Source organism: Nicotiana tabacum, chromosome 19, assembly GCF_000715075.1.
Source record: "Nicotiana tabacum cultivar K326 chromosome 19, ASM71507v2, whole genome shotgun sequence".
Taxonomy (NCBI): domain Eukaryota; kingdom Viridiplantae; phylum Streptophyta; class Magnoliopsida; order Solanales; family Solanaceae; genus Nicotiana; species Nicotiana tabacum.
In genome coordinates, this window is record NC_134098.1 from 106,338,532 (window position 1) to 106,410,620 (window position 72,089).

The 72,089-nt window shown below is 38.9% G+C and overlaps 4 protein-coding genes, 1 long non-coding RNA gene and 1 pseudogene across 7 annotated transcripts; 3 read left to right on the forward strand and 3 right to left on the reverse strand.

Moving 5' to 3' along the window:
• Positions 1 to 12,546: 12,546 nt before the first annotated feature.
• Positions 12,547 to 15,503, reverse strand: LOC107803432 (uncharacterized). The gene is made up of 5 exons (XM_016627148.1): positions 15,355 to 15,503; positions 14,034 to 14,266; positions 13,608 to 13,875; positions 12,851 to 13,401; positions 12,547 to 12,737 (listed from the first exon to the last, which is right to left on the reverse strand). The coding sequence occupies exons 1-5, from the start codon at positions 15,501 to 15,503 to the stop codon at positions 12,547 to 12,549; spliced, it is 1,392 nt and encodes a 463-aa protein (XP_016482634.1).
• On the forward strand, positions 15,492 to 19,373 carry LOC107803433 (uncharacterized). 2 transcript variants are annotated; one of them, XM_016627149.2, is made up of 5 exons: positions 15,492 to 15,613; positions 15,719 to 15,804; positions 16,007 to 16,108; positions 16,264 to 18,222; positions 18,814 to 19,373. In XM_016627149.2, the coding sequence occupies exons 4-5, from the start codon at positions 16,293 to 16,295 to the stop codon at positions 18,948 to 18,950; spliced, it is 2,067 nt and encodes a 688-aa protein (XP_016482635.1). In that variant the 5' UTR covers positions 15,492 to 15,613; positions 15,719 to 15,804; positions 16,007 to 16,108; positions 16,264 to 16,292; the 3' UTR covers positions 18,951 to 19,373. The 2 variants fall into 2 exon arrangements, with proteins under 2 accessions (XP_016482635.1, XP_075094482.1); XM_075238381.1 differs by having other exon boundaries at positions 15,508 to 15,804.
• On the reverse strand, positions 18,017 to 21,273 carry LOC107803434 (uncharacterized). Its single transcript, XR_001652026.2, has 3 exons — positions 21,138 to 21,273; positions 18,657 to 18,724; positions 18,017 to 18,156 (listed from the first exon to the last, which is right to left on the reverse strand). It is a non-coding gene; the product is annotated as an uncharacterized LOC107803434 (long non-coding RNA).
• A 10,747-nt stretch (positions 21,274 to 32,020) lies between these two features.
• Positions 32,021 to 33,030, forward strand: LOC107794141 (uncharacterized). Its single transcript, XM_016616610.2, has 3 exons — positions 32,021 to 32,082; positions 32,166 to 32,501; positions 32,797 to 33,030. The coding sequence occupies exons 2-3, from the start codon at positions 32,194 to 32,196 to the stop codon at positions 32,813 to 32,815; spliced, it is 327 nt and encodes a 108-aa protein (XP_016472096.1). The 5' UTR covers positions 32,021 to 32,082; positions 32,166 to 32,193; the 3' UTR covers positions 32,816 to 33,030.
• Positions 33,031 to 35,343: 2,313 nt separating this feature from the next.
• Positions 35,344 to 49,318, reverse strand: LOC107794152 (mitochondrial adenine nucleotide transporter ADNT1-like). 2 transcript variants are annotated; one of them, XM_075238384.1, is made up of 9 exons: positions 48,850 to 49,178; positions 39,815 to 39,863; positions 39,344 to 39,507; positions 39,185 to 39,222; positions 38,510 to 38,663; positions 37,494 to 37,606; positions 37,261 to 37,374; positions 36,373 to 36,720; positions 35,344 to 35,720 (listed from the first exon to the last, which is right to left on the reverse strand). In XM_075238384.1, the coding sequence occupies exons 3-9, from the start codon at positions 39,411 to 39,413 to the stop codon at positions 35,637 to 35,639; spliced, it is 921 nt and encodes a 306-aa protein (XP_075094485.1). In that variant the 5' UTR covers positions 39,414 to 39,507; positions 39,815 to 39,863; positions 48,850 to 49,178; the 3' UTR covers positions 35,344 to 35,636. The 2 variants fall into 2 exon arrangements, with proteins under 2 accessions (XP_075094485.1, XP_075094484.1); XM_075238383.1 differs by lacking the exon at positions 38,510 to 38,663 and having other exon boundaries at positions 48,850 to 49,318.
• A 14,785-nt stretch (positions 49,319 to 64,103) lies between these two features.
• Positions 64,104 to 64,301, forward strand: LOC142174058 (U6 spliceosomal RNA; annotated as a pseudogene).
• The last annotated feature ends 7,788 nt before the right edge of the window (positions 64,302 to 72,089 follow it).

The window sequence follows — 72,089 nt, forward strand, 5'->3', positions numbered from 1 at the left end:
GAGGTCAGGTCAGGCCCAATGGTAAAAAATAAACAAGGCAGGAGAATATACAGTATAATAAGTGACTATAATTTAATAAAAGGAAACACAGCAAGGCAACAGTACAACACACAGGGGTAAACAGCAGGGGATCTCCCGAGATACCGTCTCGTAGTCCCAAAATAAATATGCAGGGAGAACTCCCGAGGTACCGCCTCATAGTCTCAAAAGTAAATATACAGGGAGAACTCCCGAGGTACCGCCTCGTAGTCTCAAAAGTAAATATACAGGGAGAACTCCCAAGGTACCACCTCGTAGTCTCAAAAGTAAGTGTGTATGGAGAACTCCTGAAGAACCGCCTCGTAGTCTCAAAAGTAAATGTACAAGGAGAACTCCCGAGGAACCACCTCGTAGTCTCAAAAGTAAATGTACAGAGAGAACTCCCGAGGAACCGCCTCGTAGTCTCAAAAGTAAATGTGTAGGAAGAACTCCCGAGGAACCGCCTCATAGTCTCAAAAGTAAACACACAGCACAAACCGATAAATACAACATTTAACAGCAAGATTTCTACAGTTATACTGATAAAGAACAAGGAAAAGGCAGGAAATCAACTAGGCATGCTTCACAGAGTTCAAATAAGCAGTTAAAGCACGTAGACATGCGATATTAGACTAAACGAGATAACTATACGAAGGGCTACAACTTTCATTTTTGAATCATCTCAAAATTCCTTTTGGATCAAAAGATATAAGCTTCCGAAGTCGAACCTGTGAACCTGCAGAACACCCTGAAGTGCGGCCGCAAGAAGAAGCGGTCCGCATTTTTCCTCTGCCTCAGCACTTTTTCTTGTGCCTCAGCACTCGGAAATGTGCGGCCCGCACTTCCAAAAGTACCAGAACAACATCAGAGTGCTGAAATGCCCAGACTCGCTCAAAACTTACCCCGAAACACACTTGAGGCCCCCGGGACCTCAATCAAAGATACCATCAAGTCCTAAAATACCATACAAACTTGGTCGAGCCCTCAAATCACATCAAACAACAACAAAAAACATGAATCGCATACCAATTCAAGCTTAATGAACGAGAAACTTCAAACTTCTATAACCGATGCTAAAACCTAACAAATCACATACGATGGACCTCAAATTTTGCACACAAGTCATATTTAACATTACGGACCTATTCCGACTTCCGAATCAGAATCCGACCCCGATATCAAAAAGTCCACTTCCGGTCAAAATCTTCAAAAATTCGACTTTTGCCATTTCAAGCCTAAATTAGCTACAGACCTCCAAAACACAATCTGGACACGCCCCTAATTCCAAAATCACCCAACAGAGCTAACGAAACTGATGAAACTTTATTCTGGAGTTGTCTTTATACAGTTTATTTACGGTAAAAATCCTAAGACTTATGCTTCCGTTTAGGGACTAAGTTTCCCAATTCACTCCGAAACCACAACAACAACCTCTCGGCAAGTCACATAAGTAGAAAATGATACGGGGAAAGCAGTAAACAGGGTATCGGGGCTATAACTCTCAAAATGATCGGTCGGGTCATTACATCCTCCCCCTCTTAAAACAATCGTTCGCCCTCAAACGAGTATAGAGACATACCTGAAGTGGTGAAAAAATGAGGATAGCGGTTGTGCATATCATGCTCGGTCTCCCAAGTTGCCTCCTCGACCGGCTGACCCCTCCACTGAACCTTTATCGAAGCAATGTTCTTTGACCTCAGCTTTCGAACCTGCCTGTCCAAAATAGCCACTGGCTCCTCAACATAAGATAGGTCCTTGTCCAACTGGACTGAGCTGAAATCCAACATATGAGATGGATCACTGTGATACTTCCGGAGCATAGAAACATAGAATACTGGATGAACTCCTGCTAGACTGGGAGGCAAGGTAAACTCATAAGCAACCTCCCCAACTCGCCGTAACACCACAAATGGACCAATAAACCTTGGGCACAGCTTGACCTTCTTCCCTAACCTCATGACGCCCTTCATAGGCAAAACCTGGAGCAAGACCCGCTCACCAACCATGAATGCGACATCGAGAACATTCCGATCCGCATAACACTTTTGTCTGGACTGGACGGTGCAAAGTCGATCCTGAATCACCTTAACCTTCTCCAAAGCATCCTGAACCAAGTCTGTACCCAATAATCTAGCCTCGCCCTACTCGAACCAACCCACTGGAGACCGACATCGCCTACCATATAGAGCCTCATACGGTACCATCTGAATGATCGACAGATAACTGTTGTTGTAGGCAAACTTCGCAAGTGGCAAAAAATGATCCCAAGAGCCTCCAAACTCTATCACACACGCACGAAGCATATCCTCAAGTATCTGAATAGTGTGCTTGGAATGTCCGTCCGTTTGAGGGTGAAATGATGTGCTCAACTCAACCCTAGTACCTAACTCATATTGTACGGCCCTCCAGAACCGTAATGTAAACTGCATACCCCGGTCAAAGATGATAGATACCGGCATGCCATGAAGCCTGACAATCTCAAGGATATAAATTTGAGCCAGCTGCTCGGAAGAATAGGTAGTCATCACAGGAAGCAAATGAGTTGACTTGGTCAGCCTATCCACAATCACCCAAACTACATCAAACTTCCGCTGGGTCCGTGGAAGCCCAACAACGAAATCCATAGTGATCTGCTCCCATTTCCACTCCAGAATCTCTAACTTCTTAAGCAATCTGCCTGGCCGTTGATGCTCATACTTTACCTATTGGCAATTTAGACACCGAGCTACATACTCCACTATGTCCTTCTTCATCCTCCTCCACCAGTAATGCTGCCTCAAGTCCTGGTACATCTTCGCGGCACCCGGATGAATGGAGTTCCGTGAGCTGTGAGCCTCTTAGAGAATCAACTCACGAAACCCATCTACATTGGGCACACATAGCCTGCCCTGCATCCTCAATGCACTATCATCTCCAATAGTGACCTCCTTAGAATCACCGTGCGGAACCTTCTTCTTAAGGACAAGCATATGGGGGTCATCATACTGACTCTCTCTAATACGATCATAAAGAGAAAACCGAGAGACTACACAAGCCGACACTCGACTCGGCTCAGAAATATCCAATCTAACAAACTGGCTGGCTAAGGCCTGAACATCCAACGCTAGTGGCCTCTCTCTACTGCTGGTAGATATGCTAAACTCCCCAAACTCTCTGCCCGGCGACTCAAAGCATCGGCCACCACATTGGCCTTCCCCGGATGGTACAAAAGAGTAATATCATAGTCCTTAAGTAGCTCCAACCACCTCCGCTGATGCAAGTTAAGATTCTTCTGTTTGAACAGATGCTGCAAACTCCGGTGATCGGTGTAGATCTCATAAGGGACACCATATAAAAAGTGCCGCCAAATCTTCAAGGCATGAACAATAGCTGCTAACTCAAGGTCGTAGACAGGATAGTTCTTTTCATCCACCTTCAGTTGTCTGGACGCGTAGGTAATCATCCTATTATCCTGCATTAACACCTCGCTGAGACCAATCCGCGATGCATCACAATATACAATATAAGACCCTGAACCTATAGGCAATACCAATACTTGGGCTATAGTCAAAGCTGTCTTGAGCTTCTGAAAGCTCTCCTCACACTCCTATGTCCACCTGAACGGAGCACCCTTCTGGGTCAGCCTGGTCATAGGTGCTACAATAGATGAGACTCCCTCTATAAAATGACGGTAATACCCTGCCAAACCAAGAAAACTCTGGCTCTCTGTGGCTGATGACGGTCTGGGCCAACTCTTCACTGCTTCAACCTTCTTCGGATCCACCTGGATCCCACCACTAGATGCTACATGACCCAAGAATGCCACTAAGTCTAGCCAAAACTCACACTTTGAAAATTTTGCATATAACTTCTTTTCTCTCAAGGTCTGAAGCACAATCATCAGGTGTTGCTCATGATCCTCCCGAGTTTGGGAGTACACCAGAATGTTGTCAATAAACACAATGATGAATGAGTCAGGATAGGGTCGGAACACACTGTGCATCAAGTGAATAAATGTTATTGGGGCATTGGTCAGGCCAAATGACATCACAAGAAACTCGTAGTGACCATACTGAGTCCTGAAAGCAGTCTTCGGGATATCTGTTCCCGAATCTTCAACTGATGATAGCCTGAATGTAAGTCAATCTTGGAAAACACTCTGGCACCTTGTAACTGATCAAATAGGTCATCAATACGAGGCAAAGGATACTTGTTCTTCACTGTAACTTTGTTCAACTGGTGATAATCAATGCACATACGCATAGAACCATCCTTTTTCTTCACAAACATGACCGGAGCACCCCAAGGTGACACACTGGGACAAACGAAGCCCTTATAAAGAAATTACTGTAACTATTCCTTCAACTCTTTCAACTCAGGATGAGCCATACGATATGGAGGAATAGAGATAGGCTAAGTGCCCGGCAACAAATCAATGCCAAAATCAATATCTCTGTCAGGCGGCATGCCCTAAAGATCATCTAGAAAAACATTTGGAAAATCCCTCACTACTGGGACTGACTCAACTGTAGGGGTATCAATACTGACATCTCTCACATAAGCTAGATACGCGTCACACCCCTTCTCATCCATTCGTTGAGCTTTAAGAAACGAAATATCTCTGTTGGGAGTATACTCTAAGGTACCTCTCTACTCTAATCGCGGTAATCCTGGCATAGCCAGCATCACGGTCTTAGCGTGACAATCAAGAATAGCATAATGGGGCGAAAACCAGTCCATGCCTAAAATAATATCAAAATCTACCATACTGAGCATTAATAAATCGGCTCTAGTCTCAAAACCACTAAGACATTAAAACACGATTGATACACGCGGTCCACAATAAGAGAATCTCCCACAGGAGTAGACACATAAACATGGGAACTCAAGGAGTCCCGAGATACACCTAAATGCAGGGCAAAATAAGAGGACACATAGGAATAAGTGGAGCCTGGATCAAATAAAACTAACGCATCTCTATGACAGACCGGAACAATACCTGTAATGACAGAGTCGGAAGCAACTACCTTTGTACGAGCTAGAAGAGCATAATATTCGGCCTGGCCTATCCCTCTTGGGCGACCTCGACCTCCCCGTCCTCCACCTCGAGCTAGCTGGGCAGGTGAGGCAGTAGCTGGTGCTGGATCATAGCCTGAGGACCCGGTAGAGCACGCGGTGGTTGAGAAGTCCGTGGAGGTGCACCCCTCCTAAGTCTGGGGCAATCCCTCATCATATGGCGGGTGTCGCCACACTCAAAATAAGCTCTTAGAGAGCGTGGCTGCTGTGACTGGCTCAAGCCAGGTCTGCTGGACTGACCACTAAAAACACCCCGTGCAGGAGGCACACTAGACACTGTCGGTGCATAATAAGGCTCCTAGGGCCTAGAAGGGACCGGAATACCACTGGTAGCTGGAAGAGCTGAATGAATGGGGCGACTCCAATTGCCCCTACCATGGCGAACTGCAGCTGGGGCACGAGTGCCACTGTAAGTGCCAGACTCTCGAGACCTCTTGGCCTCTCTCTCTCCTCTCTCTCCCGAGCAAGCGTACCCTCCAATATCCTAGCAATACTCACAACCTGCTAGTAAGAAATATCCATCTCCAACTCCCGGGCCATGTTAAGCCTGATATTGGGGTGGAGTCCCTCAATAAACCGACGAACCCTCTCTCGAACTGTGGCAACCAAGGCGGGTGTATGCCGGGCCAAATCACTGAAGCGAACTGCATACTCTGACATAGTCATAGCACCCTGGAGCAACTGCTCAAACTCCGCGTGCCATGCATCTCTGAGACTCTGGGAACATACTCCCTCAAGAACATGTCCGAGAACTAAGTCCATGTAAGTGAAGATGCCTCAGCCGGACTACTCAACTCATAAGAATGTCACCACTGATAGGCTGCTCCTCTAAGCTGGAATGCAGTAAAAGAAACCCCACTCGACTCCGCTACACCCACAGTGCGGAGAATATGGTGACACTCCTCCAGAAAAGCCTGGCATCCTCTGACGCCAATCCACTGAAGGTAGGAGGGTGGTACTTCTTGTACCTCTCAAGTCTGACCTGCTCCACCTCAGAAACTACTGCTCTAACCTCGGGCTGAGCTGGAGCTACTGGCTGCATCAAAAAAATCTTCAGAACCTGGTCAACCTGAATCTGCTGCTCTGGAGAACCAGCGACTGGAGTCTGTGCTCCTCCCCCAGCCTGAGATGTGCCAGGAACAAGTGGAATCAATCGAGCCTGAGCCAAGGTGCTGAACAAGCTCAAAAACTAGGCTAGAGTCTCCTGGAGGGCTGGTGCAGCAACAGGTACCTCAGGTGCCTGCCCTCCAGCTTGAGCTACTGGGAGCTCCTCTGTCGCAGCTCGTGTGGGTGCTCTGGCTGCACCGCGTGGACGTCCTTGGCCTCTACCCTGGCCTCTCGCGGATCTAGCAAGGGGGCTCGGGTGCCTGGTCATTAGATCCGCTTGTACGTGTCCTCACCATCTGTAAGAGAATAGAATACAAAAGTTTAGAATTTCGAAGTTAACAATTACGCACGACAAGGAATCAAAGAAGTGTAATTTTTCCTAACAGTTCCATAGCCTCCCGAAGATAAGTACAGACATCTCTGTACCGGTCTGCGAGACTCTAATAAACTGGCTTGTGACTCACGACACCAATGAACCTAGAGCTTTAATACCACTTGTCATGACAAAAAACTCCCTCTGTAAGTCGTTGTGACGACACCTAGTCTCTACGACTAGGTAAGCCTAAACAATTGCAAAAATAACAAAAATGGAAGTAAAACTTAACAACTATCTGCAACAGATAACTAAATAACTGGTAACAATGCCGCTCGGCATTTACAATAACCAACACTCTAGTAATACACAGTATTCCCCAAAACCCAGAACATCATAAGTCACAAGCTACAGAAGGAAACTAGTATCTCTATAAACCAGAGTCTAACAAAAGAAGTACGGAAGGTAAATGACATAGGAGAGAATAGAGGGGGACTCTGAGGTCTGTGAACACGGCAGATATACCTTGAAGTCTTTGTATAATAGCAAGCACTCTCAGCTAGTAGCGGGGCTGATAAGAAGCACCTGGATATGCACACAAAATATGTGCAGAAGAGTAGCATGAGTACACCATAATGGTACCCAGTAAGTGCCAAGCCTAACCCCGGTCGAGTAGTGACGATGTCAGGTCAGGCCCACTAGTAAATAATAAACAAGGCAGGAGAATATACAGTATAATAAGAGACTAGAATTTAACAAAAAGAAACACAGCAAGGCAACAGTACAACACACAAGGGTAAACAACAGGGGATCTCCCGAGATACCGTCTCGTAGTCCTAAAATAAATATGTAGGGAGAACTCCCGAGGTACCGCCTCGTAGTCTCAAAAGTAAATATACGGGGAGAACTCCCGAGATACCGCCTCGTAGTCTCAAAAGTAAATATACAGGGAGAACTCCCAAGGTACCGCCTCGTAGTCTCAAAAGTAAGTGTGCAGGGAGAACTCCCAAGGAACCGCCTCGTAGTCTCAAAAGTAAGTATGTAGGGAGAACTCCCGAGGAACCGCCTCATAGTCTCAAAAGAAAATATGTAGGGAGAACTCCCGAGGAACGGCCTCGTAGTCTCAAAAGTAAACACACAGCTCAAACCGATAAATACAACAGTTAACAGCAAGATTTCTATAGTTATACTGATAAAGAACAAGGAAAAAGCAGGAAATCAACTAGGCATGCTTCACAGAGTTCATATAAGCAGTTAAAGCACGTAGACATGCAATATTAGACTAAACAGGATAACTACACATATTGGAATAGCCCAATTAAGAATGAAAAATAGACTTATACTCATTTAAATGGTATAACACAAATTAAAGGAAAAACAGGTTGCTTCTCAGTAAAATAAATCGGGTTTTACAACAAATAGCCCGTGTACGTACTCGTCACCTCACGTACACGGTGCTCACATATCACAACAGTACCAAAACCTAAGGGGATTTTTCTCACATAAGGTTAGGCAAGCCACTTACCTCGAACCAAGCTCAATCAATCGGTAACAATGTCTTTTCCACGAATATCCGACTCTGAATGGCCCAAAGCTAGCCAAAATCAATTATATACCATAAATACAACTATAAGAAACTAATCTAATTAATGAAATCAAAGTTAAAGCAAGAAATTAGAAAATTGTTCCAGAATGCTTCCTAGGGCCCATATCTCGGAATCGGGTGAAAGTCACAAAATATGAACACACATTCACTCACGAGTCCAACCATACCAAAATTAGCCAATTTCGATCACAACTCAACCTTCAAATCCCCAATTTATAGTTTATGAAATTTCTACAATTGTTTCCAAATTTTCATCTCAAAGTACTAATTAAATGATGAAATCAGTGATATATTCATGTATATTAACCAAATCTGAATTGGAATCACTTACCTCGATGATTTTTTTGAAAAACCCACGAAATATCATCACAAACCGAGCTCCCAAAGTCCAAAATGTGAAATAATACCCTAACCCTCATTTATATAGTACCAAAGCTACCTTCCAAAGTGCTGACCACACATTTTCAAGTGTGGTCGCACATCCCAAGTCCTGCGGCCGCACTTCAGCAAATTATGCCCTACTAGGCTTTAGTACAATGGCCATAACTTTCTGTACAAATGTCTAAATAATGATTTCTCTACCTTACTGGAAACTAGACACGAAGGGCTACATCTTTTATTTTTGAATCATCTCCAAATTCCTTGTGGATCAAAAGATATAAGCTTCCGAAGTCGAACTAGAGAACCTGCAGAACACCCTGAAGTGCGGCCGCAAGAAGAATTGTGTGGTCCGCACTTTTCCTCTGTTGTCCGCATTTTTCCTCTGCCTCAGCACTTTTTCTTGTGCCTCAGCACTCCAAAATGTGCGGCCCGCACTTCCAAAAGTACCAAAACAACATCAGAGTGTTGAAATGCCCGGACACGCTCAAAACTCACCCCGAAACACACCCGAGGCCCCCGGGACCTCAACCAAAGATACCATCAAGTCCTAAAACACCATACGAACTTGGTCGAGCTCTCAAATCACATCAAACAACAACAAAAAATATGAATCGCACACCAATTCAAGCTTAATGAACTTAAAACTTCAAACTTCTACAACCGATGCCGAAACCTATCAAATCACATTTGATTGACCCCAAATTTTGCACACAAGTCATATTCAACATTACGGGCCTATTCCAACTTCCGGAATCGGAATTTCACTTCCGGTCAAAATCTCCAAAAATTCGACTTTCACCATTTCAAGCCTAAATCGGCTACAGACCTCCAAAACACAATCCGGACACGCCCCTAAGTCCAAAATCACCCAACGGAGCTAACGGAACCGACGAAACTCCATTCTGGAGTCGTATTTACACAGTTCCAACTATGGTCAAAATCCTAAGACTTAAAACTAAGTATCCCAATTAACTCAGAAACCACAACAACAACCTCCCGGCAAGTCACATAAGCAGAAAAAGATATGGGGAGAGCAGTAAAAAGGGGATCGGGGCTATAACTCTCAAAACGATCGGCTGGGTCATTACAAAAGCATGCCAGATCCCCATTTCTCCCTTTTTATAGTTTTGGGAGAAGCACTTCTGTTGGACCTCCAATTTTCCTCATCAAGCATCTATTTACTAGGGTTATTAGTGACGATGTTGATCCTGACTTATTAGAAGAATTCAATAAGTGGTTATACTTTGGTACTGATACAGTTTCAAAGAGGTTAGATTATACAATTTTTTTATATTTTCGAGTGCATTCAATTTTTGGATTTCTAGTTGAAACTACATATTAATTGTAATTGTTATGTGTTTAAATAGGAGTAAGGCACCTTATTCTTTAAAAGATAACCAGCTCAAGCCGTGGTATGATCTTGGAGTGGAGAAAGTTGATAAAAAGGAGTGGCTTTATACTTTGGCACATCCCGGGCAAGTCCTCAATGACACGGTAAACACATAACCTGACAAAATTTAATGATTAGCTATAGTATTCTGTAATTTAAGAAGTCTGTAGTTTTTTTGTTTAAAAATTATAGTTAAATTGTATGAAGTATTGACAAATAATGAAATCTATTTTTTTGCAGCACATTGATGTTATTTTATACTATTTGAGGAAGAGAGGAAAGTATGGTCCTCAAAACAAAATACGGTTTACAACCACTGACAGTATGTTCAAGACTAGAATTGAACAAATTTATCAGAGGTACATTAATGCTCCTGCCGATAAGAAGTTTGTTTTTGTCAAACCCCAAGACGTCGTATCAGAATACATATTGGGGTACAGGTTACTTGCAAATGTTGCATGGGATAAAGTTGATTTTGTGATTATGCCCATAAATATTGTGGAGAAATTTTATTGGTTGTTGGTTGTGTTTGACATTACCGAGAGGGTTCTATATGTTTATGATTTTATGGTCTCTTCACGAAATCACAACCTTGTTGAATCTGTTGTCAACAGGTTTGCGGTTATGATCCCCCTCTACTTGTCATGCACCGGCTTCAATGGCAAGCGTCCAGACATCAACTACAAGAACACAAAGGCATATATTAAAAAAGGTGTTACTGACCCTCTTGACATTCAGTGGTTGGTCGGTGAGATACCCCAGCAAAAAAAGGGATCACTGTATGAAAAGGCTGCTTTTCCTTCTATCTATTTAACAGATTTTATTTTACAATGAATGCTAAATCTTTTTCCCTAATTTTTTTTTTGCAATGATTGTGGTGTATACGTGGCGGAATTTGCAGAATATGTCAGCATTGGAGAGCTAGCGATTTCAAAGGAAGACCTTTCTGCTATTGATCAACACCGCAGACGCTATGGAGCGCTACTTTGGGATTATGCTAGGAAAAAGCAAGAGCTTGGTGCAATTAGTGAAAGTGAGGTGACTGGCAGATTAGCAAGAAGAAAAGGTGCACCAACTGTGAACGAGAGAACACAAGTCCGAAAAAAGAAGAATTAGTTGCCCTTTTCTGTAGAAAAATTATAGTTAAATTATTTTGTTGTAGCTGGTTTGTAGTAAAGTTGTAGATAAATTGTTAACTAAGAACAAGTCAGCTGCAATTTATTTATAGCAGATTTGTGCTACAATTGTTTTACCTTTTGTTTTGTTATTTTGTCCAGAAGTCTACTACTTAGAATAGAAAACATCTGTGGTTTTCTTTTTGGTTGAAAGTTGTTAGTACTTGATCTCGATATTGTTAGCATATAATTTCTTTATAGTTTAACTACAATTATGTCTACAACTAATATACAAAAAATACATATTCCATTCAATTTTAAGCAGTGTTGTTAGGAAAGGCTGAAATAAATAAACTCAGTAATTGAACAAAACAACTACAAATTAATTGCATTAAGAGTTATAAATATTTCATTATAGGAGACAGTCTTTATTCAAATTAGCAACACAATTACACCTCAACTATAATTCTCCAGAAGAGAACAAATATAACTCCATATCTTAAACTACAGATTATCTTCAACAGTACTCAGGAAAAATAATTTTTGTGACTGTATCAATTTTTATTTCCTTTTGGGAGCATTCTTACAAGATCTTTTGTTATGCCCTTCTAGTTTGTAGTTGCCACATGAAACCTTGTACTTCTTTGCATTTACTTCATCATATGGTTTGTATCTTTATTTTTGAGGTCTCCCTGGCTGTCTTTTCCCAGTAGGTGGCATTACAACTTCTTCAGCTATATGTTGTGGCACATTCCATTTGCTTTCGTCAGGCAGCGGGTCTACTGGTATTTTATAGTATGCAAAAGGCTTTCCCTCGTGTAATAAGGAGAACAATAGTTTTCATAAGACTTGTTCATGTGCCTCAAAGCCGCCAAAGCATGTGCACAAGGAAGTTCATCAAGCTGGAATTGTCCACAACTACATCTTTTGTTTTGAAGGCAAACAATGAAGCGCTCCACACCATCTATCACAATATGGATGTCATCTGTGGAAGCCCTCACTTACAATTTCATTACAAACACACAACAAGTTGTCAGCAACATATACAAAATAACTACAATTATACAATACTTTATCTACAATTAACAGTATATATTTAGTTTGATGGAATCAATAATCTGATGTTACTGGCTATAGCTTACTCTCATCTTCTGCGATAATGTCCTGTTGTCCTCCAACTCTTTGTTGTATTTTTTTCCAAGGTATGTGAACGTACCCTTTGCTTTCAATAACTTTTCATTAGTCCAACGTTCAAAAAGAGTCCTCATGTACTCTAATAGTTCTACTACGGGCAGTTCTCTTGCATCTTTTGTTACCCATTCAATGGCTCTGCAATATTTGATATCACCGTCCATGTTCTGTTCACCGTAGCATGTACCCGAGACCATCTGTGATAGCCAATATCGTATAGGTATGCTTTAACACACGTGTCGATCTTTTCAATCTGTGATATTCTTTCATTAAATTCATCAAGCATGTATGATCGTGCCGTGGCAAAGTACAATTCGCTTAACTTTAGATGACCCTTCTTGAACTTTGACCTTACATTTGTCCAGATATGCTACATGCAAGCATAATATGGCATGCCGGTATAAACAGTAGATGTTGCCTTCAAGATACTCTCATTCTGGTCCGAAACAACCCACATATTTGGTTTTTCACCATACGCATGTTTGAATTGTTCAAAAAACCACGTCCATGATGCGTCATTTTCTAAATCAAAAACAGCGTATGCCAGTGGTAATATGCTACCTATTACACAGGTAGCAAAAAGAAATTCAATTTCTGTAATAAAACTTGAGAGTATAAAAATACATACTGAAAAATAACTTTATAACAATATTTCTACAATTAATCTACAATACCTGCTGCATCCATTGTGCTAGTTGTTAACATTATTCTCATATATGCTGACTTCAAGAAGGTGCCATCAACTACTACAACTGGCCTACAATACTCCCAGCCCTTGATGGACGTACTAAGTGCAACAAATGCGTACAAGAAACAATCATCTTCAGTCTTTTGCAATTTAACTACCGACCCTGGATAAGTCTTCTCCAGAATATACAAATAACTTGGCAAGCGACTGTAGGAATCAGCAGGATGACCTCTCAAAAATTTCAAAGTCTTTTCCTTTGCTCTACAAGCTTGCATGTATGTTAAGTTCATACCATATTCTGACAACATATTAGTTTGTATGTCTTTTGGTGTGTATATTGTCTTAGGATCCGCATATTTTGGTATAACCATGCTACCAACTACCATGGCAGTAGGTCTGCATTGTATGTATGTATTGTCCATCAAAGAGCATGTGTGCAAGCTGTTGAATTTTTGAATCTTGAACAATGCTGATTCGTTTATGCTGGTGGACTTGAAGTGCCATGTATAATTGTCCCCAACACATACGAGACAGTAGCTACAGAATAAAAATAATTTAAAAAATGTGATGAAAAATATAGCTACAAAATAAGAGGCTGCTTAAGCACAAAAATCTTATATTAAACAATTTATATACAAAAAAATTACAAATTATATAAAATTTATATACAAAGAAACTACAAATTAGACAAAAAAATTACAAATTAAACAAAAATATGAATTTGACAATTGAACCGTTCTTACCTTCTTGCGCTAGACCTTTTCACCCTAAATTGAAACCTATTCATGACAGAATAGTGCTTCATTGCACTGACAATTATTTGCTTGTCTTGGTAGACTTGGCCTACTTCAATAACATTTGACGTATGTTTTGTTATGATAATACTTTCATATTGCACAATCGCCGGAGATGTTGGCCTATCAATCAACTTCATTGTTCTTGATACTTCTCCAATTTTGTCACAATTGCTTGACAATTGAACCACGTTAGACATACGATAATCAGATAAACCTGCACTCAATTAAAAGTATCTACAATTCAGACCTACATTGTAGATAGGTTGTAGTAAAATTATAGAACACGTGAAATTGAATACTTCAATAGACATAACAGTTGAACTACATTTGTTATGTAGTATCATTGTATATATGTTGTAAAAAAAATATCACCACTGAAAAAACAGAGTAAACCTACAATTGTGCTCGAATTAGAGATATTGCATTCCAAATCGAAATCACGCACTGTTATACACAGCGGATACATTCCTAAGCTTTTGTTTTCCTTTTTCGTCTCCATGTATACTCGAACTCCCAAATTGTTCCAAATTTCCATTGGAGGACAGCGTTCGTTGATAGTGTATTTGATTTCGATGAATTTTTTGAGGTATCGATCATTAGATGCTCTGCAATTGCAGAATTCAATTGACTATAATTTGAATCCTTGTTGACTACAATTCCATCAACATTAAAATCTTTGTATCTCCCAATGCTATTCCAGTGACCATTTAGCTGAAGCATAATCACTAATTTTGACATTATATCGCGAAATTCAATACAATTGTAGATAATTATTTGCAAAAAAAATTTCAAAACCTTCGCTTATGGAAAACTAGAGGAAACATAGAAAATCAGAGAATAGAACTTGATTATGGTGCGATGATAATCAGAGAAAATCGGCGTAATAGCAGGATTCTACAAATACATTGACTTGATTAATGTGCGATGATTGCGTCAGTAAAATCTCTGAAGAATCCTAGGCGATCCCAAAATCCCGCGTCTAAAAAAGGAAGGCTACTGCAAAAAGGATTCTAGTTTAAATAAATGCATATATTTTGTAGATAAAACTTGTTTAGGTCGGATAAATAACTAAACGTGGACATTTTTGGTAATAAAGTTTCAATTAGTGTATAGGAACGAAAAAAAAACCCTATTACATAACCTAATGTTTAGAATTGGTATGGGTGGATCTACCTCTTGAGCAACAGAAGCAAAAGCATTTACTTTCTTATACTCGAATAATATAAACAACCAATCGACTATGCATCAATCTCAAATAAGTTATATCTATGTGAATCATTCATATGATTCCATTTTACTCAGAGGAACTAACAATATATTTGAATTTATCCGAAATACTTACTTATATTAAGTTATGCCTATTGTCACAATATTAAGTTGAAGCAGTGAAACTCCTCAACCCCCTTGTCCTCAAACATAAAATCCTTCATCTACCTTTCTGTCATTTGGGAGATAAAACCGTTTAAAATGCCATTTGCATGCGTTAATTTTTTGCGTTTTAACATTACCTATCCCCTTTTTCTTTCCCTCCTTTTCATTTTTTTTTCTCTCGGTATCCTAGTACGGTTGTTATTATCTTTGAGCTTGCAAAGAAACAAACTTTAAAAAGCTTTTAGATGAATTAATTATAGGTGTCGATAAGTTCTAAGATTGTTGAAAGAGGTATTGCGATTAACGATATAGAAAATGATACCTTTCACATATTACAAACTCGAAAATGTCAACGGCACGTAATGGAATATACAGCTTTGCCGGCCTAAAACGTGCATTTTGGCACAAGCAAAAACTAGTAGAGAATCTGCCAAGTGTTGGGCCATCAACAAGTTCCTCTTTCAAAACCATTTCTTACTTTATTTTCTTAGTTTCTGCAATATTTCTGAAAATTCTAAGAGAGCTTGATTGCCGCCCCGTGATCTCATTGTCATAGCTATGCAATCAAGTTCTTCATTCTGGTATCAAATTTGCTTGCTGAAAGCTCAAATTAAATCCAATACAAAACCTTTACAATTTCCAATTTTTCAATTTTGGTAACAAGTTTAATTGCCTTGCGAAGACAGATATTCATAAAGGTTTACAAGATTCCTTATTGCATTGGGAGAAATAACGTGAGAAAAGAGCATGACGAAGCCAAGCCACTAGTAGAGTAAGTCGTTTATTGCAACCAATTATAAATTGTTTGAGGCTCATTTTCAATTAACCTTTAACGTTTTACTAATATTTTCATGTTTGCTCTATAGCTTTCTTAAAAAATATACTGCTGCTGGTATACATTTCAAGATCGCCATCTTTTCCCCTTTTATCTTTAGGGAGGTTTGATATCTATTTTTTGGCCTACGGTTCCTCAGGTGGTGATTCAAGAACTCGACGATGCAATTTGGAATTTGATGTTTAATCAAGGGTAACTTAGATCTCCCATAGGTTTGTCGGAACCCCATTTCAAATTCTTGGTAAGCTATTCCATGTAGCTGTTTCTTTTTCCCCTTTTCCCCCGAAATACATGTGATATTCATATGTTGAGGCAATAATTTATAATTCTTTATTACCAGAGTGATACTCGTAACTGAGATGTAGTTGACTGATTGATTGATATGCTAATGACCAGATCAATCTCTGCTTTATATATGTCCAAGCATGCCGGCGCTGGAGGAATTCAGGCAGATAGGAGAGGTAATTGGGAGTCTTAAAGCTCTAATGGTTTTCAAAGATGACATACAAATAAATCAGAAACAATGTTGCTTGTTGGTGGATATGCTAAAATGTGCCTACAAGACAATTGCAGAAACCATGAAACAGAACTTGAGGTTTGAAGAGAAGAATATCAAATGGAAAATTATTGAGAACCCCTTAAAAGAGCTTCTCAGGGTATTCAAAGAAGCAGAGCAGTACATCAAGCAATCTCTCGAAATGAAGGATTTCTGGGCAAAAGCCATAGTTCTTTACAAGAATACGGATTCGGTTGAATTTCACATCCACAATTTGCTCTGTTGCGTGCCAATTGTCATTGAGGCCATAGAAATAGCAGGAGAGATTTCAGGTAGTAACCATGATGAGATACAGAAGAAGAGATTCATTTACTCAATGAAATATCAGAAAGAGTGTAAAGACCCAAGAATTTTCCAATGGAAATTCGGAAAGCAGTATCTGGTTTCCCAAAAGTTCTGCGAAAGGGTAAGCTTAGTTTGGAATGAAGACAAGTGGATATTGCAGAATAAAATTCGCGGGAAGAAGAAGAATTCAGGTTCATGTACTTTGACAAAGCATGAGCTACGAGTAGCTGATGTCCTCTTGAGGAACTTAAACGAGACAGAGACAGAGAATGAGCATAAACTCTTACCTAGCTCAGTTCTTGTAAATTCAAAGGATTACCAGGTAAGAAGGCGGTTAGGTGGTGGAAGCCAATACAAGGAGATCCAATGGTTGGGGGAAACCTTCTGTTTAAGGCATTTGTTTGGAGATATTAAGCCCCTGATTCCAGAGATCACTCAAGAACTGTGCCTCTCTCATCCAAATATAATGCACATCTCCTGTGGTTTTACTGATGATGAAAAGAGAGAGTGTTTCTTAATCATGGAACTTATGAACAAAGATTTATCTAGTTACATCAAAGAGATCTGTGGACCAAGAAAGCGCGTACCATTTTCTCTACCAGTTGCAATTGATTTACTGCTTCAGATTGCAAGAGGCATGGAATACCTCCACTCAAAGAAAGTATATCATGGTGAACTGAGTCCTTCCAACATCCTTGTCAAGGCGAGGAACATAACTACAGAAGGGTACTTACATGCAAAGGTTTGTGGATTTGGCTCATCTTGTTCTATCAAGCTTCCTCAGAAAGCTCATGTGAGTCAAAATAATGGGACGCTCCCCTTCATTTGGTTTGCCCCAGAAGTCCTAGCTGAACAAGAGCAGACGGGGGATGGAGGGAGCATCAAGTATACTGAGAAGTCTGATGTGTACAGTTTTGGGATGATATGTTTTGAGGTATTAACAGGGAAAGTTCCATTTGAAGATAGCCATCTACAAGGAGACAAAATGAGTAGAAATATAAGGGCAGGAGAGAGGCCATTATTCCCATTTCACTCACCAAAATATGTGACAAGCTTGACAAAGAAGTGTTGGCATACTGATCCATATCAGCGACCAAGTTTCTCATCCATTTGCAGGGTTCTCCGCTACGTAAAGAGATTCTTGGTGATGAATCCTGAACACGGCCAACAAGATTCACCATTGCCACCAGTAGACTACGGCGAGATTGAAGCTGCCATCTTAAGGAGCTTCCCCTTTTTAGGAAATTCTGAATCTGATCCTCAGCCTGTCACACAGATACCATTCCAGATGTTTGCATACAGGGTGACTGAGAAAGAAAAGTCGAGCACAAGTCACAGAGACATAAATTCTGAATCAGGAAGTGATGGAGCTTCAGCATGTGGGGATGACCCTGTAACAGCAGATGATCCACTTCCATCACCAACCGAAAAGAAGAATATTGCATCTCCTGAGATTTTGAGCAAGAGACTTTCAATTAGGAAACCTGCAGATATCAAAGTGAGCAAGCAACCAGGTAGGATTTCTTGGCTCAAAACCTATATCATGTAGCTTTAATCTTCCTTTTCTTAAAGGCTACTTTAACTTGTTCCTAAATTTTAAAGAAAGTCGACTGCCTAACAGAAACTCTTCGACACTGGTAACAGCATATAATCCTATTTTTATTGTTATTTGCTCCTTACAAGCAACAAATCCCCAAAATAAGTTTTCATTCGCTAAAACCTGATGAGGAGTATGGTAGATGTAAAGTAATCATGTTAAAAATTTCTTATATCATAGTTAAAATGATATCATCTTTGATCCTTTACATAGATATAAATCTGTTAGGATTCTTAGCAGTACCATAAGATATGAGCAACCACAGCATCCACTTATGAACTTCAGTAACAGAGTATTGCCAGAACAAGAATGATTCTAAGAGAACAACCTACAAATTGATGTATGTCATACCCTGTGAAATGATTGTAGAGTAGCCAGCCAGCATCTTCACTTCCCTTATCCAAAACTATTAGTGCAAGCTACAAAAGAAAAAGAGAATGATTCCAATTATGCAGTTTCCATATTGCTTTTCATTGTCTCAAGCATCATCATGAGATCATTGTTCCAGGAACACCAAGGGGACGGTCGATAAGACCTCCACAAATACGCACTATAAGGCAGAATTCTGAAAGTCAGCTAATGCTGATGAACAGCCCAAGAATAAGGAGATCATCTGGCCATGCATCAGATTCGGAGCTTCCTTAACTAGTTTCCAAATTATCCACATTTTACAAGACATTCTGATCCAACCCGATCAACAAATAACATGGTTGCGGTCTAAGATATTCATTATTGTTACTTGTTTTGTGTAATATATGCCACCCTAGTGTCTCATATAGGGAAGGGACTGGCAGTTCAGAACAGCGGCATTCAGAGGCTCCTCATTGATCCCCATTTGTCAGATTAGATTTACAACCCTGAATTGTGTAAGATTTGAAAGGGTTCTAAGAGGCAATTGAGCTCCCTCATTCAGCTTGCAGGAAGTATTTAGGAGCCATTCAGACAATTTTGGAGAAATTTTTTGCTTTCGAGAAAAAAGTTGGACAGTTGTAGTTTTAAAAAGTTATGAGTGTTTTGTGAGTGCAAAAAGGTTTTTGGTTCTAAAAGTATCATTGATGCCTCCTTAGACTTGTCTCCTGATTCGGTGTGCCTTCCATTTGCTTTCTAGCAAAGAGAACGAAAATGGCACATCATATTAGCGTTGTGCTCCTTGAGCTGCATATATCAGTTATCCTTAAGGTGCATGAAGAAGAGATCAACTACCATATTAACGTAAATATCATTTTGTATAGAACTGTAAGAAATGCTAGAGCAAAATGAATCTACGGAGATAAGATATTGACATAAAAAAGAAATGCACACACATTGCCCTCCCCTTTATCCTTACCTTTTATATTCTTCTGTGGATGTGTGATTGGACTTAAAAGGAAAAGGAAGAGTCCACACTGAATGAACGCTTTTCTGTTTGTTTAGGAAGAAGCATTTTTGGAAAACATGAGTCCTATATATATGACCATTCTAAAAAGATAATATTTACATTTATGTTTTTTTTTTCAATGAGTCTTTCGTGAAATAGAATTCTAATTATTTAAATGACGAGTTTGAAGCAAATGATTCTATTTCAACTACTGATGAGTTGGTTTACTTTTCTGTATTAATTTGTCAAATATTCACCTCGAAATATGACTACAGAAACTGACTTCATCAGTGAAATATCCATTACATAAATGCAACGGAATTTGAAGGTTCGTGTTGCGTGATTGTGGCTGATTCCAAATCGCGAGAAGCCAGACAATCCATTCTCGCTTGACTTGCTTATGCGAGATGAAAAGGTATCGTATAATCCTTTTTGTTAGATTCATTTGATGGTGAAGAAATTGACCTTTTAAAGCAAACTGAGTACATGAGAAGTCTAGCCTGCTCCTTGGGACCTTGCTTAAAATGGTCCACCATCAACTACATCTAGCAGAAAGGATTAAAAGATACTTTTTATCATGCAGAAACAATTCAAGCGAGAATAGATTGTCTGGCTTCTCGTGATCCAGAATCTGCCACAATCGCACAATACAAACCTTCAAGTTCCATTGCATCTTGGATGGATATTTCGCTGATGAAGTTAGCTTTTGTAGCCATATGTTTAAGTGAATGTTTGACAAACAGAAAAGTAAATAAAACTAAGACAAATTAACTCAAATAGCCGGCGGATGTATAATATATACATAATTATATATAATCAATGTATAATTTATGTATACCGGCTAGAAAAAGTAAAGATTGAATCTGACGGGCTATTTGTGTAACAATCCCTAAAACTAAACCAGCTCGTCAGAAGTTGAAACTACATCATTTGCTTCAAACTCGTCTTTTAAAGAATTAGGATTCTATTTCATGTAAGACTCCTTGAAGAAAAAAAAGTAGATGTAAACCTTTATCTTACTAGAATTGTCATGTATATAGATCTCATGCTTTTTAAAAATTAGTTCTTCCTAAAAAGTCGAAAAGCGTTTATTGAGTTACTCAAATTTTGAAATAGGATCATCATGCGACTCTTTGATAAACTTGTGTATCCTGAAATGTTCAAATTAGCCTCTAATCTTATACTCTCTGAGTATGAAGATCACAAGAACGGCCTTACTTGTTGCGCGCGCACACACAGCACTATCTTCTTTGTTTTAAAGGAGTTGGAGGCAGAATCAAGTCGGAAAGATTTTCTGAAACTAACATTCCACTTGAGGAAACAAAATCCAGAAGGACGTGATACCCTAATCAGACGCTAGTTCATATCATAACATCACGATAGGAAAAAAAAAAAACATAAATTTGAGAAGGTGAAACGTTATAGCAATAAAATTAGTCCCAGAAAATCAAGAATCCGTGAAATAAAGCTCAAACCTTTAAACCAAAATGCACGAAAATAGTCCAGATCAAACAAACAAAGCAAGCAGCAATCTCGAAGAGTAGAAGCTTTTTAATTCTTAGCTGAAGGAGTCCAGAACCAAAATATGCTTTGGAAGAACCAAAAAATTGGGGGGGGGGGGAGAAACGGATAAGTATAGCGCACCAACAGCGGTGTTTGACTATTTACGCGTTTGGTAAACACTCAAATAAAATAAGCCATAAGTCATAAACTGATCACCTCTAACTTATGACTTTTCAGCTTATAAGCACTTTTAGTTTAACCAATACTTTTACTAGTTTATCCTTAATAATATTTTCTAATTCACAAAATACTTATTTCAAAATAAATTTCTTGACTTTCTCTTCATTCCATATTCGTTATTAATTCTTTTCTTTACAAAGAAATTTATAATTTATAATTTTTTGAAAAACATTCAAGGGTATTTTAGTCATTTTAATAAAAAATAGCTTATCAGCACTTTTTAATCAAACACATCAACTGCTTATTATCAATTTCAGCACTTCTATCCAAACACGTAAATGCTTATTTTAAAAATCAGTTTCAGCACTTAAAAAAAAATTCAGCACTACAAGCTTATCAGCTATTTACAATCAGCTAATCCAAACGGGCTCTAAATAAGCGCGCTATAAACCAGAAGCTTCAATGAATAACGCATCTTTTTAATGCGCTATGTCCCTTTCACGTCCCTCTTTCTTCTTTCTGGGAAACGCTGATAAAACAAATTTAATGCACAAAGAGTGAAGCAGAGTGTTGGGTGGTGCAATGGTTAAAGACTAGATGTAAAGTTGGTTTTGGCCTTAAGATTCAAGTTTCAATTCCTTCCACCGACAACATTATATTTTCCTATTTCTTTTCATTATTTGGTTCAAATATTTATAATTATTTTTTAATGTAATTAAAATAATTTCATATTTATTAGAAAATTATGATTTTTGAATTCATTTAAAGTAAAAAAAAAAAAAAGAGAAGCCTTTTATTATTTCGTTAAAAAATCTACCAATATTTTTAATAGTTGTTATTTTGTATTTAGAATATCCATAATTCTAATTTGAAAAAAATTATAAATACTTTAACCAAATAATGAAAAGAAATGACAAATGAAAAGAAATAGGAAAACAAGAAATTGTTGGTGGAAGGAATTGAACCTTGGACCTCAAGGCCAAAATCAACTTCACATCTAGCTTTTAACCATTGCATTGCCCAAAACTCTGCTTCTCTTTTTGTACATTAGATTCGTCTTATCAGCGTTTTCCACAAAGAAGAAAGAGGGACGTGAAAGGGACATAGCGCATTAAAAAGATGCGTTATACATCGAAGCTTCTGGTTTTGGGAGTATAACTGTCACGACCCGAAATTTTTTACCGACAGGACCATGATAGCGCCTAATATTTCACTTGCCAGGCAAGCCAACGTTAGAGAATCATTAAACCAATTCCTTATTTTCATTCATTAAGTAACAATAATTAACTAAAATAAAATATAATAAGTGCGAAATATCATAAAAACTATATTAATTACTACCACCCGGATCTGGAGTCACAATTCACGAGCATTCTAGAATTTACTACAAGTAATAGTCTGAAAGAAATACAACTATCTGAATAAAAGAAATAGTAGAACAGAAATGATAGACGGGGACTTCAAGATCTGTGGACGCCGACAGATCTACCTTGAGTCTCCGGACAGCGGACCAATAGCAAAATCTCGATCAACCAGAGCCGGCATCAAAATCTGCACAGAAAGTGCAAAGTGCAGCATAAGTACAACTAACCCCATGTACTGGTAAGTGTCGAGCCTAACCTCGATGAAGTTCTCCACTATACCCATGTTCCGTAGAACCTCATGACAGCTGTCAAGATACTCCTGGGGGTCCTCTGAAGGGGCACCACTGAAGTGAACAGGAAAGAGCTTGGTAAACCTGTCCAATCTCCATAAAGCCTCAGAAGACATAGCTGGCCCATCTCCGACCTGTGCCGCAATAACCGGCTGAACTAATCCGACTGGCTGAGCTGCCGGGTCGCCTGCTCTTACTTGGGACCAGTTCTCTCAGCTCTTCATAGAGAAGTTTCTGCCTATCATATTGAGGGAGGAGCGTCGCCGTCAGTTTGAGCGTCTCCAGCAGGGCGGTATGACGGTTACTCAGTATAAGACCTATTTTGTAGATTTGGCCTGTCATGCCATTCTTCTGCTTCCCACCGAGAGAGAGAGAGAGAGAGGGTGAGGAGGTTTATTGATGGACTTGCTCAGCCTATCAGATTGCAGATAGCTAAGGAGATTGGGAGTGAGATTTCTTTTCAGGCGGCTGCTAATGTCGCCAGATGAGTCGAGATGGTAATTACTCAGGGAGGTCAGGGGTCTGACAAGAGGCCTCGTCATTCATGTGAGTTCAGCGGTGCCTCATCTAGAGGCAGGAGTACTTTTGGTAGAGGCTATCCTCCCAGGCCATTTCATTCATCGCTCCGGGCATCCCACGGTGCCTCAGGTGGTCGTGGCCCTCAGATGCATTATTCCGACCAGCTAGCCTACAGTGCACCACCAGCTCCTATTTGTGCACCTCCACTCCAGAGTTATCAGGGTGGTTATTCAGGTCGACAGGGTCAGTTTCAGGGTCAGCAATCACAGCAGCCGAGGTTATGTTATACTTGTGGTGATCCGAGGCACATTGCCAGATTTTGCCCTCGGGCAACGGCAGCACACAGCATCAGAGTTCTCGTGCCATGGTTCCGGCACCAGTTGCTGCACCACCTACTCAGCCAGCCAGAGGCAGGGGTCAGGCAGCCAGAGGTAGGGGCCAGACAGTTAGAGGTGGAGGTCAGGTCGTTAGAGGTAAAGACCAGCCAGCTAGAGGCCATCCCAGGGACGTAGTTCAGGGTGGTGGGGGCCAGCCCCGGTGTTATGCTTTCCCAGCCAGGCCTGAGGCTAAGTCATCTGACGTTGTTATCATAGGTACTGTTTCAGTTTGCAGTAGAGATGCTTCAGTTCTATTTGATCCGGGATCTACTTACTCCTATGTGTCATCCTATTTTGCTTCCTATTTGGTTGTACCCCGTGATTCCTTGAGTGCTCATGTATATGTTTCCACGCCAGTGGGAGATGCTATTATTGTAGGTCGTGTTTATCGTTCATGTGTGGTCACCATTGGGAGTCTTGAGACTCATGTAGATCTTCTACTTCTCGACATGGTTGATTTTGATGTCATACTGGGTATGGATTGGCTGTCATCTTATCATGCTATATTAGATTATCACGCCAAGACGGTGACCTTAGCCTTGTAGGGGTTGCCTCGATTAGAGTGGAGAGGGAATCTCGGCCATTCTACCAGCAGGGTTATCTCTTACGTAAAGGCTCGGCATATGGTCGAGAAGGGGTGTCTAGCTTATTTGGCTTATGTCCGCAATTCTAGTGCGGAGGTTCCTTCCATAGATTCGGTTCCGGTTGTTCGTGAGTTTCCAGAGGTGTTTCCTGCAGACCTGCCGGGGATGCCAACCGACAGGGATATTAATTTCTGCATTGATTTGGCTCCGGGCACTCAGCCTATTTCTATTCCGCCATATTGCATGGCCCCGCTATAGTTGAAAGAATTGAAGGAGCAGTTGCAAGATTTGCTTGATAAGGGCTTCATTAGACCTAGTGTCTCGCCCTGGGGTGCACCTGTGTTGTTTGTGAAGAAGAAAGATGGATCGATGAGGATGTGTATAGATTATCGACAGTTAAACAAAGTCACCATCAAGAATAAAAATCCATTTGCCGAGGATTGATGATTTATTTGATCAGCTTCAAGGTGCCAAGGTGTTTTCAAAAATTGATTTGAGATCTGGCTACCATTAGTTGAGGATTAGGGCATCCGATGTTCCTAAGACAGCTTTTCGAACTCGGCATGGGCATTATGAGTTTTTAGTGATGTTATTTGGGCTGACAAATACCCCAGCAGCCTTCATGGATTTGATAAACTGGGTGTTCAAACCCTACTTGGATTCCTTTGTGGTTGTGTTTATTGATGATATCTTGATTTACTCCCATAGTCGAGAGGAGCATGAGCAGCATCTTCGGATCATTCTTCAGACTCTGAAAGACAACCAGTTATATGCTAAATTCTCAAAATGCGAGTTTTGGTTGAGATCGGTTGCTTTCTTGGGTCACGTTGTGTCAGCAAAGGGTATTCAGGTGGATCCTAAGAAGATTGAGGCAGTCCAAAACTGTCCTAGACCCACATCAGCTACAGAGATTCGTAGTTTTCTAGGTTTGGCAGGCTATTACCATCGATTTATGGAGGGGTTTTCATCTATAGTAGCCCCGTTGACCAGATTGACCCAGAAGGGTGCCCCGTTCAGGTGGTCAGACGAGTGTGAAGCAAGCTTTCAGTAGCTCAAGACAGCCTTGACTACGGCACTGGTATTGGTGTTACCCACAGGTTCAGGATCTTATATAATATATTGTGACGCATCTCGTATTGGTCTGGGTGCAGTATTGATGCAGGGTGGCAAGGTTATTGCATATGCATCACGGCAGCTGAAGGTTCACGAGAAGAATTACCATGTTCATGATCTAGAGCTGGCAGCCATTGTTCACGCGCTGAGGATTTGGAGGCACTATCTTTATGGCGTGCCATATGAGGTATCCAGTGATCATCGGAGCTTGCAGTATTTGTTCAAGCAGAAGAAACTCAATTTGAGGCAGAGGAGGTGGCTGGAGCTATTGAAAGACTATGATATCACTATATTGTATCATACCGGGAAGGCCAATGTGGTGGCCGATGCTTTAAGTAGAAAGTCAGTCAGTATGGGTAGCTTTGCATATATTCCAGTTGGTGAGAGACTGCTTGCATTGGATGTTTAGGCCTTGGCCAACCAATTCGTGAAGTTAGATGTTTCTGAGCCCAACCGTGTTCTAGCTTGTACAGTTGCTCGGTCTTCTTTATTTGAGCGTATCAGAGATCGGCAAGATGACAATCCTCATTTACTTGTCTTTAGAGACACAGTGCGGCACAGTGATGCCAAGCAGGTTACTGTTGGAGATGACGGAGTTTTGAGGATGCAGGGTCGTATTTGTGTGCCTAATGTGGATGGACTTCGTGAGTTAATCCTTGAGGAGTCCCACAGTTCCCGGTATTCTATTCATCCGGGCGCCACCAAGATGTATCAAGACTTGAGGCAGCATTATTGGTGGAGGCGAATGAAGAAGGACATAGTTGTCTATGTAACTCGATGCCTAAATTGCCAGCAGGTGAAGTGTGAGCATCATAGACCTGGTGATTTACTTCAGAGGTTAGATATTCCCGAGTGAAAGTGGGAGCATATCACTATGGACTTTGTTGTTGGACTCCCACGGACTCAGAGAAGGTTCGATGCAATTTGGGTTATTATGGATAGGCTGACTAAGTCAGCTCATTTCATTCTTGTGGCAGTTACCTATTCCTCGAAGCGATTGGCAGAGATTTATATTCGTGAGATCGTCCGTCTTCACGGTGTGCCCATGTCTATCATTTCTGATCGAGGTACACAGTTTACCTCGCACTTTTGGAGGGCAGTTCAGCGTGAGTTGGGTACGCGGGTTGAGTTGAGCACAGCATTTCACCCTCAGACAGACGGGCAGTCCAAGCGTACTATTCAGATCTTGGAGGATATGCTCTGCGCCTGTGTTATTGACTTTGGAGGTTCTTGGGATCAGTTTTTGCTGTTAGAAGAGTTTGCCTACAATAACAGCTACCAGTCGAACATTTAGATGGCTCTCTATGAGGCATTATATGGTAGGTGGTGTAGATCGCCAGTTGGGTGGTTCGAGCCGGGGGAGGCGCGGTTATTGGGTACAGATTTAGTTCAGAAGGCCTTGGACAAGGTCAAGATTATACAGGATCGACTTCGTACAGCTCAGTCCAGGCAAAAGAGTTATGATGACCGTAAAGTTCGTAATATTGCATTCATGGTTGGAGAAAGAATATTGCTTCGGGTATCGCCCATGAAGGGTGTTATGAGATTTGGGAAGAAGGGCAAGTTGAGCCCTAGGTATATCGGTCATTTGAGATCCTCGAGAGTGTGGGGGAGGTAGCTTATCGACTTGCGTTGCCTCCAGGGTTATCCTCAGTTCATCCGGTATTCCATGTGTCTATGTTCTAGAAATATCATGGTGACCCGTCCCACGTATTAGATTTTAGCTCTGTCCAGTTGGACAGGGATTTGACTTACGAGGAGGAACCGATGGCCATTCTAGACCGGCAGGTTCGTCAGTTGAGGTCAAAGAGTTACCCTTCAGTTCGAGTGCAGTGGAGAGGTCAGCCTATTGAGGCAGCTACTTGGGAGTCCGAGTCCAATATGTGAAGTAGATATCCCCACCTTTTCACCAGCCCAGGTATTTTTCTATGTCCGTTCGAGGATGAACGGTTGTTTTAGAGGTGGAGAATGTGATGACCCAAAAGGTCATCTTATATTTTAGAACTCGAATCGGTACTCTTAAGCCTTTACAATATCATTTTTACCCTCCTCAATTTGCGTGCGCAGTCTAGGCAGGTTTCCAGAAAGCTTTTATGTTGAAAACTAATGAAAATAAGAATTATTACCTTAAAGTTAATTTTAGTTGACTTCGGCCAATATTTTTAGTAAACGGGTCCGGATCCGTGCTTTGACGGTCCTGGTGGATCCGTATTGAATTATGGGACCTGGACGTATGCCCGGAATCGAATTTGGAGGTCCCTAGCTTGAGTTATGAATTTTTAATGATAATTAAAAGTTTGGAAATTATTTATTTTTAAGAATTGATTGATATTTGGCATTGTTAGTATCGGGTCCGTATTTTGGTTTCGGAGCCCGGTACAGGTTCATTGCGATATTTAAGACATATCTGTGAAATTTGGTGAGAAACGGAGTTGATTTGACGTGATTCGGACATCCAGTTGAGAAGTTATGGATTTTAAAGTGTTCTTGAGAATTTCATTTGAATTGGTGCTAAATTTAGAGTTTTAGGTGTTATTTTGGCGATTTGATCGCGCGAGCAAATTCGTATGATATTTTTAGACTTATGTGCATGTTTGGTTTGGAGCCCCGAGGGCTCGGGTGAGTTTCGGATAGGCCACGGGATGTTTTGGACTTTGGAAATCTGGTTTTTCTGCAGAATCTGTGTTCTGGCATGTCCTTCTTCGCGTTCGCGAAGGTACTCTCGCGAACGCGAAGAGTAATCCGGTGAGGCTGAGAATCTTTCATCGCGAACGCGAAGGCCTGGTCGCGAATACGAAGTGATGGGGGATTTACCCTTCGGGAACGCGACCTGCTCATCGCGAAAGAGAAGCACTTGGGGACTTGGGGGAGGGTTGGTCGTTCTTTCATCGTGAACGCGAGCAACGTCTCGCGAACGCGAATGCCAGGGGAGCGTAACCATCGCGAATGCGAGCAACGTCTCGCGAACGCGAAGGCTTGGCAGCCAGTACCCTTCGCGAATGCGATAGTGGCCTCGCGAACGCGATGCACACTATTGCCCAGTGCATAAAACAGAATCAAATACGGGTTTAAGCCATTTCTTCAATATTTTTCAAGAACCAAACGGGTAGAGGCGATTTTCAAGAGTCATTTTCTTCCCCAAAGTGTTGGTAAGTGATTCTAAACCATTTTCTTTTAATTACCCATTACATTCCTTGAATTATCAACCAAAAATCTAGAGTTTTTATGGTAGAATTAGGGGTTAGGGTAGAAAATAGGGATTTCGGGAATTTGGGGATTTAGACCTCACTTTGAGGTCAGATTCCAAAATTAATTACATATTCGGGCTCGGGGGTGAATGGGTAAAAGGATTTTAGTCCGAACCTCGGGTTTTGACCAAGCGGGCCCGGGGTCGATTTTTCTACTTTTTGGAGGAAAATTTGAGAAATTTAATTTATGCAATATAATTGATTCCATTAGCAATATTTGATATTATTTAGTCATTTTTGAATAGATACGAGTGGTTTGGAGGTGAATTCCAAAGGAAAGGCTGTGATTGAGGATTAAGTGGCCTTCAGAGCGAGGTAAGTGTTATGTCTAACCCTGACTTGAGGGAATTAGGAACCTTAGATTAATTGCTAAGTGAAATTCTTGTGAGCGACGTATATGTGAGGTGACGAGTACCTATGCGCCACCAATTTACCTGTTTTTCCACGTTTCTCTGTTTTTCTGACATTGTCTCATTCCTATGCCAAATTTCTACGTGTTATACTAGTGTTATCCAAATTATCGTTCTTATTATGTTTACAGATTTTCTGGTGATAATTGAGTTTTTATTTCAAGTTGAGATTGATATTATGGAACCAAATGTTGAAGTACGGTTTGTACTTGTTATTCTATCTCTCTATTGTTATTTATGCATTGCATTATGGTAAGGGAGAGTGTTAATGCACGAAGGGTGATGCCGTGCCATATTATGAGTGTTAATGCACGAAGGGTGATGCCGTACCATATTGTGAGTGTTAATGCACGAAGGGTGATGTCGTGCCATATTGTGAGTATTAATGCACGGAGGGTGATGTTGTGCCATATTGTGAGTGTTAATGCACGAAGGGTGATGCCGTGCCATGATATGAGAGTAAAAGTACGAAGGGTGATGCCGTGCCGTTTCTATTAATTTTATGGTGAGATTGAGAGTAAAAGCACGAAGGGTGATGCCGTGCATTTTTCTTTACTGTATTCACTATTCCTGCTGATTCATGGTATATTGACTGCTCCGGTGATCATTCTGTTGTAGTTCTTTATCTGGTATTCCCCTCAGTATGTTTTTCCCTCCCGACATTTCCTGTTTAGTTCTTCATTCCTGTTATTTGTGTATACACTGTTAAATTGTACAGGTTGATTGTAGGTGCCTTGCCTTAGCCTCGTCACTACTTCGTCGAGATTAGGCTCGACACTTACCAGTATATGGGGTATGTTGTACTGATGCTGCAGTCTGCACTTTCTGTGCAGATTTTGATACCGGCTCTGGTTGATCGAGATTTTGCTATTGGTCCGCTGTCCGGAGACTCAAGGTAGATCTGTCAGCGTCCACAGACCTTGAAGTCCCCGTCTATCATTTTTGTTCTATTGTTTCTTTTATTCAGACAGTTGTATTTCTTTCAGACTATTACTTGTAGTAAATTCTAGAATGCTCGTGAATTGTGACTTCAAATCCAGGTGATAGTAATTAATACAGTTTTTATGATATTCCGCACTTATTATATTTTATTTTAGTTAATTATTGTTACTTAATGAATAAAAATAAGGACTTGGTTTAATGATTCTCTAACGTTGGCTTGCCTGGCAAGTGAAATGTTAGGCGCCATCACGGTCCCGTCGGTGGGAAGTTTCGGGTCGTAACAATAGCGTGCTTATTTAGTGCGCTATACTATATCGTGCTTATTTAAGTTCAAGTATAGCGCGGTAAATAACCGCACTATACATATTATGGTTACCAGTTTTTTTTTCACATATTTTAGTTTTTTGAGTCCAAAAGAACCATATTTTGGTTCCGGACTCGAGCTGAAGTAGCAGTAACAGAGATAGTAAAAGGCTTGCCTGAAAACGCATACGTGGAAAAGCTCGTTAAAATCCAATATATTACTATTCAATTTTTCAGTACAAAGAAACTTGTGAGTTGCGGCCATAAATTTGCTGTATACTCTGGCATCGAGTTGGAATTAAACCAAAACACTTGCAGCTTGTTTCGGTTGTTACATGTGGTTTTATAATCTATCATATTGTATATAACGTTTGGGTAGATTCTATTATTTGCCGTAGTTTCATAATATTATACATCAACAATATGAAAAATATAAAATTATTATATAAAAAGGAAGGATAAATGATAAAATAAAATTATTTAATAATAATTAAGGGTGAGATTGAGAAAAATATATAAGGTAACGACGCGATCACACCAAATCGGTCGTTAAATAAAGTGGCACATTTCGTCGTTACGTAACGACAGAATTAACGATACGATACAATAAAATTTAAGTAACAATCAAAACAAACATCATATTTAAAGTAACAATACGATACGATACAACAGGTAACAACCGTCCAAACAAATAAAGCGAACATGTATTTCTTTCCTTTCGCCTAAGTTAGCTTAGCGATGCGCGTTGCTAGAATTTAGTAATACCTCAGTTTTAATTGATTCATGAACTGCTTATATAGAGGATTTTTTAATTTATTAGTACTATTGATAAATAATTAAATTTATTGGAAGTAAATTTGATTAATTCTAATGAAATATGATGATACATGTTGCGTTCCTATTGTGATACAAAAACTAGTACGTAGTTTCTATTTGAAATGAAAATGTTGATTTATGGCAAAGTATTGTGATTATCCCACTTGGAATGGGATAAGAAGTAGTAGTATTTGCTTCGGAACAATTTTCAAGAAGCAATTTAAAGAAAAAGTAAAACCACTCCACAAACAATAGGGAGGAGCGGCGGCAGCCACCCAAGAAACAGGAACATAAAAATTTGCCTTACATCTTCTTAAGAGAGTCTTCTTTCAAATCAAGTCTAAAAGGAGTTCCAAAAAAAAACTTCATACAGGTATTTATTCTTGCTTCAAATTAGACTAAACAAATTTTAAAGGCAAATAGATCTTGCTAGAATTATTTTTGCTTTTGTTGCATGTTTAGACTTTATCATACTCTCCCTAAAAAATTATGAATTGAGCATTGGATTAAGGGAGGCAAGAAAATAAAATAATCGAAAGGTTATGCCCTATCTATTAGCCAAACATTTGCCTATTATACAGCAATTTCTGGTTACTGTTACATCAAAAAAGGGTGGATGGTTAAAACAAAGTTGACACCATATATTAGCACCCACTGATTGTACTCCTATATATATGCAACGTCCTCCTCATTCATTTCAAATATAATTCCAAAATCTCATAACACACAACAACAAGAAAAGCATATTTTCGTTGGAAAACCAATAAGAAGGTAAAAATTTATGCATTTTGTGCTCTATTTACTTGTTGTGTTTATTGATGCACAATCAATCATTCCACTGTTTTTGCTTGCAGCAGTTATATTTGTAAAATTAGAGAAAAAATGGCTGAATCTGCAACCATGGGAATGGAGCTAGAAGAAGAGTTGGTGGATACAGAGGAAGATAATAGGGATGAGAATGCAAGGACAATATTTCTTGCAGAGCTGAATCTCATTCAAATCATCTCATTTCTTTCATTATCATCTGAAGAACTTGATTTTGAGGCAGTGGAGATTAATGAAAATGCCAAAGCTCACCAAGAACACAAAGCTGTTTCTGATCTACGTTCCAGAAAACGGGGTGGAATCAAGAAATACAAGAACATTGAACCAGAAATTCAAAGTTTCTCGACCAAGATTAGAGATCGCAGGTAAGAACCCTTAAATTGTTACTCTCTTTGGTCTCATATTATATGACAAGGAGAGTTAACCAGTTTTTTACTTCATTTGCTATCGAACTGATCAAACTGGGATGAACATGTTCCCCTCTTGCTCTATGATTCATTATTATAGACATACTTTGTTATTACTTGGTAATTCTCTCTTAGGATGTAGAGAGTACATAATTAATACAGTAAATTCGTTAGTAGTATTTCTTAAAGTTAGAAGTAGTGGTCCGTTTCCTATGTCACCAAGATGGTTTCTCTTTGTTGTTTTTTCATTCAGGCATAGTAGAAGAATGTGAAGAAAGCAACATTGACCAAAGCTAGAAGCAAGAGACGTACCAACTACCAACAGAAGGTTTTTTGTCCAGCAAGGCCATAGAAGCTAGTCAGCTACCTTAATATGTACTAGTTGAAAAACATAATTCATATTAAAGAGTAGTAGTTGAAACAAAATTGATGCATTCTCATTTCGATTTGTTAACAATGAACAAGATTTTCTCTTCTCATCCATCCTTTTTCAGCAGATCATTTGTCTTTCGTCCATTATACATAAAAACATCCAAACGACCACCTAGTTTATGAGGCAGCGATAGCATTTGGTTGAAAAATGGTAAAAAAAAAAAAACAGCTTTTCAGAACTTAGTTTGTTTTGGTTGTGTATCATGACAAACCAACTCTTCTTTCAGACTTAAAGAAAAATAATTACTAAAGTCTTTGAAAAATGAATAACTTTCTGTCACGGAGGTTTGGAGATAGAAATTAGACTTTGTACAAAATTCTTCCAACAAAACACTACTGAGCACGGAAAAAGGTAAAAATAGCACGGGCTATCCAGTTTCGGACTGGTCATTCAAAAATAGTCAGCGTTTGTCAAGTTATTGAAAAATAACCACTATTTTGCTGCAACAGATGCCGGTCCAGCATAATATACTGGAGTTTTGTGTACCTGTGTATGAACTTCCTTCCAGCATATTATGCTGGAACTCCAAAATGCGGAAAGTTACAGCATAATATACTAAAGATTCAAGCACATGTGTATGAACTTCCAGCATATTATATTGGACCGGCATACTTTGCTGAAACTCCAGTATATCATGCTGGAGTTCCAGTATACTTATGTTGGAACTCCAGTATAATATGCTGGAGTTTCAGTATACTTATGCTGGAACTCCAGTATAATATACTGGAGTATTTTCTGAATTTTGAACAGTATTTTCGTTTAGATTTATCTTTACATGAGAAAGGGCAACATTTCAATTACTTTTGAAAATGTGGCTATTTTTGAATGACCACTTATAAATCTAGCTATTTTTGAATTTCTCCCCCGGAAAAAGCAGTTCTCCATACTAGGGCTGGCAAGTGGGCCGGTCCCGGGCCTAAACGGACCAAGTGGGCCGGTCCAAACGGTCCCGGGGCCGGGCCTAAATTAAACGGGCCAAACGGGCCCGGGCCTAAACGGGCTTTTTCTAAGGACCGGCCCGAAACCGGGACCGTTTGGTCCCGGGCTAAAACGGTCCTGGGCCGCGGGCTAAACGGACTAAGTGGGCCCAATATTTTTTAAAAATAAATAAATAAATAAATAGATATTAGAGACAAAAGGATGTTAAAATAAATATCTAAGATGTATAGATATTCGAATATATATAATATATAAGATGTATATATAGTATATAAGATGTATATATAGTATATAAGATGTATATATAATATATCGATATGAGATGTGTGTATATATATATATAAGTTATATTCGATAAGCTATATATACATCTTATATACTATATATAAGATGTATATATAGTATACTATATATATTAAATGTATATATAGTATAGTATATATATTTAATATCGAATATATATATATATATATAAAAGCTATATTCGATAAGCTATATATACATCTTATATATAGTATATAAGATGTATATATAGTATAGTATATATATTAAATGTATATATAGTATAGTATATATATTAAATGTATATATAGTATATATATATATATATATAAAAGCTATATTCGATAAGCTATATATACATCTTATATACTATATATAAGATGTATATATAGTATAGTATATATATTAAATGTATATATAGTATATATATATAAGCTATATTCGATAAGCTATATATACATCTTATATACTATATATAAGATGTATATATAGTATAGTATATATATTAAATGTATATATAGTATATATATATATAAGCTATATTCGATAAGCTATATATACATCTTATATACTATATTTGTAAGAAAAAATGAAATAATGATAGGGTATTTATAGTTGAAAATAGGAAAAAAGTGTAATTATAAAAAGTTTGGGATTAAAACAAAGTTGGGTGGGGGAGGGTTAAATGGCTATTTTATAAATAGCCAACGGCTATATTTTATTTTTTTAAAAAAAATTGGGACCGTTTGGCCCGCTAAGGGATCCCGGGCCCTTGCGGGCTAAACGATCACGGGCCTGACGGGCCCAAATCACAAGACCGGCCCAGGCCCGCTAAAACCGAGCCACACAGTCCTGGCCCGTTAGCCCGTTTGGCCCGTTTGGCCCGCGGTCTCGGGCCGGTCCCGGGCCTCGACCTGCGCACTTGCGACCCTTACTCCATACTATATACATCATAACCAATTCTTTAAAATTTGCGTCACATCAAACAACACATCAATAAATGGCATATTTATTGAAGAGACTAATATTATACCATTAGCAGATGATGCTAGTGAGTACCCTTCTTACCTAAACTATTCAAACTTTACCCAAAGAAAAACAGAATAGTTGAGAACTGACAAAGATTTGGCCGCATGGAGACCAGGATTAACAAAAAGCAATCAGCGATGAGCTTTCTTTCCCTCGCTATAATAGCAAGGCATTCAAATTATTCATTATACTATTCTTAATAATTTGCTTATTGGCAACATCAAATAAGCAACAAGCAGATACCTAAGGGAATTATCAACACAACTAGATCCTAAATTTTCCGTCACAAGCTAGAACAGAGGCATTAATGCTCTGTTTAGATGGTGTAACCCGCCACATTATTAATCACTCTATCTATCCTTGCCTACAAAATTATCATATGCAGGGAATAACATTGGAGCTTGTCTTCATCAGTCAGATATCCTGATTTCAACTCCCAATAGTTCCTTCACTTGCTCATATGTCACAAAAGCAATAGCTATTGAAGGAACAACCTAAACAAATAATGAACAGTTAGGAATGATCCCGAAATATATTAGAAAAGGGAATTATCATAGTAAGATAAAACTATTATTAGTCTAAAAAGATTCATCACTTCTAGGTATAAAGAAGATAGTTTCATCCTTTACAAGAAACACAGTAATACTGCCAACAAGTAGTCTAGAAAGTATTAAAGCTTGTGATATGTACTTTTAACTATGCACAGACCAACTATTTCACAACTCAAATGGAGGTTTTGACACTGCAGAGATCTCCTCCAGGAATACCTTTAAATCTTACATTGGCTGGTCCAATTAGTCCCAAGTAGAAACACAGCTTAATTTAAGCATGATTATGGGAGAAAAAAAGAAGCTGAAATTTGACTACTGCCTATGAGAGTGTCAGATATTGGAGACCAACAACTAACTTTTATTCAATTAAGGATATGTAATTTAGAGGTTTTGAAAAGTAAAAGTTGGCGTCATCTATTTGTAGAGCATAGTAATGAAAAATTAATGTCTCGTCAAGAGCAAAAGCTTCCTATATAAGCAAAGCTGCCACAAAAAGGAAGCCAATTCTATGTGCCTAAAGAAGAGAAACTAATAAAATTCAACCAAGTCTCAATTGAAAAAAACAAAAGTTACAAAGTATGGAAACAACACTAACCTTCACTGAATTGGGCACCAAACCCTTATACAAGGCCCTGAAGCCCTCATACTTAACAGTTTTCCTGAAAGTATCAATCATGCCAGAATATTCAAGGGGAGCCTTGCTCCTCCCATCACCGGTAAGGATGGATGAAGCATCTTTCCAACCCACCATTTGCATCCTTCTGCGTACAACGTCAAGAGGGTAAGCAACAGTTTGCCCCACAGTCCCTGCCACAGCCCCACATGCCAGCCTTGTAACAACACCAAGCTCAGTAGAATCATCAACGAGACCAAGTGGTTTTGTTGTGACCAACCAGTCTTTTAGAGATTCATAGACTGCAAAGTTAAGTCCCACATATGGAATCTGCAAACACCAATTAAATTATGAACTTTCACAAGAATCAGAAGAACACTCTATTTGTGTTGCATGTTCTTTCCTCTTCCTTTTTTGTCACACTATTCAGGGAGAAGGCATTTTTAAATTTCTGCCGGGAGTATTTTGGATTACAGTACTGTTTTGGCTAATTAACTGGTGGATAAGATTCTTAACACCTCTAAAAGACAACAACACTTCATTTTCTTCTTCTCAACAAGCTTTGAAGCATCATTTTTTTGGATTGAAACTGTGCAACTAAATATATAAATAACATTAGAGTATGCTTATTTTATTATTGCAAGCATTTTCAACCTCATAAACAACTTTACATTTGGAGAGCCTCTTGCAGAAATACAGGGTAAGGCTGCGTACGATAGACCCTTGTGGTCCAGCCCTGCCCGGACCCCGCGCATAGCGGGAGCTTAGTGCACCAGGCTGCCCTTTTATTCTATGAAGATGGTTTGAGCATGGTTAACAATTTAGTAGGGAACTTGCAATCACTTATAAATTCAGGAAAGCAAGACTTACAACTCCTATCACAGAAGGAAGCCATCCTTTATACAAAGCACGTGGACCTTCCTCACGAAGTATGGTGGATAGGGCATGAACCATACCTCTGTACTGATAAGGAGACTTCTCTGTCTGCAGAGCAGGAAAGAGGATTTTCAAGAAAGGCGTATCAGCAGAGTGCTACATAGTGATAGCACGGTATGCAGAACATCAGAACATGCAATATTTCTTCCCAAAAACTCATAAATTACCTGCACAGTGATTCTGCCCCGCACCATGTCCATTGGGTAAGTTGCAGACATGGCAATTATGCCAGCACAAGCTCCAGCTCCAAGACGTAGTATGGGAGTGTGCTGAGCGTTCTCTGTGGAAAAAGGAAGATGTCAGTCCAATTGATGCAAAATTCTTGGGATAGCTTCCTGTTCCTTTTTCATTTATTCTAGATATTAGCACAGTATGACTTCTTATGTGCACAAAAGACCTAGCAAAACCATCAGACAATCTTCATTTACTTACATATTAGGAAGAACTTTATCAGATGATCTTTTGCCTACCAAGTCAAAGGAGCATTGTAGGTGCAGAATAGTCTAGCAAGTAAATGCTCACAATATGGGGCTTGAAAATGTGTTTTGAGCTTTGGCAATCAGTCAGGCCGCTTGCGTAGTAGGACTTACACTGCACGGCTACTAGAAAATCCAGTAGTGAACACAGGCAGCACATGGAGGCAAAACTGAATTGCATTGAAGGAGAAAAGCTCTAATCTTTAAAACCTTATTTTGGCAACTGAAGTTATGGATAGATCAGGATGAGGATGCATATACTCTAAACCTAAATCCAGATTTGCCTTGAAATATAAATTTTGTCAGGTTTATTTTTTGCCGACTCAGCTGATGTTTTGACTTGATTTAACGTCGTCTTGAACCATATGTATTGTGGGGTAAAATTGCTTACTCTGAATTAAAATGGTCGAACGAGATATTAATATAAGGCCTGTTGCAAAGGTAAACTATATTGGTAAGCTGAAGCACTAGAAAATAGTAGGATCCTGGAAAAGAAATAAGCTCACGTAAATAAATTGGAGAGCAAGCATTTATGATCGGACATAACCAATATTTACTTCCTCTTTTCTTATCTTAATAATTCTATCTTCTTTTAAATGGATGATTCTTGACAAGCATAACTGAAAGACAAACTGAAAGAAAAGTTTCTTCCAAAAGGGTCATCCACTATAAGGAAAAGAAAATATTGGCGAGTATATGGCCATTACCCAGCTTTGGTCCCTCAATCCAGATTGCTGGAAGGGTTGAACTAGGTGCAGACCCAACCTCCAGCTCATTTTGCACGAAGTGGCTGCTCGCAACTAGAACCCAAATTTGCGCACTAGAACAGATTGAGCTTTTATCTCCCACCAGGCCATGGCCCTTTTTAGACAAAATAATAAGCAGACATAGCGACAAGGAGAAGGAGAGTACAGAACTACAGATATATCACATTGCTAAATAAAACATAGCATCTGTAACGACCAACGTATAAGAGTACTTTTCATGACTAACAACCAAACATACATTAGCAGGAAATGAACTTGGACTAGAAGTAGCGTGAAAGGAGAAAAACAGAACTTAACAAAAACGTGTATGAGCCCAAACTTAAGTAACGTTTCGTCCAGTAGGAAAAAACTGCTTAAAGTTCTATAGAGATAGTAGGAAAAGAACTGTGTTTAAAGTTTTCTACATATCCGAAGAAGACTGATTAAAGTTTTACGCAGGTAGTAGGAAAAGAACGATGCTAAAAGTTTTATAGATATCTGTTTTCTTTCTACGGTTGGGTACATATACGAAATCTCATAGCTCATCTACAAGGAAATCATTGGAGGATGCCCCAGTGGTAAAACCAAAAAAAATACACATGAGAACTAAACAACCCAAAAGAAAGATAGGCATACCGTTGCCAGTTTGTTGCTGGTAAAGATATAGTATACCCCTGTTACAATATCAATGAAAAAGTCAATAGAGGGAATAGATACCAGATATTTGATTTTAAGGGTATCATGAGAAACAAGTCTGAGTTACAAAAATTGCATAGTGATCGGATATGACTATACTTGGAGGCTTGCTCATAGCTGAAGAACTTGACTGCTGAGTTTGGGACGATACGTGCACAATTGGTGCCATTGCCCTTGAACAGTCCTTTGAACCCCTCAGTTCTCCAGATATATTTTAAGCCCGAAATGGTCCCATTGTATTTAATGCTATGTGGATTTTGAACCTGCACTTCAGAAAGCATCCTTAAAATTAGGAGACCAGATGAAAAAAACCCTTAAATGCAATGATAAATGTATCTGGGATACCAAAGATTAGACTCTTTCAAAGAAAACGCATGTTCGGAAAAAAGGTTTTAACTATCCTAACCTTCAAAAGGAACAGAATTTGATCCACTAATTACAAATTAAAGTATGGTCACAGTGCTCCATCATTCAATAAAGTATGAAATGTTCAAAGTTAGTTTATATTTTTCCTCTTTCAGCAAAACCATTGAATAGAGCAGAAACTGAAAGCATGAAACTACACTTCACCTGGAGCAATATCTTTAGCCGTTCCAGTGGGGCAACAGCAGTTCGGGACCTGCAGGATAAGGAGAGTACTAGTAAGTGAAGAATCAAGTCAAAGTTCAGGGAAAATGAAATTTGTTCAAGCACTCATATATCACATGGATGATGGAACTCAATGTAGCAATATCCAGCACAAATAAGATTTTGCTAGATACTATGCGCCGGACAACCTAGTCAAGATCTCTCAAACTTTGAGATTATGCTTCCGGTGAAGGAGTCAGCCTTTTATAAAGAGGCTCGGATTCACAAGTTTTGAAAGATTATGCATGTTGAAGGCAAATTAATACAGAAGTATAAGTAAAATGGACCTTTGTTCCATCTTTGTTCGTCTCGAAAATTTTGACTTATTTTCTTCAATGCAAAACTTCCTTCATGCAATTCAAACTAGCAGAAGTTATTACTACCTCTGCGCCAATTTATACGGAAAACTTACTTTGGCCATCCCAAAATATTTCGCCTTACAAAAATAATACTCTCTTATACAACTTTCATGTTCATAAAATTCAAGCACATTTAGCAAAACCAATTAACACTTTGAAGTAATGTTTCATCCATCAAACTAAAATAAATCAAATGGATGGAGGGGATATTACTTTATAAGTATCATATAAACTTGATGTGATGCCTTTAAACTAACTACTCCCCGCTTTTAAATTTCAAATTATTATCTTAATACTTCTCTCTCAAACTCAAGACAATAATCTACCCAGAAATTCGCTCATACTCTCCATACAGGTCAATGAGATCCATAATTTTATTCGTTAAAGAGTTGACAGTCTCCACTGAGACGCGGATTTTAGGATTTAAACTCTATGGATTCAACCTTTAAATTTTTTAGCATTGAACTTATTATATTTCTAAGTTATGGGTTCATATCTACTATTTGTTGCAAGTTAATAAATTTTTACACATAAATTATGCTCCATGATGAAAATACTGTTCAAATGAACCCGGTACCATAAGGCATAGGCCCCTGTTACCACTCCCAGGAAGTAGAAACCACACAGTTCAGTCATCCGAGTTAAGAAGCATATACACAATACAATCTCATCAAAGTCTCTGTTTGAGATTGTTTACCCGAAAAAATCGGATAACGTTAAATTTAGATATGGTTCTAAGGGTATGCGAATTCCTTTGATACAAAATGACTATACAGGTATTTTTGCTATAAAATGGGAATGATGGACGGGAAGACTGAAAATGAGTTGGAAAAACAAGCACAATGAAATCTTTAATGTATCTTGGAGGACTTGCCTTTATTGCAGTCTATCCCCCTTTTTATAGTAGAGGATCACTGCTTTATCTATAACAACATAACAAAATAATACATATAGTGGAGGACCCATGATGGTTTGTCTCTTCCTTGATTCTCGCCAAGATTCTCTCCCTCGGTGCAGTTGTAACGGCTCTTGTCTGCGAGCTTGGCACTCGCTCGAGCTCGGTGTTAGATCGAACCCCCAGTCTTGGTTCGAGCTCGGTTCTGCCTTGGGGCATCGATATTCGGGGCCTGTATCGATCAGTGTTGCCCCGTAGTCCGATTCGGACACGGGCTCGATAATAATATCGAGTTTTGCCGTTTATAGCTCGAAGCTCGACGTCCCTACTTCGGAATTCGTCCGAACTTGTCATGTGGATACCCTTCGATTGAAACGTCATTGTCTCGACCGGTCTTTATGACTGAGAATCGGTTTTGGCCGTACACAGATAGTCCCGTAGGCTTAGTCGAGTGAATGATTCGAACTTGAAGTAATGTAAGTAGCCCATAGGCTTAATATTCGAGTGATTATTTCGAACTCTGAATGAAAGTAGCCCGTAGGCTTAATGGTCGAGTGAGTGCTTGCTCGAACTCGGAATAACAGTAGCCCGTAGGCTTAATAGTCGAGTGAATGTTTCGAACTCGGAATGTCGTAGCCCGTAGGTGTAATGTAATGGTTGAGTTAATGTAAACTCAGAGTAAAAGTAGCTTATTAGCCGTCGAGTGAATGTTTTGAACTTGAAATATTGTAGCCCGTAGGCGTAATGGTCGAGTGAGTGCTTGCTCGAACTCGGAATAACAGTAGCCCGTAGGCTTAATAGTCGAGTGAATGTTTCGAACTTGAAATATTGTATCCCGTAGGCATAATGGTCGAGTGAGTGTTTCTCGAACTCGGAATAACAATAGCCCGTAGGCTTAATAGTCGAGTGAATGTTTCGAACTCGAAATGTCATAGCCCGTAGGTGTAATGGTCGAGTGAATGTTTCGAACTCGAGATAATGTGGCCCGTAGGCGCAATGGTCGGGTGAGTGTTTGCTCGAACTCGAAATAAAGGTAGCTCGTAGGCTTAGTCGAGTGAATGATTCAAACTCGAAGTAATGTAAGTAGCCCGTAGGCTTAATATTCGAGTGATTATTTCGAACTCGGAATTAATAGTTGAGTGAATCTTAATTTTGGTTGCACAATAAATCTCAAGTCATTGCACATGTGTTTATGTTTGGGCCAATCTATATGAGCAAGGTTCATTTTGACCATTTGGCTCTTACAATTTTTCCTGTTGAAACCCTATTGTTGTGAGATGACTTTCTTGCATCTGAACTCGATGTATTTGAGGGCCCTGATGCCCCCCGGTATTCGAGGTCGGTTGGAAAGAGGCCTCGGATATTGTCAAAAGTGCAGCACGATCGATGGTTGCCTCATTAAAAACCTTGCCGAAAAACCCATTTGGAAGAAAACCGGTCTAAGGGAAAAAGAGTGCAACGCGTGCTTTTAAGCGAAAGATCTTCAGCTCTTGTTCGGACTTCTGCATGGGTCAGTTAGATGAATATGGAAAGGTCGTACCTTAGCAGTAGTACCGTTTTAGATGTGATACATTCCAACTGCTTGATAGCTGTTTGCCGTTTATGATGCCGAGCCTGTATGATCCTTTTCCAACGTTCTCGAGCACCTGGTATGGTCCTTCCCAATTTGGTCCTAATTTTCCTTCGTTTGGATTCCGAGTATTGATGGTGACTTTTCTTAACACTAAGTCCCCGGGCTTGAAATGGCGAAGTTTAGTTCTTCGATTATAATACCTTTCGATTCGTTGCTTTTGGGCGGCCAATCGGATGAGGGCAGCTTCTCGTCCTTCGTCCGATAATTCAAGGCTGGTGTTCATAGCCTCGTTATTTGATTCTTCCGTCATGAATCGAAATCTGGGACTAGGTTCACCGACTTCGACTGGTATTAATGCTTCGGAACCATATACTAAGGAGAATGGGGTCGCCCCCGTACTGGATTTTGACGTTGTTCGGTATGCCCAAAGGACTTCGGGCAGGATTTCTCTCCATTTTCCCTTCGCGTCGTTCAATCTCTTCTTCAGGTTTTGATGAATAGTCTTGTTCGTTGATTCGACCCGACTGTTCCCACTGGGGTGGTATGGTGTTGAAAATATCCTCCTTATTTTGTGATCTTCGAAGAATTTTGTGATTTTGCTGCCAACGAATTGCTTCCCATTGTCGCACACTATTTCGGCGGGTATCCCGAATCGGCATATGATATGATCCCAAATAAAGTCTATAACTTCTTTCTCTCTTATTTTCTCGAACACCTGCGCTTCAACCCATTTAGAAAAATAGTCAGTCATAAATAAAATAAATTTGGCTTTACCTGGGGTCGATGGCAGAGGGCCGACGATGTCCATTCCCCATTTCATGAATGGCCATGGGGATAAGACCGAGTGAAGTTGCTCTCCGGGTTGATGGATCATTGGCGCAAACCTTTGACATTTGTCACATTTACGAACAAATTCTTTCGCATCCTTGCCCATATCGATCCCAATAATACCCCGCTCTGATCACTTTTCGAACTAATGTGTCGGCACCGGAGTGATTGCCACAAGTGCCCTCGTGTACTTCCCGGAGGATGTAATTGGTATCTCCCGGACCCACGCATACCGCCATCAGTCCATCGAATGTTCTTCGATATAGTGTTCCGTCCGCAGCCAATGTGAATCGAGCAGCTTTAGTCCGTAGGGCCCTAGAATCTTTAGGGTCTGAAGGGAGCTTTCCGTTTCTTAAGTATTCAATATACTTGTTTCTCGAATCCCAGGTTAAGCTAGTAGAATTTATTTCGGCGTGCCCATCTTCGATTACCAATCTTGAAAGTTGAACGACAGTCCTCGAGCTCAAATCATCTACCTCGACCGACGATCCCAAATTTGCAAGAGCATCGGCCTCATTATTCCGTTCTCGTGGAACATGCCGTAGGGTCCATTGTTTGAAATGGTGTAAAGTGATAAGCAGTTTGTCCAAATACCTTTGCATCCTACCTTCTCGGACTTCGAAGGTTTTGTTTACTTGACTCACCGCTAACAAAGAGTCACAATGCGCCTCAATGACTTCTGCTCCCAAGTTTCTAGCTAGTTCGAGACCTGCAATCATGGCTTCACACTCGGCCTCGTTGTTAGTTAATCTGATAGTTTTAATAGCTTGCCTAATAATGTTACCCGTGGGGGGTTCAAAACTATGCCTAACCCGAACCCCTTTATATTCGAAGCACCGTCCGTAAAAAGGATCCATACCCCGGACGATATACCTGATTTCAAAAGGAGTTCCTTTTCGACTTCAGGTATGAGGGTTGGCGTGAAGTCGGCCACGAAGTCTACCAAAATTTGAGACTTGCCCGAACCGACCCCGAAAGCACATTTTTCAGGGTTGAGCTTCATGTTGTATTTCCTCAGAATCTCGAACGTTTCCTGCAAATGGGCCAAATGGTCCTCTGCGCGCAGGGACTTAACTAGCATGTCATCAATATAGACTTCCATTGTTTTACCTATTTGTTCTTCGAACATTCTGTTTACTAGGCGTTGATAAGTAGCTCCTGCATTTTTTAGCCCGAAGGGCATTACGTTATAACAATACGTTCCATGTCGGGTCACAAATGAAGTCTTTTCCCGGTCGTCTGGGTTCATCTGAATTTGCTTATACCCGGAATAGGCGTCGAGAAAGGTGAGGATCTCGTGGCCGGCTGTGGCATCGATCATGCGATCGATGTTGGGCAGTGGAAAGGAATCTTTGGGGCATGCTTTGTTCAAATCCTTATAGTCCACACACATTCTAAGTTTGTTTCCTTTTTTAGGTACTACAACCACATTGGCTAACCATTCGGGGTATTTTACCTCCCGAATGGACCCTATCTTGAGAAGTTTGGTTACCTCGTCCTTTATAAATGCGTGCTTTTCCTCGGACTGGGGCCTTCTTTTTTGCTTCACCGGTCTGAACCTAGGGTTCAAGCTTAGCTGGTGCGCCGTTATGTCCGGCGGGATCCCTGTTATATCTAAATGGGACCAGGCAAAACAGTCGATGTTATTGATAAGAAATTGAATGAGTTTCTTCCTGAGTTCGGGGCTCAAACTCGTTCCCAGGTATACCTTTCGTTCGGGCCAGTGTTCGATCAGTATGATTTGCTTCAGTTCCTCAATTGTTGATTTGGTGGCATCGAAATCATCGGGGGTTACGAAGGATTGAGGGATCCATCGGTCATCATCATCTTCTTCAATGTTCTGCTTACCTGGCTGGGTCGAAGCCGATGTCTGTGATTGCTATTTGACGCTCTGCTCTCCGATTGTGTTTCCTTCTGAACCTGATCCTTTTATCGGCGAAGACGAGGATATTGATTTTGCTTCTTCGACGGAGAACATTTCCTTTGCGGCCTGTTGTTCTCCGTACACCATTTTGACACCTCCCGATGTTGGGAATTTGAGGACCTGGTGTAGGGTCAAGGGTACGGCTCCCATGCTGTGGATCCACGGCCTTCCGAAAAGGGCGTTATATCTCATATCACCTTCGATCACGTGAAACTTTATTTCCTGGATGGTTCCGGCCACGTTTATTGGTAGGGTAATCTCGCCTTTGGTAGTTTCACATGCCATATTGAATCCGTTTAGAACCAGAGTTGCGGGTACGACCTGATCTTGCAGGCCGAGCTGTTCTACGACCCTCGATCTGATGATATTGGCCGAGCTACCTGGATCAATTAACACACGCTTAATCTTAGTTTTATTCATGAGTACGGATATTACCAGTGCATCGTTATGGGGTTGGATGATTCCCTCTGTATCTTCATCACTGAAGGACAAAGTCCTTATGGGTGTATAACCTTGAGTTCGAGATCGTTTTTTCCTCACAATCGATGTTTTAGTGCGTTTAAGCATCGGTCCCTGAGGGGCATCGACGCCGCCGATGATCATGTGAATGACGTGTTGCGGTTCTTCTAGCTCGTTTTGCTTGCCGAATTCCTTGTTCCTAAAATGGTTCTTCGCCCTATCACTCAGAAATTCCCGAAGGTGTCCTTTGTTAAATAAGCGTGCCACTTCCTCTCTTAGTTGCCTGCAATCTCCCGTTCTGTGGCCATGGGTGCCATGATATTCGCACATTTGATTAGGATTCCTTTGGGCAGGATCGGTCTGCATGAGTCGAGGCCATCTGGTGTCTTTGATGCGTCCGATGGCCGATACGATGGCGGATGTACCAATGTTGAAGTTATACTCCGATAATCGAGGGACTTCTATAGGATCGGCATATTTATCAAAGCCGCTCTTGCTCATAAGTCAACGAAAATTTTGTCCCCGATCAGTCCTTCGGTTGTTCCGAACCGCATCACGTGCTGAACCGTTGTTCATCCGATCTGTGTCGTACGGTTGGTATCGGTCTCTGTTCGACCTTTGTTCTCTGTTGATTTCCCTCTGATTTTTAGTGGTTGTGTGGTTCTGACGTACGGGCCCATACGGAGCTCCCAATTGATCATCTTCAACCCTGATTTTTGATTGGTACCGGTTGTGTACATCTGCCCAAGTTATTGCTGGGTACTCGATCAAATTTTGTTTCAGCCAACGTGATGCTGTCGAACTTAGCCCGTTCAGTCCTTGGGTGAAAGCTTGTACGGCCCAATCGTCTGTGACCGGTAGCAAGTCCATACGTTCCATTTGAAATCGGGATATGAATTCCCTTAGCATTTCGTTACCCCTTTGTTTTACTTTGAAGAGGTCCGATTTCCTTGTTGCAACCTTTATGGCACCAGCATGTGCTTTTACGAACGAATCTGCTAACATGGCAAAAGAATCAATGGAATTTGGTGGTAAGTTGTGATACCAGATCATTGCTCCCTTTGCGAGGGTCTCTCCGAACTTTTTCCACAACACGGATTCGATCTCATCATCCTCCAAATCGTTGCCTTTGATGGCACATGTGTAGGAGGTGACGTGTTCGTTAGGATCGGTCGTACCATTATATTTGGGAATTTCGGGCATACAGAATTTTTTGGGGATTGGTTTTGGGGCCGCGCTCGAGGGAAAAGGCTTTTGTATGAATTTTTTCGAATCGAGCCCTTTTATCATTGGCTGAGCCCCCGGGATTTGATCGACCCTAGCGTTATACGTTTCCACTTTTTTGTCGTTGGATTCGACTCGTTTTGTGAGTTCCTCAAGCAATTTAGCAATTTCAGGAGCGGTCCCCGATTCCTACTCGTTTGATTTCACTACGGCGGGCTCCGTTCTGGGGGTGACTTCTCGAAGAAGCGGATTGGAGTTCGGCCCGCTTTGCATATGAGTTCGTCTCTGCAACTGAGCTATCGTTATTTGTTGGGCTTGTAACATTCCGAAAATCATACGCAAGCTGACCCCAATTTCCCCCGTGCTGTAGGTGACTCGGGTTATGGGTCGAGCACCGCCCTGAACGCTTCTTTCCGGTTCAGAACGCTGATTCGCTTCTAGAGCTATTTGTGAATTGATATCCAATGGTACTTCGGCTTGAATTTCGGGTCCTTCGATTCGAGCCTCGTTGTCGTCGTCAGGTAGCCTTCCGGCCCCGAGCGGCAAGTTGTTGGTTTCATCTTGAAGGCCGGCTTCGAGGTCGATAGGTAGAGCCATTTTAAAGTTGTAAGCTGGAGTGTACTGTAGATTTATATCAAACAATCACTGTTACCCTTAGCCCCACTGTGGGTGCCAAACTGTTTACCCGAAAAAATCGGATAACGTTAAATTTAGATATGGTTCTAAGGGTATGTGAATTCCTTTGATACAAAATGACAATACATGTATTTTTGCTATGAAATGGGAATGATGGACGGGAAGACTGAAAATGAGTTGGAAAAACAAGCACAATGAAATCTTTAATGTATCTTGGAGGACTTGCCTCTATTGCAGTCTATCCCCCTTTTTATAGTAGAGGATCACTGCTTTATCTATAACAACATAATAAAATAATACATATAGTGGAGGACCCATGATGATTTGTCTGTTCCTTGATTCTCGCCAAGATTCTCTCCCTCGGTGCGGTTGTAACGGCTCTTGTCTGCGAGCTTGGCACTGGCTCGAGCTCGGTGTTAGATCGAACCCCCAGTTTTGGTTCGAGCTCGGTTCTGCCTTGGGGCATCGATATTCGGGGCCTGTATCGATCGGTGTTGCCCCGTAGTCCGATTCGGACACGGGCTCGATAATAATATCGAGTTCTGCCGTTGATTGGTCTTATAGCTCGAAACTCGACGTCCCTACTTCGGAATTCGTCCGAACTTGTCATGTGGATACCCTTCGATTGAAACGTCATTGTCTCGACCGGTCTTTATGACTGAGAATCGGTTTGGGCCGTACACGAAGATAAATGTGTCCAAACCTCAATGACATGCTGGAACACTCAAGACTCTTTCACACGTCCGTCAAAAAAATAAAACAAAATTTTCAATACCACACTCGTCAAATCATGTGATCAAGTGGCGAATGACAGTCATGAATATATACTGATGGAACACTGATTAGATTAGTAAATCTTAAACCAAATTATAATTATAAATACGGATAAAAGCATAAACTTCGATCAAGTGCGAGCTTGAAATTGAGTCCATCTAAGTTTCTAAATAACTTTATTTATGACGTGAACTAATTTTAAAATTACATTCCATAATTCACAATAAAGAAATTACTTCAAATTTAAGACAAGATGCTTAGGAAGTTTCTAGAGTATGTTCAATATTGAGTGATGTATGAACTTACAGGCCACCGGCGACACCTCCGGCGACGAGTGATTTGCAGATACTGATAACGGCATGGCTTGTAGGCCTAATCTCTTGTCTCGCTAGCTTCGCCTCTTCAGCGAGATTCACAATTTTCTCCACCGCTGATTCGCTCGCCTTCACATCCTCAGAAGCCATATAAGATCGAGATCTGCCTAGTTTTTAGCTTTCAACCTTAACCTGAATCAATGATATACTAAAAATTCAAAGTTATTGAAAACCGCAAATTTAATGGTGACAGTGTACTGAGTCGAGGTTCTTTTTGGCGGCGGCTACGGCAATAAAGAGAGATCGATGGAAATGAGGCACGAAAAGTGAACGTGCAAAATCTGACTTTTATTCGACTGCTTTAATTAGTTAATTAGTTAATGTAATTCGTTCATTTCTTTGTTTTTTTTTTCTCAAATAATTTTTTAAATAAAGAATGCACTTCCTTATGCCTCCTCCATAATTTTATTCCAACTTCGTGAACTGCTAGAGCACATATTTATATGAAAAGTTTAGAAAGGTTCAACAGGACAACGGTAGGCATGAGACAATGATACAATTAGAATAGACACTCGTAGATTGCAATTTAAAGTTGGGTAATAATATCTTAATACAATAACATTATTATAATTCCATATCGTGCAACATAATCTAAAATAGGTAAATTAGAGAAAATAAATTAGATCAATGAAATTCCAATTCGTGCAATGCAAGCTCAAAGTTAAATATGAATATAGAGTATGAAATCACTAGGATCATTAATAGTAGAGTAATTTGGATTGCGGTCTCATAATACTGCTACGTTTCTAAGATTAAGCAATTAATTAACGTCTAATGGGAGAATTAGAAGGTTTAGTAGGTGTATTAGGTAGAGGGGCTTTTGCCGTATGTTGTTGAACACCTGTTGGAGCTAGAGCCAAATTTGCGGTTGGAACTCATGAATGGGTGGGTAGTTGGTCTTTTTCCAATGGGCTTAACCCCTGAAAGTCCTAAAGGGACAATCCTTACATACCACAAATTGACAAAATTGTGTATAATATAATAGTGGTTAGGAAAGAAGGAAAAAGAGTGGCAATTCATGCCTTTGAAGGTTTTTGTTCGGTTTTTTTTCATTGCCTTTTGAAGTTGTAAATGAATACCTTAACAAATAATATGAGATGGAAGTAATGGCCCAATAATATAAGAAGTGAAAGGTCATTGGTGAGATTTAGACGCTATAGCATAAGATTGTAACGAGGATGTTATTCTTCCACAAAGACCAAAAAGAATGAATTACATTGTATCTTGAAGCACGTAATAGTGGTGTCATTACCATTTTCCTTAGGAAAAAAAAGTGGAGTAGATCAAATATGTATTGACTTGATTATTATTTTTCATATTTAAAAAAACTAGTATTTCTATTGTATTCCATGAATGTTTTTGCACTAGTTGAGTCAAAACTTGAGGGAGTAGGTACAGAACTATGGTAACGAAGAAATGCTAACTATACAATATTAAGAGAAATGTATATTTTTAGTCGTTCATAAAATAATAGTCGATAAAATATATATTTTATGTATAGATGTGTATTATATACATAAAAAATATATATATTATACATTTTTTATCTAGTCAATGCAATTAGTTTCGGCCGTCCGATATATGGATCCCAAACTTCCGTTTTTGCATGTCAACCATATAATCTTGGATGTGGAATGGCCCAAAGAAAAATATTAATGATGAAGGCACTAGCTTTTGTTCTTCTTAAACCATGTTTTTGTAGTTAAAGATATTAGCTAATACTATTAGTTAGTAATAAAGTTGCAAAATGCAAGAGGATCAAGCTATGGATTACAGGAGTAAATTTTATGGGTGATCATTCAACTTTGTGTTCATTACCTAAAAGTCACTTTTCTTTCTTTTGTTACGTAAAAGTCATTCAATTGTGTTCATTACTCAAAAGTCACTTTTCTTTCTTTTGTTACACAAAAATCATTTTACTATGCTCCAGTTATCACAATAATTACTTTAACCAGATTTTACAAATATTTTACCTGAAAAGTCTATTATGCCCTTAATATTATAAATCCTTCCATTTATGTAATACCTTCTATAATATACTTTTATCCAGATATTTTACTTATTTTAAAATATTTTTACTTGAAAAGTCTATTATGCCCTTAATATTATAAATCCTTCCATTTATGTAATACCTTCTATAATATACTTTTATTCAGATATTTTACTTATAATTAAAATAACTTAATATTATTTTATTTATTATTTTTTATAATATATTCGTACATTTAATTTTTTTCTTAATATTAATTTTCAAGATATATAAGTAGCATTATTAAATTTGTCAGTAACATTACCGTGATCAAATCTCAAGTCCATGTTCTTAATCATGTTTGATAAAAATTAAAAAAATAAAGCTCATTGATTTATCGGCCAAGCCATGCCTATTAATTTAATAAATAAAATACCCACATTTAGCAAAATGACACATTAAACTTTCAAATAAATAATATTAACAGATAAAGCTTTAAAGAACTTAATATTAAACACAAATATCTTTGAAACTTCTTTTAAAAGTTTTATTGACTATAAAAAAAACTATCATTTGTTGAACAAATATGTTTTTACTATTTTAAATAAATATTAAAAAATAAATAGCTTTTTATTATTTTTATATTTAAAACATGTTCATGTTTGAATATGATTAAACAAATTGAGTACCATGGAAAAATTAAATATATGGATATATTATAAAAATAATAAATAAAATAATTTGAAATTATTTTAATTATAAGTAAGATACCTAGGTAAAAATACATTATATAGTATATAATATAAAAGGTATTATACATAAATGAGAGAATTTATAATGTCAAGGACATAATAGACTTTTCAAGTAAAAGTATTATAAAATATGGCCAATGTGACTTTTGCGATAAATAGAGCAAGGTAAAATAATTTGTGTAACAAAAGAAAAAAAAGTGACTTTTGGGTAATGAACACAAAATTAAATATTTTTTACGTAACAAAAAGAAAAAAAATAACTTTTGCGTAATGAATACAAAATTGAATAAGTTTTGGGCCTTCATAATTCAATGGGAACCCAGCTGCCGAAGTCCAAATAAATGATGTGTCAAAAAGGCAAAAGAAGAAATTAAACTGTAAACATAAGAAGTGAGAATTCAAGCAAATTTGTTTGACATCCAAGTAAAGGTAACATAGCACAAACTTATATAAGTAAAACTACTTTCATTTTCCCTTGTGGTATTTTTAGCATCCAAACGATAAGAGCCATTCATTTTAGGCAAAATACATAAGTTATCCCTTAAACTATGGACCAAATTTATATTACATATTTTTTTACGGACGAAAATCATCTTACACACTCAATCTTTTCAAAATGTGCCTAAAACACATCACTTTTATGTTTGACCACTTTTTCTCTAAGATTGCATCACACGCCCTAATTAAATCGTGACACGTGTCATAACTCAAGAAAAAAAAAAATACATAATTTGCATCCCAATCGGAAAAAAAATCAGAAAATAAATCATCCCCCTCCCCACCCGTCTCATATCTTTCCCACGCCCCCACCGTCCTCTCCCCATGTCCACCACTTTCCTCTTCGATTAACCGGAAAATTTTCTCATAAAACACCTTGCTTAAACATTCTTTAAGAAAAACCAAGAATTTCTTTCATTTTATTTTGATTGATATCTAAAATGGATTATTGATTTTGCACCAATTAAGTTATAGTAGAAATGTGCAATGATCATTCCACTAAAATCTAGCAGCCATGGCAGATAGAACCCACAAGAAAAAAATTCATTAACTCTCTTCTTGTGTCACTGCCATATTCATATAAATGAAGCACCCAACTGTATTAATTTTTTTTTTCAACTTGAAGTAGAATTTAAACTATTTCACCGGCCAAAGTTTCAAGCAAAACTCCATTTCCGACTAACAAAAGACGAAAAAAATGAGGGTTTCACTGATAGCTCCATGTCTTTGGAGAAAAATACGGGTAGAGATATTAAATCTAAAGATTGTTTCTTTTTTATTCCTACTTGGATCTACTGGAGCTAGGGGTGTTCATGGTTCGGTTTGGATCGATTTTTATCTAAAAAGAAACCAAACCAAGTAAGTCGGTTTTTTAAATATTTGAACCAAACCAAACCAATTAAGTCGGTTTTTTATCGATTCGATTTTTGTCGGTTTTTCGGTTATTTATCATTTTTTTTCTTAAATATGAGGCATACACTACCAAACGCATATTCCGGCGACTACATTTCAACGTAACACTATCAAACCAATTGCTCTTTGAGAAATCTATCATTTACCAAGATATATTGGTTATAATTGAATCAAATAGTGATGAATAATTTAAGCACTCAATTAAAAATCGATTATTTTTAACATGAAATAAATTTTTGTATTTAACAAATGAAAACTATCAATCAAACTAGAATGTAAAGGCAAAAAATTAGATTATTATAATAGCAAAGAACTAGACTAAAAATACAAACGACTAATATGTGCCATAAAATTTTAGAAACTTTATATAAAAATATACATATATATAGGTGTAATAATATATTTAAATAGCTACTTTTATAGTCGGTTTGGTTCGGTTTTTTCCGTTATTTTTTTTATTAAAACCAAAACCAAATCAAATTTGATCGATTTTTAAAATTCAAAACCAAAACCAAACCAAACCTAAAAAATATCGGTTTTTTTGGTCGATTTGGTTCGGTTTTCGGTTTGGTTCGATTTTTTGGGTTTTTATAAACACCCCTGACTGGAGCGCTTGGATGAGGTTTATCGTGGGAACAAGACCAATGAGCAAGGAAGGCTGGGGACGAAGGTTTTAGCATCCTACATTAGCGAGTTTTTCTTTTCTTTTTGTATTCTGTGTGTAATGATAAAAGAAAAAAGGATAAAAAGAAAAATAAATATTTAGACCTTTGGATCAATTTGCTCAAATCTACACCGTTCATATAAAATTTCAGATGCTCATTTTTCACCTCTTCACGCACTCCTTTGGAGTGTAATTTACCTGGTCAATAGTGGTGTGTCTTAGACACACTCTGAAAAGATTAGATGTGTAAGGTAATTTTCGTCCTCAAAAAATATGTAATAGGAATTTGGTTCATAGTGTAGGGAGTAACTTATGTATTTTGCCTTCATTTTACCTTTCTCTTTCCGTTGTTGCCTTTCTTTTTTTGGGGTCCACAAATGGACTAATTGGTCTTAGGTACAATGTTTGAACCCTCGTAAGAAGTAAAGATAAAAGAATATAGAAAGCCTTATATTGTTATCCAATAATTTTTGGGCTCCATTAGGCTTTTATCGGGGAAAAAGACTTAAATGTTTTAGCTACCGTCAGACCTTCTATAACATCATTCTTATATAACAATATTTTACTATAAAAGTCAAGCTTTTACGAAATTAATTTTTATGTTATGTTATAATATATGTTCTCTATAACAATACTTCGCTATAACATTCAAAAATATTCGGAACAAACGAGGTTATTATAGAGAGATTTGACTGTATACATATACTCTTTCCGTTTCAATTTATGTGATGATATTTTTTTTTTAGTCCGTGCCAAAACAAGGATTGATTGGGTTTGAGAGATTTTGGGTTGCCATGAAATATATGGATTCTATATACTCTAGTCGCCGTGATAGCAATATGCAATATACATGCAGTAATAAATGGGGATCTTTATCCAGTTAGTCCGTCGGAGTCACGATTTATTTTAATCGTCATATATAAATTATATATTAAAATTACATGATTGTTTACCCGAAAAATTGGATAGAGTTAAATTTGTGTATGGTTCTAAGGATATGTGATATAATTTGATACAAATCGTATAGAGAAATAGAAATACGTATATTCTTGACTATGAGAATGAGAATAGTGAGCAAGAAGAACGAATAAGATAAAGTGAAACAAACATAAGGGGATATCTTTCAATATGAGAAAAAATCTTTTGTTACAATGTGTGAGCCCCCTCTGTGCTTACAAGGATCCCCCCTTTATAGTAGAGAGATCTTACTTTATTTATAATAAAAAATATGTAGTGGAGAACCCATGATGAATCGTCTCTTCCTCGATTCCTGTCAAGATTCTCTCTCCTAGTGCGATCGCAACGGCTCCTGTCTGCGAACTCGATACTGGCTCGAGCTCGGTATTGGGCCGAGCCCTCGGCCTTGGTTCGAGTTCGACATTCGGGGTGAGTGTCAATCGGTCTGTGAATCTCCGACAACCTTCACGTTGCCTTACGGTTTGATTCGGTTATCGACTCGATAATGATACCGAGCTGATTCCTCGATCGGTCTTGGAGCTCGAGGCTTGTTTGTACTATCCTCAGAACTCGTCTCGAGCTCTTACTTCGATCGCTTACCATTCAAACTCGATCAAATGTACGAAGGCCGAAATCTATTTCGACCGTATACAGATAGTCCCCTCATTTCTCAGGAAGAATGTGGTGAGAAGCGATATGATTTTTGACGGCTCGGTCGGATTATAAGCTGACGTTTTCACTGGGCTCGATCATGACGTACGTGATAGTTGTCCCTTCGATTTAGTCTTTCAAGGTATTTAATGCACGTCAGACGGTGGTCGGCCACTGCTGATACTGAACCGCCACGGTATAAACCTATAAATAACCCTTCCATTTATCATTTACCACTTTTACATCTTCAATCTCCCAAATTTTATTACTCTTTCTGCCTTTATTTCGCCGCTTGTAGAGCCACCTTCATCAGCGTTTGGCACCATCAACCTTTCATCTTCCTTTGCTTTTCTTTCTATTATATCAATGGCAAAAAATTCAAAAACCGTACCTTAGAAGGAGAAAGCTTCCTCTTCACGGCCGTCCAGCGACAAGGCCCCGATGGAGCCGCCTCCCCACGGGTATGTTCCTGGCCCGTGTACTTTGAAGATTGATTTTAAGGTTGAAAATCCTTCGTCGGTTCCGGGTCGATATGAGCATGTGTCGATGTACATGTGCTCGATAACAGAGGGCCATCTCGAGACTGTGAGGAAAGACTGCAACTGGGGTCTCGAGGTTGTGTTGCAAATTCCCTCTCTTGAAGAGAGCGTCATCACTCATGTGGATGGTTTTTTAAGTGTTTATACTTACCCCTTCACGTTGGGTCCCGTCGACCAGTGATAATTGATTTTTGCAAAAGATATCAGGTCACCCTCGGTCAAATTCATCCTTCTCTATGGTGCATAGTAACCTTACTTCGCTTCTTCTCCAAAAAGACCGGGGGGCTGGATTTCACCCTAAATCACCTCATACGATTGTATCGGCCTCAAATCTTTCGAGGACTAATCAAGCTTCATCGTTGGGCATCGAAATCTTTAATGTCGAGCATCGACGAAGACAAGGATCAAGGTTGGATAGGTCGTTATATTCGGGTGAGGACCCGTGACCTCATCCCGGAAGAGAAGATGTCGTTCCACGAGGAATGAAATTTCGACCGTAAGTGATTTTTATAAGGCGTTGCTTTTCGTATCTTTCTCTGATTCTATCTGATATCTTTCTCTGATATATAGCTGCCCCTTGGATGCCACAAGTGGTACCCGACCTCAAGGATTGGATTCGAAAGTTAGCCTCGACTTCCTCTTATGCCAAACGCGCTTTGCGTGATTTGGTAAAAGGTAGATGGGAGGCCAAGAATCACGGTAAGGGCCACTTCTCATGTTTTTCGAAATGTATTTTATGCTCCATTGGTTACCGACTTCCTTTCATGCAGGTGTAACCAAGGATGCCGTTTTTAGGCCTTCGAGTGGTGAGGAAGGAACCAAGTCCCCGGTCCCGAAATCGGTAAAAGATAAAAAGCGAAAAGTTGTCTCTCAGTCAGAGGACCCCAAGCCCAAAACTCGAAGGGTGAGGAGGAAGGCAATCGCTCTTTCGACGGACTCTGTCCAACGACTGAGAGAAAAAGAAGAAGAAGAAGAAGATGATGATGCTTCGGCTTTGGTGATCCGATCTGCGAAAGCTATCGAGGTCACCAGACCTTCTGAGCCGATGACGGCTATACCGGTCGGGGTCGGTTCCGATACCCCGAGTCTCGATTAGAGCATCCCGAGCGATTCGCTCGGGACTATGATAGTAGGTCATTTGCCTTATCTTCCGACCTTTTCTGAGGAGGCGTTAAAGGAAGCTCGAGAATTGAAGACCCCCGATATGGGTGGAGGCTCTAGTGTAGGGGACCCTTTTCAGGATTGCTTTACTGGAGTCGATGATGCCTCCGATATTAGTGACGCTTCTCTTCTCTTAGAAGAGGCCCAATGTTTCATTTCTCGGATAATGATTTTACTGTGCTTGGTTTCTTCGTTCTTTTCTAAACTTGACTTGTGTTTTTTCCTTACTGTGCAGGCCATTAGCAAGTTTTAAGTCGACCTCAGCCAGTGTGAGGTCAAGCTTCAGAAGGTCTCGGGGGAGAGAGATGCTCTGCAGCTTCTTTGCAGCCAAAAGGACGAGGTTATAAAGGACATCCAAGTAGATTTGGCTAAGGCTCGTGAAGAAGAGGCCGAACTAGATAAATAGGTGAGCCTCGTTCTGTTAGAGTATGGGTTTGAACCAATTGTGGAAGCTAACCCTTCGTTATCTCAGCTGCAGCAAAAGGTTGAAAAGATCGGGTTGCTTCGGGAAGAAGTCGATCAAATCAAGGCCGAATATGGAAGGAGACTATCGACCGCCTGACTGCAGAAAAAGAAACCATCTTGGCCAAATTATTATCGGCCGATGTTCAGCTTCGAAGCGTCAAGCAAAAAGGTTCGGCTCAGGCCAAGAGGATCGAGGAGCTTGAAACAAGGCTTGCTGAGGCCAAGGCGGAGATTGAGTCGTCAAAAGTCATGGCGGACAAGTCCATTTCCATGTATCGGGCCGATGCCAAGGCTACTCAAATGAAGGAAAGAGAGGCAGCGGATACTGCCGACACTCGAGAGCATTGGGTTGCCGAACTTGCTAAGTGTCGGTCTCGGAAGGAGACCCTCAAGGAGATACACGGTCGAGGTTTCGACATTGCTGAAGAGATAAAAAGGGCTAAAGAACTCGAAGCTGATGTTGAAGCCTTAGCTTCTGATGGCGATGATGATGATAATGATGACGGTAGCAAGAGCGAGTCCAAAAATGGGGGGAGCCCGGTGGAGAAGAGACCGCTCTTGATGATAACCCAGAAGCTTAGCCCTTAGCTTCTTGTATGTTGCATTTATTTATGTAAACCATCTTTGTATATCTATACAAATATCTTTTTCTTTTACTGACTTGCTTCGTGAAGATTTCATTCATGCCTTGCGGATGTTTTCATGAGGATTTAAGTGATTTCATCGAATTCGGCCTTCATAGCCTTTATGGCCGAGTGAATATTTACTCGAGCTCGAAATAAAAGTATCCCACAGGCTTAGTGGTCGAGTGGGTGCTTGCCCGAACTCGAAAAATAAAAGTAGCCCACAAGCTTAGTAGTCGAGTGAACATTTCGAACTCGAAGTAAGATAGCCCTTAGGATTTGATAATTGAGTGAATGATTGTTTCGAACGCGAAATCAAAGTATATTAGCCCGTAGACTTTTATGATCGAGTGAGTGATTGCTCGAACTCGAAGAAAGATAGCCCTTAGGCTTTAATAATTAAGTGAGTGATTGTTTTCGAACTCGAACTCAAAGTATCTTAGCCCGTAGGCTTTTTATGATCGAGTGAGTGATTGCTCGAACTCAAAGTAAGATAGCCCTTAGGCTTTAATAATTAAGTGAGTGATTGTTTCAAACTCGAACTCAAAGTATATTAGCCCGTAGACTTTTATGATCGAGTGAGTGATTGCTCGAACTCGAAGTAAGATAGCCCTTAGGCTTTAATAATTGAGTGAGTGATTGTTTTCGAACTCGAACTCAAAGTATCTTAGCCCGTAGGCTTTTTATGATTGAGTGAGTGATTGCTCGAACAAGTAGCTCGTAGGCTTAGTAGTCGAGTGAGTGATTGCTCGAACAAGTATCTTAGCCCGTAGGCTTTTATGATCGAGTGAGTAATTGCTCGAACTCAAAATAAGATAGCCCTTAGGTTTTAATAATTGAGTGAGTGATTGTTTTCGAACTCGAACTCAAAGTATCTTAGCCCGTAGGATTTTTATGATCGAGTGGGTGATTGCTCGAAAAAGTAGCCTGTAGGCTTAGTAGTCGAGTGAATGATTCGAACTCCAAGTAATGTAGCCCGTAGGCGTAATGGCCGAGTGAGTGCTTGCTCGAACTCGAAATAAAAGTAGCCCGTAGGTTTAGTAGTCGAGTGAATGATTTGAACTCGAAGTAATGTAGCCTGTAGGCGTAATGGTCGAGTAAGTGCTTGCTCAAACTCGAAATAAAAGTAGCCCATAGGCGTAATGGTCGAGTGAGTGCTTGCTCGAACTCGAAATAAAAGTAGCCCGTAGGCTTAGTGATCGAGTGAGTGCTTGCTCGAACTTGAAATAAAAGTAGCCCATAGGCTTAGTAGTCGAGTGAATGATTCGAATTCAAAGTAATGTAGCCCGTAGGCATAATGGTTGAGTGAGTGCTCTCTCGAACTCGAAATAAAAGTAGCCCATAGGCGTAATGGTCGAGTGAGTGCTTGCTCAAACTTGAAATAAAAGTAGCCCGTAGGCTTAGTAATCGAGTGAGTGCTTGCTCGAACTTGATCCTGTTTGCATAATGAATTTTGGATATAAGATATCGGTAAAAAAGAGAGCTTTCTTTGCAAGTCATTATACATGCGTTCATGTTTTGCGTCAGGGCTCGGGCCAACTACATGAGCATGGTTCGTTTTGACCATTTGGCTCTTATAACGTTTCCTGTCGAGACACTATTTGTCATGAAATAACGAAGTAACTTCCTTTGCACCGAACTTGATAATCGTCACAAATACATTCCATGATAGAGCCCCCGAGTATTCAAGGTTGATTGTAAAGAGGCCTCAGATACTCAGCAGTAGTATCGTTTTAGGCATTACACGTTCCAATTGCTTGGTAGTTGATTGCCATTTTATCAGACCGGGCTTGGGGGATTTTCGCTATATGGCCGGTATCGATCTCTGGTCGACTTTTGCTTGGTAGTTCTTTTAGACCTAGAAATCAACTGGTCATCTTCGACTCTTATTTTGGATTGATATCGATTGTGCACATCGGTCCAAGTAATAGCTGGGTACTCGATCTGATTATGCTTCAGTCACCGTGAAGCCATCGATCTTCGCTCGTTCAGACCTTGAGTGAAAGCTTAAACAACCCAATCATTTGTGACTGGTGGTAGATCCATTCATTCTATTTGAAAACGAGATACGAACTCCCTTAGCATCTCGTTATCCTTTTGTATTACCTTGAACAAGTCTGACTTTCTGGTCTCGACCTTTATGGCTCCGGCATATGCTTTTACGAAGCAATCTGCAAGCATAGAAAAAGAATCCATAGAGTTAGATGGTAATTTATGATACCATACCATTGCTCCCTTTGACAGGGTTTCGCCGAATATTTTTAATAATACGGATTCGATCTAATCATCTTCCAAATCATTGCCCTTGATGGCATACATGTAAGAAGTGATATGCTCGTTGGGGTCGGTCGTTCCATTTTATTTGGGAATTTCGGGCATACGAAATTTCTTGGGGATTGATTTTGAGGCCGCGCTCGAGGGAAAAGGTTTTTGCACGAATTTTTTGGAATCCAACCCTTTTATCATTAGTGGAGCTCCCGGGATCTCATCGACCCTAGAGTTATATGTTTTTACTTTTTTATCGTTGGCTTCGACTCGCTTTGTGAGTTTCTCGAGCAATTTAGCAATTTCGGGAGTAGTCCCCGATTCTTGCTCATTTGGCTTTACTATGGCTGGCTCCGTTCTGTGGGTGATTTCTCGAAGCGGATTGGGCTTCGGCCTGCTTTGTACCTGAGTTTGGCTCTGCAACTGAGCTATCGCTATTTGCTGGGCTTGTAACATCTCAAAGATTATCCGTAACCTCACTCTGATCTCCTCCACGTTATGGGTGTCTCGAGCTACGGATCGAGTTCCGCCCTGAATGCTTTTTTCCGGTTTGGAACGTTGGTTCGCCTCAAAAGCCACTTGTGAATTGACATCCAGCGGTACTTCGACTCGGATTTCAAGTGCTTCGACTCGAGCTTCAGTGACATCGTTAAATGGCCTTCCGGCCCTGGGTATCAAGTTGTTGGTTTCGTCTTGAAGGCCGGCTTCATGGTCGATAGGTAAAGCCATCAATCGAGGGTTTGCCATTGCTGATTTGAAGTTGTAAACTGGTGTGTATTGCAGATTTGTATCAAACAACCACCGTTACTCTTAGCCCCACGGTAGGTGCCAAACTGTTTACCCGAAAAATTGGATAGAGTTAAATTTGTGTATGGTTCTAATGATATGTGATATAATTTGATACAAATAGTATAGAGAAATAGAAATATGTGTATTCTTGACTATGAGAATGAGAATAGTGAGCAAGAAGAAAGAATAAGATAAAGTGAAATAGACATAAGGGGATATCTTTCAATATGAGAAGAAATCTTTTGTTACAATGTGTGAACCCTGCCTGTGCTTACGAGGATTTCCCTCTTTATAGTAGAGGGATATTACTTTTATAATAAAAAAATATATAGTGGAGAACCCATGATTAATTGTCTCTTCCTCGATTCCTGCCAAGATTCTCTCCCCTAGTGCGGTCGCAACGGCTCCTGTCTGCAAGCTCGGTATTGGGTCGAGCCCTCAGCCTTGGTTCGAGTTCGACATTGGGGGTGAGTGTCAATCGGTCTGTGCATCTCCGACAACCTTCGCATTTCCTTGCGGTTCGATTCGATCATCGGCTCGATAATGATACCGAGCCGATTCCTCGATCGGTCTTGGAGCTCAAGGTTTGTTTATACTATCGTCGGAACTCGTCTCGAGCTCTCACTTCAATCGCTTACCATTCGAACTCGATCAAACGTACGGAGACCGAAATCTATTTCGACAGTATAAAATGATTATATACATATTATACATTATCAATTATTTTTAGTTTAAGCAGTTTAGTACGCAACTGTTTAGGTAAATACTTTTTAATAAAATTGCCCCGTCTGCTTGAAGTTTGTAACTATTACAGGAATATGTATTGGTTTGTACTATTTTGTCTTTATATATAATTAGACATCTAACTCTACCTCTCGGGCAGTAGAAATGGCGTGGGTAGTCACTTTTTAATGTGGTATTTAATTTTTATCCAATATTTTTAATATTGAGCAAAAATAGTTACTATTCTATTAAAATTAATATGAAAAGACGATTTTATCCTTTCTTAATGAGCGCTGTATAAATATTAAGGACATGGTGTCCTTAACTTCATGAGTGTTGTGTAAATATTAAGGATATTTTGTCCTTAATTTTTACATAGTACTCATGAAGTTAAGGATAGAATTTTCTAAAGTTTAACAACAGAAGGTACAAATACAGGATATTTTGTCCTTAATATTTACACAACACTCATGAAGTTAAGGACACCATGTCTTTAATATTTACACAACACTCATGAAGTTAAGGACATTATGTCCTTAATATTTATACTGCACACATGAAGTTAAGGACACCATATCCTTAACATTTATACTGCACATATGAAGATAAGGACATGATGTTCTAAAGTTTAACAACATAAGGTGCAAATACATGACACTTTATCCTTAATATTTTTCACAACACTCATGAAGTTAAGAACATCATTTCCTTAATATTTACACAACACTCATGAAGTTAAGGATACCATGTCCTTAACATTTACATTGCACATATGAAGTCAAGGACAGGATGACCTAAAGTTTAAAACAGAAGGTGTTAATTCAGGACACTTTGTCCTTAATTTATTAAAGCACTGGCTAAAGAGTAAATACATTTTAAACAATGGCTTAAGAGTAAATATAACTCTAATTAGTGGCTAACTGTACACTTTTCCCTACCGGGCACTGGCTAACTTACACACATCACTCGTTAATCGAAAAGAAATCCCTCGGGCGGATCTATAACCTAATATATGGGGCACGTGAACCCATGGTCTCTCTGCCAAACTAAGCTAGCGTTTGGCTATAAATTCCCAAATTTGTTCTGAAAAATCTAATTTGGGTGAAGTTTGGTTTGAAGATGAAAATGTGTTTGGACATCAGTTTTCAAAACATATTTTTCAAATTTATTTTGAAAAAACATGAAACATGACTTATACCCAAAAGTTTTAAAAACTATCACAAATACCCAACAGTACCATTATCAATAACATTCATTATATTATCGCAAACCATAGTCCTGAACATAAATAAATTTGATACAAAATTATCATTTTTATAATGAACTACATGATACATTATCAGGTGACCGAGAAGACGAATCAACATTGTTACAAAATAATAAATGGTAGGCTCTTTTATAAAATATAAAAGTTTGGGGTAATTTTTAAAAAATATAATAGTGATATTTTAGCCCAAAACCAGCTATTGAGCTGGTTTTGGGATTTGGAATTTGGGATTTGGAATTTTGCCAAAATGTAGGCAAAATCTAAGGCCAAACTTGTGTTTGCCAAATAAAATCCAAATTTATTTTGGCAAAATCTATGGCCAAACGGGTTCTAAGTATTTATGTACATATTTTCAAAAATTGATCTAATTAATATTATTTGCTGGCATCCATGCTTCAAAGAGGTTAAGTGGTGCATTTGGTTGAATCCTAAGTTATTTACGTAGAGGAGTATGAATCAATTCCCACTTGATACTTTTTTCCCTCTTTTCTTTAGTGGTGCACCCTATAAAAATTCAAAATCACCTTTGCCCCTCGAGGTATAGTAAAAGCAGAAATCAAGATTGGAATTGCTCGAATAATCATACTATTGTGAGGCATTATCTAACTTATTTGACTAATTTTTTAGTTATAACTTATAACGTTGATGTTTGATTCATCGCCGCACACCTCAATACAGAAAATAGTGACATATTAACGAATTATTTGAGTCAGTTAAAATTTATAATCGATGGAAAGAGAGAGAAACAAAAGAAAATCAACAGTTAAAACACTTTTTGCCACATGCACATAAGTACAGAAAACAGTGACATATTAACGAAATATTAAATCGTATTATTTCCATGAAATTTTACTTTTAAGATTAAAGCGTTTTCGGAGGTGCAAACTGGTGTGCGATAACTTATTTTCTTCTAGAAAAAGTGCAACTTGACACTTAAGTGGGATAACCACTGTCCCTTCGGGGACATCCACTAAAATTGGAATGATATAAAGAATGTTACAAATTTTTTATTGATGAGCTTAGAGCTACAACAATTACACCTATTAAAGCAATTAAAAAGATTATTGAAATTAATTCAAATGTAAGAAAAAAAGTTGTGCATGGCTCCTGTGCAAGGACGACACACACAACGAAATAGTTCAATTTTTTTAAATAAAAAACAAGGGAAAAGGTGGGATAACCACCTGTGATATATATTTCAACCGGTAGCTCTTTCGATATGTGGGATGACCACTATATGGTAAGTGTATAATGCAATTATTAATAAGATATATAAGAAGGACCCTAATTTGATTATCCATCACTTTCAAAATTTTCGTTAATTTGACGAAGGAATCAAGGAGAAAATTTATTCCAAGTGATGTTTGCAGTAAATCTACCAATGCACTTTTTTCGAATATTCCCAAAGGACAAACATTGGATCTGCATGATATGTATTTCCTATATGATTTTTTATCTCTCATTGTCACACTCTATCCTCGGGAAGCGCGACCGACGCTCAACCGAGTGAATCAGGTCGAGCAAGCCTGTTAGATACTTTCTACCCAACTCACCCATGATCAAAAAAAGCCATGATTTCATTAATTAGGCAGAAGGAAGTTCATACATACAACATTAAACCGTTTCCTTAGCTATTTCGCCTTTAAGTCTCAAAATACACATATTCTTATAGTCTGAGTAGAACAAGTGATCAAACACAACATATACTTGTTTAACATGTTATCGTCTGTATTGCTGTAATAAACAATTAAACTTTCTGAAATATATAAACAAAACAGAAAGTTAGTAATACTTATTTAACGAAATAAATTCTGGAAAAACAGTATAGGAATAAATCGAGCCCACTGAATATACAGTGTGTCCTTAAGAAAATTATTCCCCTCAAGTACCCGAGGTGCTGGAATACATCCTCCTAGGATAGAACGATTTAACTCACCGGAGTGTTGGTACCAAAACGCCGGTGAACAACGAGCCACTCGAAGGCTGTAAAACACACTAGAATTTTTGTGCAGAAAAAGAAGAAGAAGAAGAAGCTCAGAGAATTTCGTAAAGGAAGATTCTAGGATTCAAACTCTATTTATAGAGTTGCTGGCATTGTTTCTGAAAAGGTTTGCAACCTTTTAGAAACAGCCATGGCTGTTGGAATAAGGTTGTTTGAAATATTGCGGGAAAATTAATTTAAAATAATTCGGGAAAGAAAATGGGCCTGACCGGACCGGATCGCGGGTCATGGGTTATTCCGGATTGAATTTTTCGTTAATTAATTAATTAATTAATTAATTGAAAAAAATTTTGTCCAAAAAGATTAATCAATCAATCTTTGACCGAATCCGAATCCGAAGCCGAGCCGAGCGAGCGACGACGACGACGACGCGAGGCTTGCCTTCTTCTTAACTCTTTAATAGCTAGAAGAAGAGCAATTATATATATACCCATCAAAAGCCCGTTCTTCCTCCAATATGGGACAATGTCCCTTTGCCAAGGAGGGAAATTCAAATATTTCATTTTTTTTCCATTTCTCATTCACCCTCTTTAAACTACACAAGCTTAAAATTCCAACATAACATTCCCAATACCCATATACAACCCACATAGTGTCTACAGAACCTCTAAAGATACAAAAAAGAGTAAAGATGGTGCCGACAATAAGGCTCCGGCTATACCTCAAAAAGTGACCACAATATAAACAAAAGGTACAATACATGACTCCGGAATAAAATGGGGCTCACCGAGTCCGCTGAGAAGAGGATGCAACAATATCTGTGATCAACACTGTCTGCTATATAACCACCTGCATCCATTTAAAGATGTAGCGCCCCCGGCAAAAGGGACGTTAGTACCGTCGAATACCTGTAGTATGTAAAGCTAAACACCAACTCAATAGAATGAATAATAATGCAAGAGGAACATTCAAGAATTCAATAAGGGCTTCAAATAATATTAGAACAACAAGTTAAGGATCATATACGTTTTCAAGTCAATTTTTATATTATTAGGTTGGGTGATCTTTAGTACCGATATTTCAAAATTCACAATACCTCCGTATTCTTACGGAGTCCGATCTCGACCTGATCGGCTAGGTCGTATCATTTGAGACATTACCATAATTTTGTTATAATTTCCAGCACAGTACCACTATGTGTGCGGCATGACGTTCTATTACGGCTCGATCGGCTAGGCCATCTCATTTGAGACATCAACCATTTTTACAATTTTATCCACAATACCACCGTGTTCTTACACGGAATCCGATCTTGGCCCGATTGGCTAGGCTGTCTCATTTGAGACATTACCTTTTTCAGTCAATCATCTCACATCATACTTCTTTCATATACTTTCAATTCATTGGCACTAGTGATTACGATTACAAAGTAATTCTCGGCACTTGGTCGTATTTCATAGTTCCAGTCCCATATTTTTTCACATTCAAACATCATTATCATTATCCACAATAATAAGGCTTCCCATTCAAGACATTAGATTCATATATAAGCAATTTGGGAATCTTAGGCACATAGAGGCTTTTCATACAATTTGGCATAACAACCTTTATTTCGATCTTGACATGAAATCTTAACATTCCTAACACACATTCCACATTTTGAACATATTCTCAAATTGCAAGATGACATGATGAAGCATTTAGAATAAACATTGAACAAACATCCTTCAACACAACCACATTAGAAATAGCCAATTCAATAATGATAAAGGACTTACTCCAATTACATGAACACCATGAGATTCGATTCTAAGAAGAAGAGGGTTTATCAAACATACCTCAATTGAGCTTCTCAAACTCTAAAATGACCCGCAATTCTTAGCAACTTCAATCTATTTTAGAAATATAACAAGTTGGACCAAAATTAGGAAGATGAACATGGCTTTAGCTCATTTGAGCATATTATCAAACACTAGGTGTGCATCAATATTTTAAGGCCCTTTTGTGGAAGATTCCATCATTTCCCAACCCATTCTCTACTATTTTTGGCTCACAATCTACCCACATACTACAAGGATACATGCATGCAAGGTAAGCACTCCCATCCCCATGAATTACCTTACTAATGGCCTATTCTAATTACATTTTGAAATTAAGAGTTTGGGTGATAGAATCTTACCTCTTAGGAAGAAGACCTATGTTACATCCCGTACCTTAGCATAAGGATGTGCCGTAGTAAATACACATGAGTTCGGAGGGATTATGTCTATTAAGAGGTTATAGAGGGTTTAAGACATTATTATTATGAGATCCTGTAAGTTTACAACCTTGATACCGTTAGATATTATGTTAGTGTGGTATTTTCTTTTAAGTTGAGTATTTTAGTAAAAAGTTTTATAAGTATAATTTTGGATAGTTACCATTATTACTACTTTCGGATATGGTAAATTATACACATAATATGAGAAAGTTTATAGATAAGATTTTCTTTATTATAAAAAAATAGAAGTTATTTTCTCGCAAAAGAAGGTTATGTTTTTACCATTTTTAGAATTAAGCGTACGAAAATTTGTACTCTTTATACGAGATTAGCAAAATTAAAAGTTGAGAAAATATATGTATTTTTACATGGATATTTTAACGAAATAATAGTGTATGTATTGATTTTATATGGTACCACGATTTATTATTTTAATATTATAATAGTAGTACTTTACGATGAGGACAAAACTATCTTTGAGGTTATAAGTGCTTATGATATTTATAACAAATGATAAGTAAAGTTATGAAGGTGAGAGGGTAAATAAGGTTGATCGAAGTTTGACATTTGGAGATAAAATACGGTTCAAGCTGTAATACCCCGTATTTATGGACTAATAATATACCACGTGATCATGATAGTAAGATGTATAAAGTGTGTTAAAAGTGAGCAGTATTTTAATTAATTTGAGATAATTTTTAATTATGTGGATAATTAGGTAATTAATAATTTTAGTGAAAAATTAACTAATTAATTAGTTTATTTGGATAAGGTTAATAAGTCTTTCACGTGGCAGCCATATAACATTAATTAAGTGACTCATGAATCAGCTTGAAAGGTGGCAACTAAAGTGATAAATACAAGACACTACAATCTTCAATTACGTGTAAAGACATTCTTAGAAGATTAGCATTTTGCTTTTTATTATTGATTAGTATTACCAAATCATGCTTAATTCGGCCTGATATCAAAGAGGAAAAAGAGGTACTGATGGAAATAATATTGCAGGATATGGAATTTAGAGGTTAGAGAAAAAGGACTATACTTTTGTGGCACAATTGCTATGTGAAAAGGTGTGTGCACGGTTTTTCTTTTTATAAGGTTTTCATATCCTTTCCACTAGACAAACACAAATTGAATTTACAAACTGAGTGTTCTGCAGAGATCATGGTGCCAAACAACCAAATTAATTTATTAAAGCAAACAAGGACTAAATTGGTGATATATCTGTCAAATATAGTTTGTAACGGGATTTAATAAATCAGCCGTTAGAAATTTTTTGATCTGAAGCATTTTAGTCAATTACCAGTTGAAGCCTGACATGCCTCCACGATCTTCTCTGTTTTCTCTTCAATCGGAGACAGAATCTCCGACAGATTTTACTAGTGCAAGCTTCGTGATATAAACTTTGCTCTTTTTCTTGAGAAGCATAAAGTAGAGGGATTGTTAAGAGAACCGACTCAGATATATTAAGGCTAATCATTCTTTTTTTTGGCATGATTCAAGAAACGATACGTAAACGTAATGATATTTCAAAAGTGGTTCTACTCTTAGCAGTTAAGGATGTCTATGTTATTCATTCCCGTAAAATGATATTATTCATTCCCGTAAAATGATATTCAAGCATGTCTAAATATATATCTAGTCCCTATTGAGGTATATGATAGAGATGTTAATGTCTATAATATAGTAATACATGCATCTTCATGCATATTCATTTATCACCGTGTTACGGACGGTCGGGCAGTCATGCATTTACCATCGGGCTACGGCCGGTCGGGCAGTTACCACCGGTTGGGCAGTTATGTATCATTATTTATCATTGGTTGGGCAGTCATATATATACATCTACCATCGAGTTACGGCCGGTCGGACAGTCATGCATTTATCACCGAGCTACGGCCGGTAGGGCAGTTACGTATTTACCACCGAGCTACGACCGGTTGGGCAGTTTTGCATTTACCACCGAGCTACAGCCGGTCGGGGAGTTACCATTGATCAGTTGGGCAGTCATACATCATACGATATGGATTAGTCTCAAAGAGAATTATTATATATATAAGTATAATAAGTATGCATATACGGTGGCACTTCAGAGATGCAGGTTGATTCTTATATGGCTTTAATTAATGTTGACTTATTGTTATATTTCAGTTCTGCCTTACATACTCAGTACATCATTCGTACTGATATCCTTTTATTGGGGACTCTGCATTCATACCTGCAGGTATAGATAATCAGTTTGACGAGCCCTCATAGTAGACGAGATTGACATTCAGCAAAAGATCGGTAAGACTCCACCTCATTCGGAGTGCAGCCGAGTCTATGAGTCATCGTGTCAGAATTTTGCTAAAGACTTATGGTAGGCCGGTATCCTGTCCCATTTGATGTCAAATAATCTTAGCGGCTTTGTAGATAGAGGTTCATTTTGTACAGTATGTCAGAGGCCTTGACGGCCCATATGTATTCATGTTTTAAGAAAAATGGTTCAGTGATATAGTATTGCCCACTTATAGATATACATTATGAGTTGTGGCCATGTTCGCCCATGATAGTTACATAAGAAAAACAAATAAGTTACACAGTGGTTTGCTCAGGCCAGCACGGCACCGGGTGCCAGCCACGCCTCCCCATATTTGGGGCGTGACAACCTAGGTGCCTCTCTTGATAATCTTCAAGGTTTTAAGTGAGAATTGAAGAGCAATTTGATGAAGATCACTTCCTCCCTCTAGGACCCTCTCTCTCACTCTAAAAATATCATAAAATAAGATCAAAATGGTCCAAGGTAGGTGTTTTAATGGAATAGGGTCGGGTTTAAAAACCTTAAAAATGAAGCTCCGGAATAGGTTTTGCGGTCGGATATGCGACCGCATAATGGTTATGCGGTCAGCGAAATGATCGCGAAATTGGGATGCCAAAACTCGAAAAAAACTGACAGGGTCTGCGGTCACTATGCGGCCCGCAGACTTGTTCTACGGTCGCATAATGCACCGTAGAACAGTTCTGCGGTCGCATAGTACACCGCAAAACCTCCCTCCGAAAAATTTCAAGGCGAGATATGCGACAAGAGTGCGGCCCGCGAAACAGTTATGCGTTCGCATAATGGCCGCGAAATTGACAACAAAAATGCCCCAGAAAACTGTCACACTCTGCGACCAGTCTGCGGTCCGCAGAGTGGTTCTGCGGCCGCAGAATGGGCAGCAGAAATGCCTACTCCTGCCCAACATTTTCCTTCAATTCCCTAGCGCACTGTTCGAATTTCTACTATTATTAACCTCTATGCCTACTGTTGCATAACTGAATCCGAATTTTTAGAATTTTTTTTACAGAGGTCTAGCTTGCACTCAGCCATGATTAATTAATAGAAATATCTAAACTCGTAACTAATGCTAATCTTAAAATTAAATTAACTTGACTTGGTCAAACATCAAGTACATATATAAATAATTTATCTCGTTTCGAAATCCTTTTTACACGAATAAGGATAATCGTTGGGCAAGAATCCAATTATTAACCACAAATTCATAAAAGATGACAAATGCAGAACAAGCTATTACCTTTCTTTTATAAAAGTTTTCCGGGGTCGTTGCTACATATATTACAAGAAAAACGTAACTTTGAACATGCATCACGTGCAAAAATTCAAGTGTCAGTGCCACAATCCATAATATCTAATCAAAATTTAGCACAGACCATATCTCTTAAAACCTTCAAGAAAAACGAAAGAAAAAGAAAAGAATGTTTAGAAGAAAGTAGAACAGAGTCTACAATGCGCACAGTGACCTTTATCCATATTCACCCTAGAGTATGGGATAGTACCTTCCTCTTTTTGTATAGGATAAACTTCAAAATTCAAGTTTCAGTAGAGGTTAATGAATGATCTCATATTTAAGTGATGTATAAACTTCCACGTGGAAATAAAATATTTCAAGTAAACTAATTAAGTACAAAAACAAGGTACTTTACAAGTCTTGAAAGGATCGTGTCTCATTAATTATTCACTTCAAAATAGTCCAACACTCAATCTAGTCATGATATATCTTAACTAGTAGGATGAACTTTTTAAATTAAAGTTGTGAGCTAGATATAATTGAAAGACACAAAGAGGTGACCAAATTATGTTTTAGGCAATCTCTTAAGCCATGTGTTTCATTTTAATGAAATAAGCCGCAACGATGTGGGTGTCACTAGTAATAAGTATATGATAAAATAAAAAAGGTAAAATATTGAGCACGTTGCTTATGTGAATTCATTCTAAAAGAATGTAATTTTTGGTTTTTGATAAATATTTTTCATAGGCTAATAATATAACCGAACTACAATGAATCATCTGAATCATTTTCTATTATATAATGCAGAATATATACAAATAATTCATATATAACCAATCTAATTAGCTAATTTGAGATTGTCAATTAATTGATGGGAAAAAGTTAAAGAGATCAATATAATCTCCAATCTATATGATAATAAGAAGTTTGACTTTTTACTTTGAATCTCATCATTCATTTTGAGACATAGGAACTCTATTAAATCATATATAGGAGTGCCAAGAAGCAAAAAATCTCCAATCTCTAGTCGTGCACTTTAATTTGTGTTGTATAAATAGCTTTACGCTTTGAATCTCATCATTCATTTTGGAACAGGTTGCTCCAATTAACTATCGTTATGTTGCAGCGAAGGAACATTCTCCAGTATCGTGAAGATTAGAATACTCAAGAATTTAAGTGGGCTA

Bases quoted from the DNA above. Each gene is read 5' to 3' on its own strand.
- LOC107803432 (XM_016627148.1), bottom strand. From the start codon at position 15,503: ATGGTTTTGAAAGAGGAACTTGTTGATGGCCCAACACTTGGCAGATTC. The intron at 14,267-15,354 runs GTATCATTTTCT...CTGCAATTGCAG, and splicing joins GAGTTTGTAATATGTGAAAG to AGCATCTAATGATCGATACC. The intron at 13,876-14,033 runs GTGATATTTTTT...AATTGAGTGCAG, and splicing joins TTTACTCTGTTTTTTCAGTG to GTTTATCTGATTATCGTATG.
- LOC107803433 (XM_016627149.2), top strand. From the start codon at position 16,293: ATGCCGGCGCTGGAGGAATTCAGGCAGATAGGAGAGGTAATTGGGAGT. The intron at 18,223-18,813 runs GTAGGATTTCTT...TCATTGTTCCAG, and splicing joins CAAAGTGAGCAAGCAACCAG to GAACACCAAGGGGACGGTCG.
- LOC107794141 (XM_016616610.2), top strand. From the start codon at position 32,194: ATGGCTGAATCTGCAACCATGGGAATGGAGCTAGAAGAAGAGTTGGTG.
- LOC107794152 (XM_075238383.1), bottom strand. From the start codon at position 49,007: ATGGCTTCTGAGGATGTGAAGGCGAGCGAATCAGCGGTGGAGAAAATT. The intron at 39,508-39,814 runs GTGAAGTGTAGT...TCTGAAGTGCAG, and splicing joins GGCTAAAGATATTGCTCCAG to GTTCAAAATCCACATAGCAT. The intron at 36,721-37,260 runs GTAAGTCTTGCT...TGGTGTTTGCAG, and splicing joins TTCCTTCTGTGATAGGAGTT to ATTCCATATGTGGGACTTAA.